This window comes from Pararge aegeria, chromosome 5 (assembly GCF_905163445.1).
Source record: "Pararge aegeria chromosome 5, ilParAegt1.1, whole genome shotgun sequence".
Lineage (NCBI taxonomy): Eukaryota > Metazoa > Arthropoda > Insecta > Lepidoptera > Nymphalidae > Pararge > Pararge aegeria.
Window position 1 is genome coordinate 2,826,846 of NC_053184.1, and position 72,089 is coordinate 2,898,934.

The following is a 72,089-nucleotide window of genomic DNA, read 5'->3' on the forward strand; positions in this document are numbered from 1 at the left end:
AGCGACGCGTTTTCTTCATGCCCTATTTACCCTTCGCGATCGAAGTTTATTGACTTTAAACGGACACATGCCGGTCGTCTGCTATAGCCACAGATCGATGTTAATGAAATCTCGTTTTGTAAAGCGGTAAATGGGTCAGTAAATAAGGGTACATTTGGTAATTCCAACTCAAACGCTATAAGAAACTTGTAGCTTTGAATTGGATTTGCGAAGGAACTTATTGGAACCCTGAAAACGTACTTGCGATTAGCAATTTTAGGGCATAATTTAATCCCAAAGTTTTAATAAATTACTTATAAACTACTAAATAACTACTAAATAACAAGTAACTGTAGCAATTTTTTTTGCAACGAGAGAATTTAATTGAAACGAATTTAATTTTAACATTGACTGAAAATTAAACTGATGTAAAACGGATAAACATTTTAACAAAAATATGGTCAAAAATAACATTTTGTTTTTCTCCCTGATGAACTATTTATAATATATATTGTATAATAATAGTTTAAATCCTTAAGTATCAAAATTCTTCTTCTTTTCTACTTTATCACTACATCGGGATAAACCGTAAAACGGAAAAGTGGGCATATTTGCGGTTTTACGCTAGTTTACCATTGACATAATTTGTATTCAGCTACAAATCCACAATCAGGAAATACAGTTGCCAATGTCCACACGCCAGTGTATAAATCGCTAACTATTAAACCCTCGACGCACGTTCTGCCCGGAAATCGGATCATCGGCAGAAATAACGATCGGCTGTCCTATTTTCTTGCATTTGAAGAATATATACCTAAAGTTTTATGTGCACAGCGAACAAGTAATAAAAATTCAGCAAAGTTTTTTTTTTCGTCTTTTCGAGATATTCACTAGGGATTACCCGCCACTTCATCCGTGTAAAATTTTAAAAACTTACATACAAACACATGCCCAAAGGTTACTTTAATTAAAAAGCACTTTCTTTAACGGTGAAGGAAAACGTTGTAAGGAAGCCTGCGTGCCTAAGAGTTCTTCATAATATTTTCAAAGGTGTGTAGAGTCCACCAATACGACCTGGATGAGCGTGGTGGACTACGACCATAACCCCTTCTCGTTGTGGGACCCGTGCCGAAAATTTTCGGCTATCTTGGATTCGAAATTAATCATAGTGTATGTGTAACATATGTATAACATTTTGGATAGAAGCAAGCGTTACTTTACGAAGTAAGAATCTGTATGGTGTAATTAATAATTTCCTGAATCTTTACACTCCACGCCAAACATCTACGCCAATGTAGGGTACATTCTTTGTTTTTCAAATTCAAAAAATTCAAATTCATTTATTTCAAGTAGGCCTACGTTATAAGCATATGAAACGTCAAGTATGTATGTTTGTAGTGACTCTACCACACTGTTTGTTGAGGGTACATTGCCGAAGATCTGTTTGGTGTGGAGTACCTATAAAGAATTATAAATATAGATTCTTCCATAACGATTCTTCTGCTTTTCATGAAACATAACTAAGTCAGCTTTCAAACAAAACAATATTGCTTCATCTGTTAAGGCTCTATGAAGCCACGGACAGGCATATCAGACTTATAAAACCCCGGAGTTTAAAATAAAGATGCATATCCAGAAATATACAGAAAATCATGATGCTAAAGCATCATGATTTTCTGTATATGCCAAAATGTAATTTCCAATATAACTAATTATATTGGAAATGAAGAGTGTTAAGTCAAACAATATATAAGTTGAAGCGAATATCCCAGAAAAACTTGTACGGTCTGTAATTTATTTAGTCAGTGCACTCGGAGAAACGGAAATTAAGTACTCATTGCAGTGTGTTAGAATTCCTTTGAGTAGATGCAATTATTTACTTCAGTATGTAACTTGAATGAACGGTATAAATTTTTAATTTTTTTGTTTTTATTCCTCTAAGCCTGGTAAGTTATGATTCGGTCTAAGATTGTAGCGGGCTAACTTGTGATATTGCAGTTATATTACACCCATACTTTAATCGGTTTCTACGCTACATCGTACCGGAACGCTCAATTGCTTAGCGGCACATCTTTGTAGGTAGGATGGTAACTAGGCATGGTCGAAACCTCCCACGAGGTCAGACAAGAGAAAATTCAGAAATGATTAATTCTCATTTTGCCGGGTTTCGAACCCGGTTACTCCCACTTAAAACTTCAGCGCTCACCGCTGCGCTGGGGAAGTTGTCAAAACTAATAATAAATAATATAATAATATAATAAATATAATAACATAACTTATAAATCTACCTCTTTTTCTAAACAGAGAAAGCCTTATACTCAGCGATGGGTCAGTAGGTGGGCAAATGACTATGAAATATACGGATTTATGGGACATTATTTGTAAAAAGAAGGCTGTATAATCAACAACATAATCAATTCATTATGGACCTACTACAGGTTATTCCTCTCCGAATAAGAAGAGATCAAGTCCACCATGCTAGCCAAGTTGGGATTGGTAGACTCCACAAGCCAATATCAATATTTTGGCTCATAGGCATGCAGATTTCCGCGATGTAATCCTTCGCCATTAAAGCAATTAAAAATATAATAGTTAAAGTGAATATCCCAGAAAAACTCGTAGCTTATAATAATATCGTAGAATATAATTTACTTAGTCAGTCCAGACGGAGAAACGGGAATTAAGTACTCATGCAGTATGTTGGAATGCCTTTGAGAAGATATAGTGTTTTACTTCGGTATGTAACTTAAATGAATGTAGAACAAATTGTTGTTTGTTCATTCTAGTTCTAAGTAGGAACCTATTCATTGTAAGAGAGTGCTCTACAATTTCCAAGAAGAAAATTTTCTGAATTACCCCCGTAAGCAACAACAAAGGAATGCGCAATAACTGATTATGTAGTACAGTGCTTTGAGTTTCTGCTTAGTATCTTTGGATAGAAAAGCAGAAATTTAAAAGTTATGTTACTATTACTAATCTGTAGTAGGTTATATTCGGCTCGTTTTATTACTTTATCATCACCAATCAGCTTTCAGGACTCATATCATAAAAAAGAAAATAAATAAAATTTTAAGGTTAGAACCTATACGATGGTCTAGAAGTTCATCATCATCAGCCTAGTTTTAATACGTCACTACTCCTCTCTCGCAGGATAGAGAGGGAATCAAACCATCGATGCACCACTCTTCTCCCATTTATTTATTATTTATTTAAACTCTCTATTTGTACACCACTACACAGTTAGGAAAATAAAAGACGAATAGAGAGAAACACAAAGACTGGAGTAGAATACAAAAGGCGGCCTTATCACGTAGAAGCGATCTCTGCCAGGCAACCTTAGGATTATTTATTTATATATTTATCTATAATGGACAACCAACAGTAGATACATTAAAACTTGCAAATTTTTTTTGGAATGAGTCACATAGTAAATGCTCAACTATTAACACGTTATCACAGCATGCATTAAAATGTAAAAAGTTTGTTAATATGAATCTTTGAAAAGTTTAAATATTTAAAGCTAGGTTACAATGAATAATTTAACTTAATCAATTATTAGGAAACAAAACAAAAATGAATTAAATCAGATTAAAATTATTAATATAGATGACTTAAAAATAATAAATAAAATTAAACTTAATTATCTAAAATATAAAACTAAAATAAAAAGTAAGTCAGGAATATTAGTAGAAAAAATATCTATAACTTGTATTTGGATTCGGACAACAAGAACGAGTACAAATAGGCGGTGTAAAATTATAATAAACCTACATTCAAATAACTACATACGAATACATACGAATCCCATGCGAGATCAAAATGAAATGAATTAAAAATACACTTTATTGTACATGAAGACATGACGATGACAAGAATTACAATGATCAAATATTACGCAGGTATATAGGCAATACCTGCGTAATAGGTGGGCTTATCTCTAAAAAAACTATCACTGCCAGTCAACGTACTTGTAGCAAAGGAAAAGTTAAATTTAAGTTATAGGGTGAACACAAAAAATGTCAAGAAAAAGAAATATGAATTAAAATATATTAGTAATGTAAAATATAAAAAACAACTAGCTGTTGCCCGCGACTTCGTCTGCGTTTGATTTTGTTTTTCAGTATCGGTTAAATGAGTATAGTTGTATATATAAATATATATATACTAGCCGTTTCCCGCCCGCTTCGCTAGGCGAATTGAAAAACGAAATAAATTACATTTTATGTTTCATTTTTATTTTATTTTTTCATATTTTTATTATACTCCTTTTTTTTTATTTTTGTATGAACATAAATAGGCCCCGCGGATAGAACTGTAAGCATCGATATTGTTTAGACTTACTCAAATTCCAAATTCCATCGATTTAGCCTGTATCTTTCATCCAGGTGATTTTTCTCACTAATTTTCATTGTAACTTTCAATGTGCAATCATTATAACATTTCCGTGCCTTTCTTCCAAAAATTAATATTAATTGACATGAAGAAAAAAATTTGAAATGAGCATTGAAAGTTTAAGTTAAAGTCATTGCAAGTCTCATATGTGAAGTTGAAATCTGTCTAGGTTCAAGTGCGCCGAATTTTCTGTTAACTAAAATTTTCTCCGTGACATCAATTTTTTATAGAAAATTAATTGTGCATGTTTTTTATGAATTCTATTGGAATAAGTAACTAAATTTCTTTTCCACACCTCATGTGCTTGGAAAATGCATTCATTTTAATCTGTAACATTTCCGCGATCCCGCAATAAAAGAATTCGTCGGTTATGTAGTCTGCAAAAGTAAAATGAATATAAAACTCTTAGTCCGTTGATTGGATAGCTACATGTAAAGTTAAGTTTTTGAAACCTCTCAATGACTTTTTCTCCGCTGCCAAAAAGACGATTGTTGTAAGGAAATGCACGAATATCCCTACATACACGAAGATCCCCACCAAATTTGGAGTCTGTAGAAGTTACAGGTTAGAAATAAAAATTTTAGATTTTAACACCCACCCCCGCAATTCCTGTCGGAAGTAGACTTTATTGAAATCCATTTTGAGATGTTCTTTATGTGAATAATAAAAGATTCCATATTTAGAATTTTTAGAAATTGAAATTTTTTATTGTTAACACCCACCCCCGCGAACCTTATTGGAGGTGATTCATTGTAAAATCCGCTCGAAGATCATTTTTATATCATTTTACATATAGAACACTCTCACTAAATTTGGAGTCTATAGGAGCTATCACTTGGAAATTGAAAATTTTCATTGTTAACGCCCCCGCAATCTTCTTTGGGGTGGGATATCGTAAAATTTGTTCATAAATCATTTTTACATCACTTATAGAAAATTCCTACAAAATTTGGAGCTTGTAGGAGCTTTAGCTGGAAAATTAAAAATATTAATTGTTAATACCCACCCCCGCAACCCCCTGTGGGGTGAGCTATCGTAAAATTCGTTCATAGCCTATTTCTACACCTCTTACAGAAGATTCCTACCCAATTTGAAGTCTATAGAAGCTATAGTTTAAAAACGGGAATTGTTCATTGTTAACGCCCCCGCAATCCCCTTTGGGGAATGAATTTCTTAAAATCTATTCATAGCTGACCTCTACATAGCAAAAGTAATATTCCTACCAAGTTTCACGTTTCTAAGTCTTATGGTTCCCGAGATTTCGTGGTGAGTGACTATATAGATGGGAATTCTTCGATTATCATCGAAATTTTTAACTTTTTATCGGGCTTTTTTAAAATTTTCTTACATACAAAACTTTCTCCTGACAATTCTGAAGTTAAAAAAAAGCCCAATTGGTCCAGCCGTTCTCCACTACCGTGAGTAGATTCTTAGCTGAATGTAAAAAAACCATAATCCGTTTAATACACTCTGTTGAAATCCATGAAAACAAAAGAATCAAGAGAAAATGCTTATCTTTTGTTTTTATTAGCGGGATAAATGTTCATAAAAGTAAAACAGCTATAAAAAAATGAAGGAATGTTGGAATTCAAAAAATAGGTAGCCATAAACCATCTAGGAAAAATTTCGCATCGAATGGTGGTAGTTTCATGTCGATACGATCAGTGGTTTAGGCGTGATTGAGCCTCAAACGAAGACCATTTTCATTATATATATAGATTATATAGATGTATAACATGTGACTGTCAATTAATTATAGACAAATAATTTGCAATAAAATAAAATTGTGACTTTACTTAAAGATCTAAGCTATCCTATCTCTTAAGTTGGACCAGACTGCTCACGGTGTGCCAATTTAATTTAAAATCGGTTCAGTAGTTTAGGAGTCCATCGCGGACAAACATCGTGACAGGATATATATTAAGAAAGATAAGTTGTATTAAATACGAAGCTACATAATATTTTTTGTTTATCATCACTTCGACTTAGTATCGACAGCCGGTTGGCGCAGTGGGCAGCGACCCCGCTTTCTGCATCTCAGGCCATAGGAAAAATGTTTGCGTGATGAACATGAATGTATTGTTATTGTTATTAACGTGTATTAACGTGTATTAAATTATGTATTAACGTGTAATATATACTTGTGTATTAACGTGTATTGTATTCATAAAAATATTCATCAGCTATCTTAGTAACCGACACATGCTACGCTTTCTTTGCGTTAGATAGCGATGTGTGTCGTAGTATATTTATATTGTTACTTGGTTGCTTTAAATAACTTGACCAACTGGATCCTTTAACGACTCTCTTGGACCTATTTTATATATTTCAGAAACAGCCCTCTTCTGTGGGACGAAAATAGAATCAATATTAGCAGCATTATAAAATGTCTCTAGTAGGCATTTTATAATGCTGCTAATATGGATTCTATTTTCGTCCCAAATATATAAAATAGGTCCAAGTGAGTCATTAATGGATAAATTTAGAGAAGTTAAAATAAAGACTATCGGTATATATTTGAAAAATTGATTCGTGCTCATAAAAATCCAAAAAATATGAATATAAGAAGTAAAAATAAACTCGTTCTGCAGTTTACTAGGCTACTTAAAACAGCAAATTTATTCAAGGGAAAATGTATATTATTTTTTAACAAACTACCGAATTCAAAGTTTATATAAAGCTTACAAAAATCCTATTATAATGTTAAGGATTACTTAAACGATGCAAAAGCTTCGGTATGAATAGCTCTCACTTCATAGCGTAATAAATATGGACTGATATGGCGTGAGATGGTGATAACAAAAAAAAAACCCCAGCTAAGTTTTTTGTGGGCCCTTCTTAAGCCGGGGCGCGTTCGGAACCCTGAAAGCTTTAGGTCTAAGTGGGCGAACGTAGTTATCACCATCAACGTACAATTATGTAAACACGTATTTATTAACGCTCATAGGTGCTTGTTATAGGCCTATACAATTTTTGAATTTATTATGTGCTCTTCAAGTTTTAGGAGTGGACAACAGCAATTTTCTATCTCTTGGCTGGTACTCAGTGAGAATGCAGAATGCATAGAAATATGCTTTTTCGCACAAGCTAGGAAAGAGCCTCCTGTAACTTCGTGATCTATAATTATCCTAGACCAACGAATCCTTTAATTATTTGATACAGCAAGGCTTCCTTTGTTATCGTCAGTCTATAAACAAGAATAAAAAAAACCAGCAGCCTTTATAAATAAACGAGTTTGGATTTGTATGGAAATTGTGAATACATAATTGTACATCTTTCTAAAACCTAACTCCTATACCTCTATAATATGCCCTTTGGCGCGTTGCTGAATTAAATATAAATAGCATCGAAGGGTCTGCTAGGGTTACGGTATCAAATTAAAAAATAATATGGCTCTTGAGACGGAATTTCTTTTTAGTATATTCGAGAACATGTCTGCTAATCGAATATAAACTGAATATTAATTTATTGGAGAGAAGCAGGTGCTACTGCGGTATTCAATGATAAAAGATGAATATTATGCTTAATTTTCTATTATCCGCTACAACGAGGCAAAACTGCACTGGTATAACTTTTAATTTATTATCAACACAAACTTATTACTATGTTTGATTACCAATTGTTGATTATTAAGTTAACACCACCAGAAGATGCTCAGGTGTCAGAGTGGAAAATGCGTGGGGTTCGTTTTCCTGAACTCAATACTTTTAGAGAAACACTTGAATAACGTTATTATAAAATACGCAGTGACAACCAAGAAATCAGAGGTGCTTACTTTAAAGTCAAATGAGGTCACAAATCACCTACTAAAACAATACACAACAAACAAAGAAAAATACCTTGGTTCGTATTTAGTAAATATACTTTACTAATATGAACAGAATTAAACAGGTATCTTCTAAAATGGGGTGTTGTCTTTTTGGTATTGTCAAAAGAAACAATTCTCTATTGTTCGCAAAACTAGCGTCTACATTCACGCTAAGCTATTCGTGTACAACACAAGGGATCGTATTCCTCATTTCCTCCTTGAGAACGCAATCCTTTCTAGAGTCGCAGTAAAATCCCATACTCGTAGCTTCAAGGGTTTATATGCATGCCTTATCTCCGACAACAGCCGCTGTAATCTTAACCCGGGCTTTTACTACCAGATTTGCCACGGTACCGATACCGTTAAATTGCCAGTAAACATACACATTGCGTGTTGTAAACCACTTTGATAACACATGCAACGTGCATAGCGGGTAATGTACAAGCACCGACATCTAGAGGAATATTACAGACACCAGTCCCATATTAAACAGACCTAGCATTGTCTACCTGGAATATTATGGTGAGGGGTTTATTTGGCACAGTTGCGTAATTTAAGTCTCGGTGCTAGAGTAAGGAATATTCCGGAACACGTTATTCCTGAAGGTACCTACAGTATTACGAGTTACAGGAAATAATATAATAGGCTTCGTGGGATATGAAAATTTAATCCTGAATTTATAAAGATTGGCAGCCACGGTTATATTTCGGGAATTGTATTTAGATAAGATTGACGTCAATCGAGTAGATTTATTCCTTTTCAAGAAGCTCCGGGATACATCATTGAAAGAAGACCGTAGCTATACCTTTCGTATTGACAGGATGAAGAGTTCGATTTCCGCCCCTATTTTGTATCAGCAAGCATTTTTATACGTTTGAGTTGGGCATGCATGACTTTTAATATCCGTGTGCTGAAATGCAAGAATATATTTTGTTTGATTTTTTTTACTAATACTAGCTGTTCCCCGCGACTTCGTCTGTTGACTTTGTTTTTTCATGTACATGAGTAGCATTAAATTTAGTTGCAGTTCTAAAAAAAAGTATTAAATATCGCTAAGCCTTAAATGAGGGGTTTGCTGCTGTGCGCTGAGGAGTTCTGTGCTCTATCTCCAACCACAGTTTGGGCAAAATTAAACACATATTCTAACCTCTATAGTACAACAATAATTATTTAAATCTGTTATAATTTGTCGAGGTTTGGTGTAAAATCGTCAAGCACTTTCATCCCCGTTCCAATATTACTTCTAACACTTCCAAAAATATGTGTACAAAGTTTCATGAGGATCGGTTAAGTAGTAGTTATGCGGGAAAGCATAACAAACAAACTTACATTGTCATTTATATTATTAGTAGGGATAGGGATGTATTTTTGTATTGTCATCATCCGGATATATACCATAATATTTACGCAGCTTATTAAAGTCCCACTGCTGGGCAGATGCCATTCTGTCATAGCAGATAATGTTTGATAGCATAGACCTACCACGCTGTGTCAATGCGGATTGGTGGGTTCTAACAACTAGTATCACAAATAAGTGTTAATAATCTATGCGTTTTCTTATTGCTGTTCAGGCTGACTTCCTGGATCGAGATCAAAGTCAAAGTCAAGGTCTATCTTTATATTTCTTTATTCAAGAAGGCCCACAGATTGCACTTTGGATGTTTACAGAAAAATGTGTAGGTACATGGTAGTGAGATCATGAGTGAGAGGCTACATTCGTAAACTTTGAACTTTAGCTACAAGTTTTCCAAACTAGCGAGAGCTATAATATATAAAATTGTTTGTACGTATTTATTTTGCATTACTGTGAACTAAATTTAGTCATCGGACTACATTAGTTAACGTATAGATACTTTTTTACTCCGTAACTGGTGAGTGATTCAGGTTGGGATACATTCTAAGTTGGTTGTGGACTAGTCTGTTAAAAAAAATACGCAGTGACAACCAAAAAAGCAGCTGCGAAACCCTAATTAGTTTCTACGCGGCATCGTACCTGAAATCACAATCGCTTGGCGGTACGTGTTTATTGGTAAGATGGTAACTAGTCACGCCTCCCACTACACCAGAGTAGAAGAAAAACAAAATGTACCATTTCCTAAATATAAGACAGATATTGTCATAAAACTACAATACCTTGTATCTAATCTTTAGCCAAACATGTTAGTCAAAAAACCAACTTTGCAGTGAAGGAGTAGAAAAACTAAGTAATTTATTTTGATCCATTTTATTTGTAGCAACACAATATTACATACATCATCCCTCGGAGTATTTCCACTGTACGTGTAAAACTGGGAGAGTCGGCTAGTGATAAACTAATAAGACTAAAAGACAAAACTAAAGTGGAAATAAAACGCAGTTTAAAGACGCCATTAAATAAAATAGTATTTGCAGAATAATCAGTCAAAAGGCGGACAATTATTTTTCCTAGAAAATAGCAGCAGCGGTTCTCTTCGTATTCTCTGAGCACTTGACACGCAAGACAATCACGTTCTAACAATGGTTCATACAAACTGCACACAATCTGACTATTCCCGACTGCTGACCGGAAGACTTATCCTAATGTACCTCGCCTCGTTAGGGAAGATAGAACTGGCAGTGTTCTTGAATCCACTCTGAGCGACTTCAATGGGACGACATGTATTGAGGAAAATAATACGTGAAATGAAATATTATGCTATGCGAAGTTTTTCATTCCACATTTATTATGATGGAAATAAAATAAAAAGGTTCTTTTTTAAGGTTGCTGTGTAGGTATACAAATTTAATAAATTTGTGTGGGTTTTATATCCCTGTTAAACATTACGTCATGGGCATTGATGATAATAATAATATAGTTTAAGTAAGAGCATGACTTCAACGTGGCTGTACCTATCCATGCCTTGGAGAATGTTATGCCTTTGCCTTGATCCTTATTAATATTATACTAACGTATATATGAAGCTATGGTCTAAATAAATAATCAAATAAATAAATAATAATAAATATACTACGACAATACACACATCGCCACCTAGCCCCAAAGTAAGCGTAACTTGTGTTATGGGTACTAAGATTACTGATGAATATTTTTGTGAGTAATATACATCAATACTTAGAATATACATATAAACATCCAGACACTGAAAAATATTCACGCTCATCACACAAACATTTTCCAGTAGTGGGAATCGAACCCACGGCCTTGGACTCAGAAAGCAGGGTCGCTGCAAACTGCGTCAAATACCTCTAAGCTATGAGATAGGAAGTCTGTGCACAGACGTGGAGCTTTAATAAGCTGATGACAATGATGACTTGAAGTTTAGAAGTTGTAGTAATGAGATTTTAGATTAAAAACTGGTAGTGTCTGATTAGATATAGTTAAAACAGATTAGATATAAGTGCGTAACGTTCAAAGTAAATTATTGGGCGGATTAGTTCGTTAACTATGACCGAACAACCTTTTGCAAAGTGCTTGGTTCTTACGGTATGGAGGTTAACTAACGTACTTTCACGATTCAGTATGGCTAAGGCCTAAATTCAAATAAATTTAAAAGTTAAATGGTGCTACAAGGTTTAAAGTATTAAACCTTGAAGCACTTAAGAAAGCTGCATCAAAAATACATTATTTTACAATTTAATCCTTAAAACTTATCACATATTGGTTAGAATATTTATTTAAATCTTCAAGTTTGTATGAAAGCTTCATAGTTCCTTGATAGTCCTATTTTTATAATTATTTTATGAATACTGAATCCAATAGCTAGATGGTCAAGTTCAGCAAATAGCCACCGAGACTTGCGATGGTGAGTAATGTTCTCGTATAGTTAAACGTAAAAGTACAGCTAAACTAAGGTGGAGACATCCCTACCATTGAAATCTTAGCAACTTTACTAATAAAAAAGTTTATTCAACTCCAAGAATTAAATTCTCAGCTGGCTTTCATCCATGTATTAAGACAATTTTAGGTGAAGCAAAGGTAACGTAAGGGCGTCGTGTGATGACATCAGATCACTATACAGTTATAACCACTTTTTTTTTCCGCGGGTGTACAAATCGACTAAGGAATAAAGCAGAGAACGGGAAGCAGCATCATCTGTGGTACTACCATCTACTGCCATCACCAATCCGTATTCTCAAGTTGGTTATTATAGGCAATACCGATTGAGGTACCGGGCTTCAAAAAATTAATTTCAAGTTGAACTTCGATTACAATATTATAGAACAATATCACAGCTTTTTGATGTTTCAGCTTAACAATACAAATCTCAATTGTTCGTGTTTTTTTCAGTGTTCTTAAACACTGACAATTGGAAGCCTGGAAAAATAATATACGATTTGAAAGGGACGAACATCATTTAGAAAATACTCGTATTATTTGGAAATAGTGGACCGTTCTTGCTGGAAAATAAGAATTCCGTTATATTTCTTTGAGCACTTGACGCTCGAGACACAATCACGTTCTAACAATGGTTCATACAGACCACACACAATCTGACTATACTCGACTGCTGACCGGAAGATTTATCCAAATGTGACGTTCACCTCGTTAGTGTGGATGAAACTGCGAGTGCTCTTGGAATCCTCTTTGACAGATTTAAGTGGAGCGACGTGTATGAAAATGGCTTTACACTGTTTGTTGCGACATCTGCATGGATATTTTTCAGGTTGAATTTGAAACTGACTAAATTATTAAAGCATCGAAATGATTGCCGATTGTAAAATGCTTTTACTTTGTTCATGTTTATTTTAAAATTCATCGTCATCCATTTGTTGATTCTATTTTAAATTTTCCAATAATGGATGAAATTTTATTTCTGAATCGAGTTTTAATATTTTATCACGACTTTGACGAATCGTCAGTGCAATCACGTCTAGTTGACAAACGAGCCAAAAATACACTTTCATTTTTATCAAATCTACTTTTGCTTCATCAATGTCCACTGATGAAATTTTAAGTGAAACTCCGATTTTAGGTCGCACCTGCATTAAGTAGGGCCGAGGATGAATTTAAATCAGCTTTCAACAACATTGACTTGGGAATTGCATGCATAATAATGCTCCCAAAAGACTTACGGATACGGATTAGGTGTTTTGGCAAAAGCTATAGAACTGTGAACTAGAAAATTTTAACTATGTTGAATGAGAGTCTTAGTTGAAAACGCAAAATACTACAAATACCATATATGTTAACGAATAGAAATTAAAATTAGACTGGCGTATGCCAGCCACTATACAATTATAAACTTCTGATATTCCGTGAGTTTAAAATAATTACCTGTGGTTAAAATCATCTCCAGAAAGTCTGATATAGGCATAGCTAAAAGCAAATGAAAGCCAATATACTAAATTGATAAAACTTGACAAATTAAATACTTTCCTAAGACAAATATTCCGTAATCTTTTGGGGTGAAATCTCTAAAATTGTCTAATAATACTTCTTTTTATCTGTAAGGCAAATTCCCATTTTCGTGGAGATAATTTCTTTTCATTGCTTTTTTTTTATTTAGCACCAAAAGCCTAAATATCAGTTTTATGAACATAACTCGATAAAAAACAAATTTCTTAGTATCTTTCAAGGCTGCTCAATGACTATTCTCTCATATGTAAAATTTCTACGTATAGCCGTTTGGTCTATTGGTTGTTTGTCAGTAAGTCAAGACCAAACCGTAATATGTAAAAGTGATATAATAAATAAATAAACACACAACGACAATACACACATCGCCATCTAGCCCCTAAGTAAGCGTAGCTTGTGTTATGAGTACTGAGATAGCTGATGAATATTTTTTTATGAATATAATACACATAAATACTTATAATATACAGATAAACACCCAGACACTGAAAAACATTCATGTTCATCACACAAACATTTTCCAGTTGTGAGAATCGAACCCACGTCCAGGTTTAGTTTCATTTACTAAATGTTCTATAGAAGATAGAACATTTAGTAAATGAAATGTTCTATGCAGGTCCTGTGTTAATCTTGAATAAGTGTAATATATATTTTGTGACATCAAAAATTGGCATCAAATAACTCAATATAGTTATCGCTATCTCAGCTCTAAAAGAATTAAGTATAATAAATTCTGCTCGTTTCTGATTTCCATGCGGTTATTATAATATAAAATTGCTAAGAGTGGCAGGCATTCTATTAAAAAGCTGTACGTAACTCATTTCTATTAAATATCGCTCAAGTAAATACTGACGTTAGTTGAATTGTTTTTTAGATATATTAAAATCTAACTTCAAGACGCGAATTGATTATACTATCCAGAAATGAAATATTTCCAAATGGATCTTCAATATTATGAGTTATAGGGAAAGTTTTTGCGTATTACACTACGCTGCTGTGATTGACGTTAGTCAGCTTTGAAGAACTCTATTACATGTCTGCTGATAAACAGATATATATCGGGATTAGCGAACATACTAACCGCTAGATAAACGAGACCATTTTCTCCAATACTCGGTGTTGTCAATTTTAATTATATTAAGTGTCTAAAAGTTTGAGTTTTTTTATATGTACAGGAATAACAGCCCGGTCGAATCAAATCAAATAGCTGTTCTTTCTTTGAAAATTAAACAATCACGAAAACTAAATTTAAAAAATAACTCGGGGTTGAAAAGTGAAGTTTTTGAAGTAGACGAAGAACTTCTAAGACTTAGGCGACAATCTAGAGTTTTTTATTCAGCCTTAATAAATTTATAATATAAGATGAGAGGTAAGTTATGTGTCTGACATAAAACTGTCTCATTATAGCACTAATATTACATAAGTCGAAACAAAGACAACGAAAAAAATCAATGCACGCTTCGTATATCAAAAGATTCAAACAAACGTGTTTTTCCTAATGATTTAGTAATCGTGGTTACTTATACGTTAAAAAAGGTAGTGAATATAGTATATATCATTGGTGCAATGGTGACGTCAATATTAGCTTGACCTATATTATTGACGCTTCCATTAATCTGCTGTCAGTCAAGTGGAATTCTTTTTGTTTACTAAAGTAAAAAAGAACATTATAAATCAATGTTATTTATATAAGTTCGTGCCAACTAAATGTCTATTACATAATGCCTGTGAGGGTTAGATATGTGCGAGTTTTAGTTTTAAGAGGAGACCCGTGACTTTAAGTGGGACCGTAATAGGTTGATAGAGGTGAAGAGAATGATATAGACCCACCACGCTTGAATGCTAATTAGCAAACGAATGCAGTGAGCGACGGTTTTCATCATCATCATCACATCATCATCATCAACCCATCACCGGTCCACTACAGGACACGGGTATCCTCCCATAATGAGAAGGGATTAGGCCGTAGTCCTCCAAGCTGGACCAGTGCCAATTGGTGGACTTCACACACCTTTGATAACATTATAGAGAACTCTCAGGTTTCCTCATGATGTTTTCCTTCACCGTTCATCAAATTTAATTTAATCCGTAGTAAAACCAACAAGTAATATAAATATATTTCTTTAAATATTGACTATTTAAGAAATTTTATTGTCATCTTGAGAGAGTTGTGGAAAAATATGTGATCCACCATTTCGTGGCGGCGGCCACCTTGGACTGATTTTCATAAAATCAGTCCAAGGTATCAAACAAAATAAATCATAATCGGTTCATTCGTTCCGGAAATACCAAGCCACAGACACAAATACAACACAGACACAAGATATATTATCAAAATTAAGCTTAATTTGCTATACTCCGCGAAAAGCAAATACAATACAATATACAATACAGACAAAAGAGTAACGTCAAACTTATATCACCCCATCGTCACTTAAACATTAATATGATATCTTTGATGAAATACAAAGATACAAAATTTATTGCAAATTGATAATGCAAAATTGCAACTACGAGTAGAATTTCCTCTCTCCTAAAGATATTTTCAGCGCCCTACTTAAATACAAGAGTTTATTCATCGTTATTATTAGTCAGTTATTTCTTATTATTTTAATTGTACCGTTTCTACTTGTTTTAATACAAACATTCTGAACTAAAAACGCCCGAAGCGGCGTTGAAACAATGAATTATTCTTGTTATTGTTTTAAAGATAGCCAAAGTTTTGCGGGTCAAAGTATTCATCAACATTGAAACAAAGTTCTGAATAAACAATAGAGTTTCGTTTGTTACAGGACTTTATGCTGTGAAGATAGTGAAAGTAGTGGTCCCAGAGATAATACAGTACGGAGTGCAGGACGCTGTGATATTAGACTGTGATTACACTTACGGGAACAATACCTCAGGGTTAGTAGTGAAATGGTTCTTCAAGAACAAAGCGCGACCCGTGTACCAATGGATCGTGACACAGAAACCCCAGGATATGGGCATATTGAGAGGCCGCGTCGACCTGACGTATAGAGCTTCAAACGACCCATTAAAAATGCATAGGGCACTGCGTATAGTGAAACCGAACACGGACATTTCGGGTGATTATACGTGTGTCGTGTCGACATTTATGGAGGAAGATTCGAGGACGAAACAAATGATTGTTTTCGGTGAGTGGCGCTTTTTTATTGCTCAACAATATTTTATGTTTTAGTGTTACGAATAACTGATATAGATGCCGTTAAGGGTGTTGCAGTACTTTTTGTTTTATATCGTGTATGTTTTGTATCGGAAAATTGATTTTTGACTTTGGTTGATCTTCACTATGAAAATTGTACGGTAGCAGTTCTGGTGGTAAATGATGATGTAGTTTAAAATGGACGGGGAAACCCCCCACCAAACCAAATTCTGAAATTAAAAATTTTCCCAAATTGGCCCTGCCCGGAATCGAAACCGGGACCTTCCTCTTAAAATCACTATGTTCACTACTTCGTCAGGGTGTCACTATGCATTTTAACTAAAGATAGCAAGGATAAAATCCTAGGAGAAAAATTGGCATTATTCGATCGGGCCTGAAGCTAGTTGATTCTCTAGAAGAGTACAAACATAAATGATAACTATAGTAAGCTCCCAACCAACATGTTGAGATCGGTGTGGGGAGTTTAAGCTCTTGATCTCTCTCCTATGAGCTTTGCCCAGCTTATATTAGTATTAAATATACATAAACATGTATAACTTCTTTACATAGTACCTCAGTTAAAAGCTATTTATCTCGTCATATGAACCCATTACCGGCCCACTACAGGGCACGGGTCCCCTCCCAAAATGAGAAGGGGTAAAGGGGTAAAGGGTTTAGTCCACCACGCTGGCCCATTGCGGATTGGTGAACTTTACATACCTTTGAGAACATTATGTAGAACTCTCAGGCATGAAGTATCCTCACGTTTTCCTTCACCATAGAAGCAAGCAATGTTTTAATTACTTAAAACGCACATAACTTAGGAAAGTTAGAGGTGCTGGGATTCGAACTCGGCCCATCGATAGTGAATTCAAGCTCCTACCCACTGAGCTATGTACAGCAGCGAAAAATGATTGGTTAATAATTCAAACCAATAATCATCTAGCATAATTATTTCAGTATTGATATGTTACTGTTATGTTTGTGATTATGCTGACGCGCGCATTTACTAATTAATCTGTAGATTAACGGGTATGATCAGCTGTAATAGAGTCAAATTGTATTTAAAGTAGCAGCGATTTGTACATTCGAAAGATATTCCGCACATTGGTAGTTGTAGAGTTTTTTCTGTCAGAGCTATCACAGAAACACTACCACCTCGCTTGTTTTTATCTCATAAGCAGCGTTTATATATTTCGGTCTCAGGGCGTGGAGGATTTCGTGGAAGACCTATAGGCCATGGTGTTTCCACTAAACATCATCTTGGCCGTCAAATATTACTTTATAAAAACGACTCATCATCTTTTCAACCGAGTGACGTCCGCTGCTGGATATAGGTCTTTTGTAGGCCGTTCCCAAACTCCACGATTCTCGGCCGTTTGTATCCAGCGGCTCCCCGCGACTCGTTTGATGTCGTCTGGCCACTTGGTTGGGGGTCGACCAACGCTGCGTTTATCGGTGCGAAGTTGCCACTCTAATACCTTGGAACCCCAACGTCTATCGGTCTCCGAGCTATATGCCCTGCCCATTGCCAATTCAGCTTCGCGACTCGTTGAGCTACGTCTGTAACTTTAGTTCTCCAACGGATCTCCTCATTCCTGATTTGATCACGTAGAGATACTTCTAATTGAGCTCTTTCCATCGCTCGCTGAGCGACTCTGAGCCTTCTAATGAGGCCCATAGTTAGCGACTACGTCTCAAATCCACTTATAATGCAAAAACCACTAATGATGAATAATTGAATGTAGAAAGTGAGCAACTTACGTCTGTTTTACTTTTCCCGCCGCGCTCAATCCCGAACCCACGCGGTTACTGATCGACCTAGCATTTACCCGTTTCGTAATCAAAGATGAAATATAATTAAAAATAGAAATTTCCTTAAGGAAATTGATATCTATCAATATTTGCGTGATTTGTCGCAATTTTACCGTAACTTTAAATGTTAGCTATTCGTTAGGTTGAATTATTAATACGAAGTCGGTTTCTTTAAATTGTAGCAAACTCCACATTACCAAACTTGATAGCGCCACAAAGATTGCATACAAATTAAATGTATACTTAGTAATTTTTACATTTCACAAATTATAGACTGAATCTTTAACCGATTGAGTACGTGTTCAAAAAAAATCTAGACGCAAATTTGTAGTAAGTAAGATTTTATAACTTACTACAAATTATAATTGTGGGTCAAAACACAGTACCTATAATAAACAGAATTAAATTTTCAATATAATATAGAATTCAGTGGAAATAGAAATGTGCAAGGCGCTGCAAACTAGTATTTTAGATAACGTTTTAACTTGCAACGTCATAAAATTGAAACGGGTGTTGTCACGCTATTAATCTGAGCATCGAAGCAATTCTTCGCACCATGGTGATTTTCACTTCCACTTCTTTCGGGGGGCCGGGTTCGAATCCCAATTCGCACTATTAACTTTTCTAACCTATGTGCGTTTTATGCTATTCACTTGCGGTGACGGGAAACATCGTGAGGAAACCTGCATGCCTGAGAGTTCTCCATAATGTTCTCAAAGGCGTGTGGGGTCCACCAATCCGCACTAGGCCGTGGCGTGGTGGCGGCGTGGTGGACTACGGCCTTAACCCCTTCTCATTATGAGAGGAGATCAATACCGTGTAGTGGGCTGGTATAGGTGGGATGTATGAACCCCACCAATACGGACTAGACCGGTGTGGTGGGCTACGGCCTACACCCTTGTCATTGTGGTACGAGCCCTATAGTGGGCCGGTAATGGGTTGTTAAGATTAATAAAGACGTTTTATGATAACGGGGTCAGTACAGGAACTCTACAGATTAAACAATGAACCTACTTTTAATTTGTTTTACCCACGTATACTGCGTGCACGTATCTGGTGATACACTGAATCATGTATGCTAAAATGATTAGTACCAAAATTTAATGTACCTTTTAATTTAGTACCAATTAAGCGATATTAAATTTTGACAACCAACAAACAATGGTCATCAGATTTTCAATTTAATTTTGCTAATATTTAGTGCATTTAATTAAAAATCTGCATTAGTATTTATGTGCATTTTACAGTTAACGGTGACAACCAAATGATTAGGATTTTGAGTTCTGTTTTAAAAGGACCGTATTTAAACCCTGGCGTTAGCCTAGTAGGTAGGTTTTCAACTTTACTTTCGGGGGGCCGAGTTCGAATCCCAGCAAGCGCCTCTAACTTTTCCAAGTGCGTTTCATGCAATAAAAATATGGTTAAGGAAAACATAGTCGGAGAACCTGCATGCCTGAGAGATCTCCATAATGTTTTCAAAGGAGTGTGGAGTCCATCAATTCGCACTAGGCCAGCGTGGCAGACTACTGCCGTATACCCTTTTCATTGTGGTAGGAGACCCGTGCCCAGCTGTGGGCCGGTAAAGGTTTGATTTTGATGATGACCTGTAGCTTTATGGTACTTTAGTTTTAACAAAATTTTCTGTAACGGTGTAGGAAAATATTTTGCAGGAACCTAAGAGTTCTCCATAATGTTCTCAAAAGGTGGGTGCAATCTACCAATCTTATCTTGGTCAGCATATCCGATCACGGTCTAAACTCTTCTCATTGTAAGATTAAAATCATTCCCTATTATGGGCTGATAATCTTTATATCCTCAACATCATCATGTTGTCATGGACGTCCACAGCTGGGCATATGTCCGCTCTCGCTCATCTTCTCCTAATCCAAAGGTTGCCTGGCAGAGATCGCTACTAAGCGATAAGGCCGCCTATTGTATTCTACTTTTGTTTTTGTATTTCTATTGTTTTTTTTTCTTTTCCTAACTTCATAGTGGTGTACAAATAAAGAGTTAAATAAATAAATTGATATGTATTTTAAGGAAGCTCTTTAGCATGCTATATTTAATGCTATTAAGCATGGTCTTTAGTTGCTTTAATTCAGTGACCTGTTTCATGTCCTCTGTCTCATGGCTGTGTTTGTACCAACACTGTGTTTATCCGCGATAATAAACAAAAAAAAACCAAGCAGACTCTTTGTGACTTACTCATCTTTTTGACTGCAGTCTTAATTACTGGTAATGATGATGCAGTCTCAGACACTACCGGACTAACCTGTATGGCAGGTATATTAAATCCATACCGCTAACTGGTTTCTACGCGAAATCATTAGCGGCACGTCTTTGTCGGTAGGTTTATAACTAACCACGGCCAAAGCCTTCCACTAGAACAGAACAGAGCAAATCCAGAAATTTGCAATTTCCAGAGTACCCTGGCCGGGGATTGAACTCGTGACCTCGCACTTAAAAACCACAGCGCTATCCGCTGAGGCAGTTTGTCATAATAATAATATTAGTATGGATTTATTTCATTATGCACCCTCGTGTTTCGTGATGCAGAGATGAGTGTGCACATCTTCATATAAAATGCATGGCTCCAGTTGGCTTTCTAATGTAAATCGAGCTTAAGAAACTACTAAGATGTAGAGCGAGGAAGGGGGACTATAAACTATGAATAGATAACTAACTTTTGCAAGCGACTTCCTCCATACCGCTGTATTCCTATATACGTCAAGAAAGAAAGAATAATTTTATTGCAACAAAACAAAAAGAAAGTAACAATACAAAAAAAAAACAAAGACGGCTGATTGGCGCAGTAGGCGACCCTGCTTTCTGAGTCCAAGGCCGTGGGTTCGATTCCCACGACTGGAAAATATTAGTGTCATTAACATGAATATTTTTCAGTATTTTGGATATATTATCGGTATTTATGTATGTAATTCATAAAAATATTCATCAGTCATCTTAGTACCCATAACACAAGCTTAAATACATAATAATAATAATCTTTATTGAAAGGTATAAACCCAGTTATTAGAATTTAAAAAGATAAATTAAATAACAAAATAATAATAATAAGTAACAGTATTGCAATATAAAAATATTGCAAACTCACGTCCGTCATAATAATAATTATTAATTACATAGTTCGTCATAGTTTATGGGTTTTCTTATGCCTAACCAAACATTAATATTAATATATATAAATATTAGCTTAAATGCTTAAATATATAATATTATATAATATAAAAATCTTAGTGTTAGGGTGCAACGGTGGCCTGGACTTATAACCGGAGGTCCAGGGATCACAGGTTCCATTTGGAAATTTAAAAATATCAGAACTCTCTCTTAAGGCCTTACCAACCTACCGATAACGATAGGCCAGCGCTTGACGACAACCATGCCCGATAGAAAGCAATATCGTATATAAATCAATTAAGTATATGGGTGAAATTTAACTGCCACACCTGAAGGTAATCACGCTGCAATCTTAGACTGCATCATCTCTTACTAACAGGTGGGATTGTAGCAAATGCTAACTTGTAGGGGATCCAAAAAAGTATCCGTCCAGTACTGGAACTATTAGTGGATCTCCAACAGGGCCAACAAAACTATCAAGAGATAAATAAATAAAATAAATATACTACGACAATACACACACCGCCATCTAGCCCCAAAGTAAGCGTAGCTTGTGTTATGGGTACTAAGACGACTGATGAATATTTTTTTTTTAATGAATAATATACATAAATTCATAGAATATACATATAAACCCAGACACTGACAAACATTCATGCTCATCACACAAACATTTTCCAGTTGTGGGAATCGAACCCACGGCCCTGGACTCAGAAAGCAGGGTTGCTGCAAACTGCTCCAATTGGCCGTCAATAATAATTATTATGTGCACCATGTTTCTCGGCTTATCTCAGAGAAATGGGTCGACAAATGGCAGACATAAATGCAAGCTATATTTCATTAACCATTCTAACAAAAATTATTATTCATTAAAAAAAATGCCTTAAACAACCGACTTTGTTAAAAAACCAAAAAGCAGGAAATAAATATTTTCTACAACATTGCCAAGTAAAATGTAGAAAATTACTAGGTATAGATAATATACTTTGCATTCTATTTTAATTAGAAAGAAAAAAAGAAAGAAAACTTTATTTGGATATACACACACTAGAATTAAAATACAACTTAATAGTCTTAATAGTCTACAACAATTATAGGAACGGTGTGATCCCAAAATGGTCTTACTCAGCATGTTTGCAGTGCCTGTTAAGACACAGCGCTGATCTTCCGTGAAGCCAGACGTGACGTTTGGACGTTAGGCACTGTCAGAGCGACGCTTTAAAACTATGGGTAAAATAATACAATTTAAAGTATTATATAATTAAAAGATAAGAAGTGTAATAATAAATAAAAAATAATATTAAAGATTTGTATACAATTACGGTATTTCATCATCATCATATCAACTCATTAACGGCCAACTTAAGGCGTGTCCTGTAGCTGGCCGTTAATGATGGTCACCTCCCACAGTGAGAAAGTTTCAGGCCGCAGTCGACCACGCTGGCCCAGTGCGGATTGGTGGACAGTGCGGATTGATTTTCTGTAATTTTCTGGTTCTAGTTTACTTCATAAATATTAAAATAGTAGATAACCTTTCTTTATGCATTTTGGGTAACCTTTAATAACTGTAGGCTAAATACTCAATCTCTCTTAGTATAATCGTGGCGTAGAATAGTTATGCAGTGTTCTCACAGTATAACTGACAGTCCCTTTCAAATGTCAAAACACTGCATCTTTGCTCTAACGCTAAACCACTTTTATTAATGAAGGGGTACAAGTTTACTAAGGGTTAAGTTTTTATTTTGCTACGCTTGCTTGACCTCTAGGTCATCAGCAAGAGTAGCAAAATAAAAACTCCTAAAAAATGTGTAAGAAACCAAACTATCGTGAAAGCCGATGTTCAAAACGATAACCCGTTTTGTTCCGTACGAAGCCTTACTACCGCATAGGGCGCAAAAAGATGCGGAACGGATAACAGATGCTGGCATAAATACGAGTTGTTTACTTCCTCAAAAAATAAGCTTACGCGGTCTAATATAAATATTGGTACAAACACCATTTTATCGGAATGTTATTCCATGTTTAGTAACGAAGCTAATGAGAGAATGAGATAGGAAGCTTTTGAGTTATTAATAGTAAAACTGTTATTTAGGTACTTTGTTGAAAACATATGAACAAATAAACACTAATAATAAAAGTACTTATGAAAATTAAGCTTAAGAAACTACTGCTTCACTCCGCGAACAGCAGAAGAATCTGTATGGTGTAATTTATAATATCTTCACACCAAACAAATCCTCGGCAAGTTATTCTCTACGTACGTTTCGCTCCGAAACCGGAGCATCCTCAGGAGATGACCTTACAATAAATAATTGTTAAGTCCACATCACAGATTCTCCTGCGGTTCGCGGAGTATAGCAAATTAAGCTTAATTTTCATAATATATCGTTTACACCCACTGCGCTATCACCGCTTACGAACAATCATCAAACACTTGTAAACAATATATGTGAATGTCAAAAGAGTGCAAAAGGATCCATTTGAGCAATTGTTGCGTATATATTCGCTCAAAGCTTAATACTTGTACCCTAACCCGTTGGTAGATGACGGTCGTAGTGGATACGTGTCATGTGGGGAGTAGGTAAACGTTTTACGAGGAGCTAGCCGGCGAAATATGAAATTCACGTAACCTACAGCATCTATGCACACTTGTATGCGTAGAGTTATATTTGTGTGTATGATCTCGACGTGCTACGTAATGAAATGTTGTATACACACAGGTTAATGTTGCATAGTTTGTGCAAAAACACAGTGATAAGGACTACGACTTCACTTTCGGGGAGAACGAGTTTAAATATGTAGGGCTAGCACGGGCAAGAAATAAAACTTTTAACCACCGATTATATCCCCTGGCATGGGATTTAATTAACGTGTCCACTTGCTAAACATGGAATAGGAGAAGTTTACCCCCGTTTTACATTCTATCATTTATTCTTTTTCATTTTTTTTTTTAATTCTTAGCAATGCTTGAAAAAAAAAACACTATTAAAAATTTATAAAAAAAAAAAACCACCCTCCGCTTGCGGGGCTTTAGAATGCCCAAGCAACCGGTGGTCAGGGCTCCAGAGTGAGGAACCTTCTTACAATACGCACCGTTTCAAGTACTACTGCCTTCTGTATCCGACCCTTGATCCAAACAAGTGAAAGTTTCTTAAGATGTTGGTCGAAGCTTTTCGCAAGAAGACCATTGACTGAAACGACGATCGGGACAATAACGGTCGACTCAACATTCCACATGGCAGTAATTTACCCCCGTTTATTATTACACCAATATTATATGGATATTTTTTTCATGTCTGCGCTGGTGAGCTGAGAGTTGATAAAGCTGTGGGAGAACGTACATTTTTATCTCTTCCCCGGGGATATAATTGTTAGCATGGGCAGGAGACCATGGGCTAGAATGGAGGGCTAGGGCTAAAAATTATATCCCCAGACAAGGAATATAATTAACTTGTCACCCTGCTAAATCACTGGAACATGGAATAGGAGAAGTTTACCCCCGTCTATTATTACACATATATTATGTGGATATTTTTTCATTTCTGCGCTAGTGCTCTGAGAGTTCATAAAGCTGTGGGAGAAGATCCATTTTTATCCTTTCCCCGGGGAGATAATTGTTCTCCCCATGCTATGCTGCACGCTTTGTGGAACGTGTTCTTTGCATGCCTTGCGATGTGTTGCGTAAGGCAAATTGCTAGGTCCGTCAGTATACTAATATTGTAAATGCGAAAGTATGTTTGTTTGACCTTCTTTCACGCGCTAACTAAGGAACCGATAGACTTGATTGTAGCATAGAGTTATTTATTATTATTATTATTTAACTCTTTATTTGTACACCCCTTTGTACAAAGACAGAAGTAGAAAAGGCGGCCTTATCGCTTCGTGGCGACCTCTGCCAGGCAACCTTTAGAGTTAGTGGAGAGCACGTAAAAAAAGGCGTATAACAAGGGTGGCATTTTTTTTTGTATTTTTTGCTGACCTTCCTGGCGCAACGGTGAGCGCTGTGAATTTCAGTAAGAGGTCCCGAGTTCAAATCCCTGCAAGGGAAATTTGGGAATTTATAATTTCTGGTCCGGTGGGAAGCTTCGGCCGTGGCTAGTTACCACCCTATCGACAAAGGTGTCGCGTGGAAACCGATTAGGGATATGAATACCATACTCCCTAATAGGTTAGCCCGCTACCATCTTAGACTGCATCATCACTTACCACCAGGCGAGATTGCAGTCGAGGGCGGAGTTGTAGTAAAATAAAAAATATAAAAAAAACCTGGTTCAAACAAATAGCCATCGCGTATAAACAGCAATGGACACAGTGCAAAGTGCTACCCTGTGTCCATAAACCTGAGGCGTTGATGTAAATCCTGTTTACAGGATTTATGTTTGTTTCGTTGTTGTTGTTGTAATTGTACTTGCCTGTAGTCGCACTGGCAACCACGCTCTTCACACCGTAACACAAAATTTCAACAATGCTGCTTAGCGGCAATAATAATCATAGTGGAAGTACTTTATTTTACAATAAAAACTAAAACGAAAGTAATATACATCCATCAGCTCTATGCAAACGAAGTCAGGTATTTTGATGGTCCATAATAAAATAACGATGTAGCCATTATTGGCAATCTATAAAATTCGTAGATGGGAATATTGTGTACGTCTGACTTCCACCTTCGAGAAACTTTGCGACAGTTTGAAGATTTATGTAGGTATTTTTACAGGGAAAGGTAATATTACTGGCAGCAGATAGCAACAAATCACGTATGTTGTGATGAAAAATATTGTTATCTTGAGCACAGCGGGTGTTCACAATCATTTTTGATTTATTTTACTTATATTATGTTTTCTCATTAATAATTACAAACGGCTGCCCACGTATTCGTCTACCCCTAATTTGTTTTATGACTAGTTCTGCTGGAATTATTTGTTTTATCGGTATAAAGTGGGGATAATTCGATAAGATAGTTTTTTTTTCTTCGAGATATATAGACAAGTGGTTGACTGCAATTACACCTGATAGTAGGTGATGATGCAGCCTAAGATGGGGCGCGCTTGCCTATCCAATCTTGATTTTAAAGTACCCCAATTATAGGAAAATGGAAGAGAGGTTTAGCTGTAAAGTGGTGTCCAAGCATTAAATTATATTTTTTAAATACCCCCTGTATTTAAAAAATATAATTTAATGTCACATGGGTGTTTTTTTCAGGATAATATTCAATGCCCATCTCAGTCAATTTCTGCAAAATATGCAAGATTTTCAGTGTGGCCTCACTAAAAATGATATTGAAAAGTTTGTATGTACGAATCAAACGTGCTCTTATTGGGAGTTCCAAAATCCACGGTCCTGGGCCGCTTGTTTCCATCGGCTCCCAGCAACTCGTCTGTCCACGTCGCTGGGAGCTGACCAACGCTGCGTTTTCCGGTGCGGGGTCGTCATTAAAGCACCTTGCGACCCCAACGTCCATCGGTCCTCGGCAACGTCCATAGGGCTATGAGCCCTATCCATTGCCACTTCAGCTTCGCAACTCGTTGAGCTAAGTCGGTAACTCTAGTTCTTCTACGGATCTCCTCATCTCCTCCTCATACTCCTAACATAGCTCTCTCCATCGCTTGCTGAATCTAAGCCTTCTTATGAGGCCACGTAAGCGTGTAAGCGACCACGTTTAAGATCTGTAATTCATAACCGGCAACACACACTGTTCGAGGGATTTGGAAGAAGAGATGTCACGTAGTTTCCCGAATGCTGCCCATCCCTGTTGTATTTGACGGTTACTTATTTGACTTAAATATCCCTAAAAATAACAACACATGCTACAAGAGCCATAACATCATAAAGTTTGTAACTTATATTACATTGTTATAAATTCCGCAACAGAAAAATAAAATAAACAGGCCAAGAAACAAGACCAGATGTTGCAAGCATGAGAAAGAAATAACAATTTTATAAATACAAAAACGTTGCACCGCCATTGCACACGACCACGGAATGTTAACACCTCATTACTTACAAGTTCAAGCTTTTATTTACTGGCCAGCTGTTAAAAGCATGCTGCAGCAGAATTTCATATACGAGATATTAAAAACTAAAGAAATAAGCCATTGAAATTGTATCGCTATTCGTCTAATATTATAAATGCGACTGTTGGTTTGTTTATTTGTTACGCTTTCACTCCTTAACTACTTACTGTAACGATCATGATAATATTTTGCAAACACAGCTGGTATGAAGAAATGATACAGATTACCTTTTTTTATGACATCCGCGACGCCGTGTTTAGTACAAACTGTAGGAATAGTTTTTAGTAGATTTCCCCTGGAATGATTGACCTGGAAGCATATTTTGTACAATCAATATTGTCTGATATATTATTACATACAAATTTAATTTTGAGTCGTCAAAAACTAATTGTCTGTTTAAACAGTTCTTTGCATTTTATAAACGTTTAAAATAGTCTTAAAATTAAATTTATATAGATACTAGTATTCAGGGTAATAATCAATTACTTTTACAGACAAAGTTTTGCGATCACAATATATTAATAAATAGTTATAAGATTTCTGTGGTAGAAGAATATGTGGTTTACGCAGTTGACGCTGCAGTTAGTAATTATTTGTGCTATGTATACCATTGTGTAATGTGATACTGGTTTGTTGTTTGTGAGCCCAAATAAATAAATAAATAAACCTACCAGCAGATGTTAGCTTGTTCGTCTGCGATTAGATAATGATTTTTCCTGCTTATGTAGAAAAATAAGAATTATATTAAATAATTATTTATTACTATTTTAATAATAATGGTAAGGTAACCCTTGCAACCACTTAACACGTATCACCAAAAGTCGTCCTCGGTCAATAGCTATGGTCGAGATCAGATCAGACAAGAATTGCCAAAGTACCGCCGTCGGGGATCGAACCTGGGTCCTCCCACTTATAAGACAACAGCACTCACCACTACGCTAGGGCGGCCGTCAAAAAACACTTATACTTAGAACACATTCGTATTCTCTTGGAATATGCTCAAGATATTCAGAACAATATTTCGTCACTTTGCCACAAAATATAAGGTCTAAACGACATCATTAACATAAGTTACGGTGGGCATTTAGAAGTCACATTTCCCCAAATTTCCTCATTAGTTCTAATGTTCCCAAATAACTTACTCTTATCCTGTTTCCTTCCACCATTTCACTTGGTCGGTTTGATGTTTAAACGATTACGACGATACTAACAATATTAATTTTAATATCCATTGGTTTTAAATAATATAATTACTAATAATACTATAAAGAAACATAATCCTATTAAAACTTTGAATAAAATTAAAAACTGTTGAAAAAGTTATCGAAAACCTTTTCGATAATTAGTGTTGAAGAGCATCGATCACCACGCTGCTCTAATGCTGGTTGGTGGGCTTGAACGGTTGTTGTGACTTTTTAGTTATAATAGCCAAGACCGATGGCTTAACTTGATCTCCAATGAATTTGTGTGCGTAGTGTGTAATTTTGTAACAGAAATATGTGATATCTAAACCAAATTCTTAACCCAACCCGAAATCGAACAAAGGAACTCTGCAGTTAAACATGCTAACTATGATAATATTAATATTTGACTATTTTACATTGATATCCATTAAAAAAATATATATAAATTTTTTTTTATGATTTGTGTTGAATTTTTTATATATTGATTTAATAATGAATTTTAAAAATTGCGTAATATTATTTCCCTATGGTTTATAAACAGAATAAACTAAGCTTATCATAAGGGAAAGCTTCTGAACAATAACAGTGGACTCAACACTCCTTTTCAGCTTTCACCAGATTATCGTCATGTGGTATGGTAATGTCAACAATTATTGCACGGCGCACTGATCGATCGACTAGCACTATATAAGGTCTATTTATATTTATATTCATTATTTTATTAATAAGGATGTTTAAAAGTGTCAAAAAATAGGAAACCGCAATACCACATCTCACCGCGTATTATGTTACAGTGCCGGAGACGAACTTCCGGCTGATCCAGAACAAGACTGACGATGACACGGTGAATGTCATCTGCGCGGCGGACGGTGCCTTCCCCGCGCCAAACCTCACACTCGCCACGCCGGAAAGGTAAGCAAAAACTTTATTAAATACAAGCTGTTGCCCGCGACTTCGTTAATTCTTAAGGGAGGGCTTCGCTACTCCGCAGAGAAGTTATTTCATCTACCAACTATAACATTGACCAAATCTTCAGGAAGTTTTCTGTCAATATAAAAAAAGTGAAACACTTTAAACATAAAGGTTATTTTAGTTTTTGGGTGTTTATTTGTACAGGTATTATAAGTATTTATGTATATTATTCATAAAAATATTCATCAGTCGTCTCAGTACCTATAACAGCTACGCTTACTTTGGGGCTAGATGGCAATGTGTGTATAGTTCTTTTATATTTATTTATTTTTATTTGCATACATAAATTTCGGTATTGGCAGCATTTGAACCAGTATCTCTCCGGCTATTCTAGCCTGAGTTATTTGCCAATTAAGCCACGGTCAACATACGATGCGGAAATTATCATATATCATATACCTATATATTTTTTATCAGTATATAGCTAATGTGGCATCATCTAGTATGAAATATTGCAGTTTCGGTTTATTTATTTAGTGGTAATCCAACAGCGTTACAAATTGTAACCGTTAAGGGTTTATGTTATTACTAAAATAAGACCAAATCCAGATTACAAATCTAAACTGTGACAATTAAGTAATAGGTGCAAGTACAAAATATACAAAACGGAAGTAAAAGTGTGCAAATGTATGTGCTTGGGTGCATGAGTTAGTGTTCATTTATGTAGAAGTGCAATCTTAAATGAATGATTTCTGATATCTGATATGATATTATCTTTCAGGCCCTTCTCATTTAGGAGGATTATTATGTAATAATCGTTAAAGCCTATTAAACCGCATTTGATCAGAGTGGTGGGTTTATGCTCTTAACCGAGGTGTATAAGGATGTCTAGTTAGATGTTGGTCAGTCACAAATCCACGACCTTTCTACTTAATGCAGCCTTTATACTAGAGTTAATTGTAAGCTGACTGTCATTGATTAACCATAAAACTTCATTTGAGCGTGTTTAATAAATAAAATATATACACGCTAAAGTGAATTTCGATAAAAACGACCGCATTATGTACTAGAATCCGAATTAAACTGCATTAACAGACAGTATTTAGTCGTAAATTGGCAATTTAAAGCAAAATCTCCCGATATCGTGCAAAATTGATTACACACTGCGCCATAAAACAAAAAGTTATTGGATAATCAAAATGGAGTGGCGAATTTGTTAAAACATGTCGTGTTAATTCCTACTTTGATATTTTTAAAAATTGGATATTTCGTTTGTTTTGCTATGTTGTTGATAACCAATTTAGAGGATTTTAGAGTTGTGAGTGATGGTGTTGCATCTAAGCCTACAATCCTAAGTGTAGCGACAGGCTGCCAATAACGTAAGATCCATACAAGACCAAAACAAGAACAATAAATTAGATTAGTCCTTCATCCACGCAGAGACTTTGTTGGCCTAAAAATTCAATCTTTCCCCGGGACTAAGTAATTTTTACGCAGCAAAAGGTTCTCCTTGTTACATCAACTGCCTAAGATATACACTGACAATAATTTAACCATCATTTCGATTTTATTAAGTGAATATATTATAAGTAAATATTTATCCATTGTAAATGAAGTCACTCGGACTAATAAGCGGGCAAAAAACTTCTAAGATCTTAAAATCTGTTTATCCTTCTTTTCAAATTCATTTATTTCAAGTAGGCCTACTTTATAAGCACTTTTGAAACGTCAAGTATGTATGTTTTTGTGACTCTACCACCGGTTCGGAAAGCAGATTCTACCGAGAAGAGCCGGCAAGAAACTCAGTAGTTGCTCTTTTCCAACATCAACATTTACAATCATTTTGCTATCTTGCGGGAGATGAGAGCGAGGCTGGCTGCTTCCACTGGATGCAACAACAGATCGTTATGATTTTTTTTCTGTATTGTGGTAGTTCAGATGATAAAGAATAACATTTTTATGCCACACCTCAAATTACGAATTACAAGCAATTAGTTACGTTATAATATATATTTTGTAATAATAATCCTACACTGTTTTGGTTTTTATTTTGCCTGTTAAATCAACCAGTTGCGGTTTTACCACACGCGTTCTGTAGCTAGACGTGACCGAAGCCTGCCAGCAGACCAGCGCATAGCATAAGATAATATACCTTCCAAATTATCCTTAGCTGGATATAGAATCTGGGACTTGCAGGGTATACCATTTGAGAAACGTTGTCTCTCTTAATAAATAAAGATACCTAACAGATTTCCACCGAGGCAAACATATCAAAAGTCAACTAAGTTTGGACAGTCGAATAACTGCTAACATTAAAGTTCCATTCGCATGAAGTCCCTTTAATTTTCGATTTCAACAGTTATTTCACGATAGTCAAAGAGCTCGTAACCGATTCAATTTAATAATTTTACTTTCGTCTCTAACAAACCATTGATGTCCATTGCTAGTAGTCTTTATTAATATTATAATTTACTTGAGACGGTGCATTCCAAATTAATTGTCACTGTTCTCCCGAGATTAAATTTGGAACCTCTCAGCCGATACCAGCGTACCGAAAACACTTAACTTTACCAGTATTTTCACTTGTACCAAAAAAAAAACATTGTTATTAAACGTAAACAGATATTACACTTTACTAACAATTGTATAATCTTATGTTGGTATAACTATGCAGATCCTCTTTTGTTATATTATTTCAGTCTTTAGTTTAATTAATTAATTGAAATGTAAATGGTTTAAATTATTTAAACACATCGTTAACTAGCTCTTAAATCACGGATAAAGTTAATACCCAAATTACGCGGACCTCCCTCTCCCCTTTCATTTGTCCAATACGATGAGATGTCAAGGGGTGAAAATGGCAAAACCACGTGTCATTCTTAGATGGTTGATGTCTGATGTACGACTTCATAGATGGAAGCCGCATTGCGGCATTGTATTGGTTAACTAAAAAATTAAGAGTATTTCATATTTCGCATAATCTTTTTTGAGCTGTTACAAGTTAACAGAGATGGAGAGAGCTATGATTCAAGTATCCTTATGTATCTGCTATGATAAATGTGTATGATGAGCCATCAATGTGTATGTACCAAATCAGGCATGACGAGATCCGTAGGAGAACCAAAGTTACTAACAAAGCTCAACTAGTCGCGAAACTGAAATGGCAATGGGTGGGACACTCAGCTCAGAGAACCGTTAAACACTGAGATACCAAGGTGCGAATGGCTAAAATGGCGAGAGCGCGCCAGTTGAATGTATTAAGATTTCTTGATAAGTATCCAGTAAACAGTGGTAATTTTAAAGTTTTGGAGGTGGGCGTGATCACTGTTACGCAGTTTATTACTTTTACAGTGATCATTGTTTCGTTCATTAGCCGTTTAGATGTATAATTGTTCACAAATAAATAAATAAAAATAGTAAAACAGCGTTGGCCGGGTTACACGGCTAGGTGGACAGACGACATAGAATTATTGGCATGGAGCCGAAAGAAACAAGTGGCATGCACAAGACTGTGGAATTTGGAACTCCCTACAAAATCCGCGGACTTCCTTTGGCTGAGATGACGATGACGCAGTTAACAGTTAATTTCCTAGAGCAGTGCGAAGTGTCTCAACTTATAATGTCATTTTCTAATAAGAGAGACACTGCCTCGCTGTCACTGGTTGAGTTATTAACATCTGAACTAGAACACTTGAGATCGCGACGTCATGGGTCGATTCCCAAGATTCTGACGTGCTGCCTACCGATTTAAAGTTCCGGTAAGATATCATACAGAAACCATAGGTAGTATGTACAACGTAAGAGTTTTTTTGTAGACTTTTCACAGACTGTTTTAGTGACTAGAAACCAAATTCATAGAAATAAATATTCATATTTCGGGAGTTCCTATTCGAAAATGTTAGTTTTATCATGATGTTTACCTGGTTTTTTAGTGTGAGAAATCCAAACACCTAAACATGTGATAGATAATGTAGTTTAATTACTCAAGTTCACATTCCATTATTAACAGAATATAAAAACAAACTATTTTTAGATTTCATTGAACGTTTTTTATAATATTAAAAATGTAGGTATATTAGGAAGTGTGATTGTTTACCTATTTATAATTTTATTACGTGCACTAATGTTCAGTTCAACCCTTGAACAGATATTCCCATACCTTAACTGATTTAGACATAGAATGAGCGCAAGACATCTTACGTCCTAAACTTATGGAGAAATTAATAGAACTGTACGGGAGCTATGGTGATACGCTCGACCGTAACAATAGGAAGATCTTCCTCCGAGCGGGTGATCGTTTATTATCGATTATTAGTGAACACTTCACTAGCGCGATGTAGGATTTTAGTAGCGCCATCTAGTTATGTAATGTGGAGACCGCCACAGAACTAATAAAATATTTAAAAAAAATATTTGCCACTGTCAACGATAGTATTTTTACACGACTGCCCAAATAATATGTGTATTAGGTATCCTTAAAATCTTCCCATTACAGCGACACTGGAGATTTGATATTATGCTTGAAAAGAAAAATTAATGCGGGTGTTTTGCGCTATTTTCAGATGTGAAAATATGTACAGTAGTTGGCCGTCATTTTTTTATTTTTTATACGTAATTGTTGTCAGTAGCCAATGAGTGAGTGATTAAGTGAGTAACATTTTGTTTTTCTATATTCAATAAGTATGTTTCATCATCATCATCATCATCATCAAACCATTACCGACCCAATACAGGGAACGGGTCTCCTCCCACAATGAGAAGGGTATAAGGCCGTAGATCACCACACTGGCCCACTGCAGAGAACTTTCAGGCATGCAGGTTTCCTCACGATATTTTCCTTCACCGTTGAAGCAAGTGATATTTAATTGGTTTAAACGCACACAACTTATAAAAGTTAGTGGTGTGTACTGGGTTTCGAACTCGCCCCCCCCCCGAAAGTAAAGTCGAAGCCCTACCTACTGGGCTATCACCGCTTCCCTGTAAGTATGTTCAGACACAGTGAAACACTTCAGGCACAGCTAGTTTCAAATAAAAGTGAACATCTTGCTAGAGCAAACTCACTAAAGAGGTTAAAGTTGTAAGCCTAGCATAGCCTTCAGAGAAAATACTCTAAAAAGGTCGCGAGATAAAATTAAACCTGAAAAAAAAAGAAATAAACAGTCCTATTCCGTGTGCTTGGTATATAATTGGTTCTCATAAATTAAATTTAGCTTAAAAACAATTATTTACATTTCAATTTGTTGGAACATTCTTGTAAAAAGTGCATTTTCTTTTTATGTATTAAAATACATAAAAATTAAATATTAAATTAAATTAAAAGTTTTCATATTTCTTTTCCTTCGTAATAAGAATTCTAAATCCTTTTGCAGCTATACTTTGCAAGGCAGTGTGTAATTTTCCAATTCAGCAGCAATGTAATAAATTATACTTACCTTAACATATTTTCTTGGGTGTGATTCGCAATAAAAATTTGAATGGACTATAAATTTTTGAAGAACTTGGCAACATTCTGAAGGTAGAGATTAAATCCGGTCGCTTTCACCACCTGGTGCTACCTGCCAACTTTCTTGTACCTTTAAAATATGCTTGCTCCGCTATCGTCTGTGGGAACCTCTATCTTTAATAAAATATCTTAAATGCGCCATTTCGCAATGGAATAAGGGAAATAAAATTCTGTTAAATCGACCTTAACCGCCGTGTTTTTTGTAAATTAACGATAAGATCTTTTCGCGTGGAGTAGAATGCGGAGAAATGAATTTTTCGGAGTGAATTTTGTATATCGACTGTTCACGAACGAGCGAGTTTTCTAACCTCTTAAAATCAATGCCTCGCATTAATCGTGGATCTTTTTAGAAATAGCCGAAAAAGAATTTTAAAAAGGATTGTTGGGCATGAATGTTTTATAAAAAGACCTCTTGGTGTACGTGCAATCAACTCCGTTCCAAGCATGAGTGCATGTCCGAAAATACTTCGCTTAGGCTTATTGCTCTAAATCGTGAGTGGTTTTATTGCAGAGGCCCTTATCGTTCGAGGATTTCCATAATCGTAGTCAAAATTCATGGCAATTTTCATTGCCTATAAATTCATATACTCATGTCTGTTCAAAGGCATTTTATGACAGTACTGTTTTTCAAGAAGGTTTGCGTACGCTTCCTTTACTGGCATCCCTATTTCGGTGATTTATTATCGTAGTCTTAAAAAGTTTTTGACTCGTTCTTGTCCTGAGCTTAGAGAAAATACTTTCTTTTTGTTCTACTGTATATTAATCTAAGTAGGTACGTTATTGTTTAATCGTTAATCATTGTCAATCTTTTGCTTGAAATTTTACCTTGTCAAGTTACCTAAGTTTCTTTTCAGGTTAGTTTTTAAGTACCACATACTGCCAAATTCTAATTCATAATTCAAGTAGACAGATTCTAGCGGTTAGTATCGGTATGAAATAGGTTAAGTAGGTTAAGAATTAAAATATATTACTAGAAATTTAAATTTTTTTAATTCCTCTACATTGTGGTAAGGGACGGAGCAGTCTAAGACTGCAGCGGGCTAACAGGTCAGGGTTATGACATACTACGAGAACGTTTTATCACATTGTGGTACGCTTTTGTCGGTTACTAGCCACGGCATCATACAGGACAAGAGCAGGGAATATTCAGAAATTGTAAATTCCCAAATCTCTGCCAAGGCAAGAACCTGGGACCTCTCACTTATAAAACCAAACCAGATTTTTTCCTAGATGTTTTCGTGTCATAATCTTTACGATTTCTTACGCAGGCGGCTGGATGGCGTGTCACATAACCTGAAGCTGGTGAACGGCAGGTATTCAGCTGTCGCTTCAGTCACGCTGCAAGACGCCGATCTGCCTTCGCCGGCCGAATTTATCTGCACTTTGCGGATACCGCTCGCAAAGTACGCGGTGCGCAAAGAGGCTATATACTATCCTGGTGAGTTATTTTTACTACTTTTACACTTACGTACTTTATATAGTCAAATTGTTGTGAAAACAATACTTACGTGTTGGATGAAAATAGGCGTTACTTTGCGGAAATCCATGATATATTATGAAAATTACGCTTAATTTGCTATACGCCGCGGAAAGCACGAGGATCTGTGTGGTATAATTTATAATTTCTTCAATCCTTATACTCCACACCAAGCAATCAAAACAAAAAAGATCTTCGGCAATGTGCCCTCTACGCACGTTTTGTTCCGAAACCGGAGCATCCTCAGGAGAAGTTGACTTTAGAATGAATAATTGTTAAGTCTCTCAACGTAGAGGGTACATTGCCGAAGATCTGTTTGGTTTGGAGTATAAAGATTGAAGAAATTATAATTTACACCATACAGATTCTCCTGCTTTTCGCGGAGTACCTATAGCAAATTAAGCTTAATTTTCATAATACTAACATGTGTTATTTTCGCCTGTTTGTGATACTTATAAACTACTGAATTTATTATAAGCTCGTGTTATATGATTAGGAGACAAACAGGCTATAGCGAGAAAAACCATAATATTCCGGAACATTAGATTACCGAATCGAACTCTGAGAGACTGTTTTACAATCTTGTGATTAATGTCGAATAGCCCAAACGTAGCTTTTGACACTTTCTTAATGTCAATTGACAAAGTCAAATTGACGAATAAACTATCCGATACTTATCACGATATAGCGAAGCAGGCCACTTTACACTTGTCACAATAAGTTACTTATCAATGAATATCGCACCAATGATTGCAATCTCAACTGTTTTTTTATCTCCTGATGCTGTTTATCAATCGACTTATAAGAAAGGAGGAGTTTTTCAATTCAACTGTATGTTTTTTATATATTTGTAACTTGATTACTCCGCCAATTATGTTAATAAATTCAATAATTAATTATTCAAAATTAATTTGGTGATGAATTGTTGGAGGGTCCTGGAGAAATCCAGGGAACTCTTTAAATATTAAAGGCCGTATATATATCCGTTTATCATATGGTCAAGCAGAACTGATGATGTAGACCATAGATTACCGACGGAACAATACAACAATAAGTACAACACGGGTTGCGTTAGTGATGATGAAGTCCAAGATATTACGGGACAATCTGTTATCGCAGTTTTTTTAAACCCATAGTTTTGTAGGTAATCGGTGTAGCATACAGGCAAATAACGCATACAAACTTACACTCTACTAACACACACATTTAAGACACCTGTCGTCTCGTATCTACACACCACGCAAAGTCGAGTGGGGAAGGGCGGAACGACTGTCGAGTCAGTCGTGTTCCGATCTCCGGACAGTGAAGACGTGGACCAGTGAGATTGTCGAGCCGATATCTACACACTGTTATTACATTATAAATACATTAGTTACTACATTTTGGCGACGAGGAGAAAGAAACGGTAAGTACTTTTGATATCATAAAAATAAAATAAAATAAAAGGGAGGAAACAGGTCACATTCATTCGGCTGTAAAAATATTACATTGTTAGATTGAAATCCTATGATCAATAAAGTCCAAAAATCAAATTTATCATATAATATTATTGCATACGATTAATAAATTACATAATATCACTAAGGTTTATCTACAAGATCATGAGTTAACTCAACTTTACTTAACTTTCGTACTTTGTTTATTACGACTGCTGAGGAATGTTACCTACTTGTTTTTTTGTTAGTGTAATTTTAACGCTCGACGGCTAACTCGTAAACAACCTATATTCTATAACTTTAACTAAGCATACGGAATACGAGTATCGGCATTGATTCAAATGGTTGTTTCTACCTTTAGTGCAGTTATATACTAATTAGGTATTAAACCCTGTAGCACAAGTTACCTTTGTTACTTGGTATACTGAATTTATATCGACTAAAACATATTTTGGTACAAGGAATTAAGTTACACAAAATGTGACTGATTTGATACTCAATAGTGAGTGATCTAGCATTAAATTGCGATATGTAATGCATTAAATTGTGAAATTGGTTGGCATTAAATTGCGAATTTAGGTAGCATTTAATTGCGAAGCTGGGGGTCATTAAATTGCGATACGAGATGTTAAATTGCGAGGAAACTTATTGCATTAAATTGCGTAATAGTAGATGTTTCGTTGTTTACAGGCAACAAACAAAATGGCAATGTTTACACTTGACAAATTCGAATGTGAAGGCGAAATAGGGTCTGTTGCAGTTAGGTGGGAACGGTGGAAACGCAGTTTATACATATATTTAGTAGCAGCTGGCATTGACACAGAAGTGAAGAAAAGAGCATGCTTACTTCATTTCGGGGGCGTGGAATTACAAGAGGTTTTCTATAATATACCCGGAGCGAATGTAACGCCAGGCAACACTAACGACGGAAAGGTATTCGAAATTGCAATTCAAAAATTAGATGAGTACTTTGCTCCTAAACAAAGCAAAGGATTCGAGCGGCACCTATTTCGACTTATTAAGCAAGAACCACAGGAAAAATTTGAAAAATTTCTAATAAGATTAAGACATCAGGCAACAAAATGTCAGTTTACAAATATAGAAGAACATATAATGGAACAAATAACAGAAAAATGTTCGTCGGATGACCTTAGGAAAAAAATCTTGAAGACTGGCGACAAAATGACTTTGGATGATATTATTTCAGAGGCTAACGCATTAGAAGTTATAGAAAGACAATTAGGAAATTTTGGAGGCTAATTTCTAATTTCTTAGAAAGTCAGGAGGTAAACAAGATTATTACAAGAAGAGAGAGGAACCAGGATATAAGGAAACGTGCAGCTTGTAGTCGATGTGGGAGCACGAACCATTTTGCCCGCGATTCAAAATGCCCTGCCAAGACTAAGAGTTGTCATAAATGTGGAATTATAGGCCATTTTCAAAGACAGTGCCGAACCAGGGACGGACAGAAGAGAAAATCGGATCGAGAGGAAGAAACTCATAATAAGGATTTGAAAAAATTCAAACGAAACATTGAAGAAACTGCTAATGTAGCTTCTACGAGCAAACAATTCGACTACATCTTCAATGTAAACACGGGTCCTACAGTATCGTGTGAAATAGGCGGTACGGAAGTAAACATGTTAATAGACTCTGGCTGCAATCATAATTTAATCACGGACAGGACATGGCAATTTATGAAACGGAGCAACTCAAATGTTACTAACCAAAACAAGAACCCGCAAAAGAAGTTTGTTGCATATGGTAGTGGAACTCCATTGAAATTACTGGGAGCTTTTGATGCGGATATAAAACTAGGCAAAAGATTGGACCAAGCTACTTTTTATGTGATCTCCGGGGGTACCCGTAATTTGCTGGGCAAAATAACAGCAACCTCATTAGGAGTTCTACAAATCAATATACCAACAGCTGTTAATAATGTGGAATGGAAAGCCTTTCCTAAATTTAAAGACGTGCTCGTGGAGATCCCAATTGACAAATCAATAAAACCAGTTGCACAACCTTATCGCCGAATACCCATTCCTCTTGAAGTCAAGGTCGAGGACAAGATTAAGGAATTGCTGCAGAAGGACATAATTGAGGAGGTCAAAGGTCCTTCCAATTGGGTTTCACCGATCGTACCTGTACTAAAGGACAACGGTGAAGTTCGATTATGTGTGGACATGCGTCGCGCAAACGTGGCCATTAAACGAGAAAACCACCCACTTCCAACTATGGACCAACTGCTGCCCAAGATGAGAGAAGCAAAATTATTCACCAAACTGGATATACAAGACGCTTTCCATCATATTGAGCTTCACCCTGACTCGAGACCTATAACTACGTTTATAACTGGCAAAGGATTGTTCCGCTTCAAAAGAATGATGTTTGGCATCACCTGTGCGCCAGAAATCTTCCAAAAGACGTTGGAGAGGATTCTTTTAGGGTGTGACGGGGTGATCAACTTTATAGATGACATTCTAGTATTCGGGAAGGATAAGATGGAACACGACGACAGGTTAGAAAAAGTTTTAAAAGTATTGGATAGCTATAATGTCGTTTTAAATAAAGAAAAATGCATTTACCGAGCTAGAGTAGTCAAATTCTTAGGACACGAACTTTCAGAAAGTGGGGTTAGACCTCTAGACAAATACTTATCTGCTATCAAAAACTTTAGAGCACCTGCGACCATATCTGAATTACAAAGCTTTCTGGGGTTAGTAAATTTTGTCGGAAAATGGATCCCTCACTTAGCAACGACCACAGAGCCTCTTAAAGAGTTACTTCGGCAGAAAGCAGGAAGAAATTCCGACATTACAGGGTCGTGGAATGAAGCTCGACAAGCTGCTTTTAATAAATGAAAAGCTTCTCTTGTTGACATATCATGTCTGGGTTATTATAATCCTAAAGATAAAACCACAGTTATTGCAGATGCGAGCCCTGTTGGACTGGGAGCAGTACTAATTCAAACCAATGATGAAGGTTCTAGGATTATAGCCTATGGGAATAAGACACTAACTGAATGTGAACGTCGGTATTGTCAAACCGAAAAAGAGGCACTGGCACTGGTCTGGGCCATCGAACACTTTAATATGTTCCTTTACGGAAAAGACTTTGACCTGGTGACGGATCACAAACCACTAGAGACAATATTTGGCCCCAAGTCCAAGCCTTGTGCCCGTATCGAAAGATGGGTACTGAGACTGCAGTGTTATAGATTTAACATCAAATATAGCCCTGGTAAAAATAATATAGCCGACCCACTATCGCGACTTTGCAAGTCATCCGATGATCCTCCACTAGTGGGTGTAGACTATGTTCAACATGTGATAGACCAAGTAAAACCTGTAGCTATTCCATTACAAGAAATTATCGAATGCTCTCGTCAGGACGCGGAAATACAAGCAGTCAAAAAAGGGTCTTTACGATAATCAATGGGACGATTCAACTAAGTCTTTTAAGCTGTTTCAGAATGAGTTATGCTTCTATGAAGATATTTTGCTAAGGGGAACTAAAATTGTAATCCCGAAGAAACTGAGAGACCAAATTTTACGTATAACTCATGAGGGGCACCCAGGTGTATCAGCAATGAAAACAAGACTGAGAACTAAAGTCTGGTGGCCAAAATGCGACAAGGACGCGGAGAACTTTTGTAAGGCATGCAAAGGTTGTGTTCTTGTTTCCGCTCCTAATCCTCCTAATCCTTTAAAGAGAAGAGAGCTACCTTCAGATTCTTGGGTTGATACTGCTATTGACCTGATGGGACCATTACCTAGTAATGATTATATTCTGGTAATAGTAGATTACTACTCAGGATACAAAGAAGTAAAAATATGTCGGACGATAACAAGCTTAGAAATAATCAGCCAACTGAAAGATGTTTTCAGTAGGCTAGGCAACCCAGTATCAATCACGGCAGACAACGGACGTCAATTCACTAGTGAAGAGTTCAAACTATTTTGTTTAGAAAGAAACATAAAGTTATACAACACCATACCCTACTGGCCCCAACAGAATGGGGAAGTAGAGCGGCAGAATAGAGATATTTTGAAACGCCTCAAAATCTGTCAGGTTGAGAAGAAGAATTGGAAGGAAGCTTTGCGAGAGTATATGGTTATGTACAACAGCACCTCACACAGTGACGGGCAAAACTCCTTCGGAATTATTCTTTCGGCGACAGTTTAGAGATAAACTACCAATGCTACAAGACATGACCTACAACTCTGAAGATTTGGAAATGAAAGATAGAGATAAAGAGCAAAAGGAAAAAGGGAAGGAGTACGCGGATAGGAAGAGACGAGCAGTGAATGGTGATTTGGACATAGGTGAAAAGGTCTATCTAAGGAATATAAGTAAAAGTAACAAATTGAGTTTAAATTATGAACCAACAAGTCACACTGTCGAGTCGAACAAAAATGGAGATGTGGAAGTTCGCAATGATACAACGGGCCAAGTGGTAAGGCGAAATATTTTACATTTAAAACGAGTGGAAGGACAGTGGAAGGCAGTTGAGACAAGTGACACGGATAAAATGGGTAGTACCGAAATCGATTCTGAGTAATGGAAAGTAATTATTTAATTGATTATAAATAAGATTCTTAATCAGCAAGATACATGTGATTTTAATGAAAATTGATTTAGTTATTTTTGATTTATAAATGTAATGCCTAATGATTTGCACAGGTATAATTAAAATTGTTTGAACAACAACAACAACAACAACTAACTATTAAATTAATTTTAATATTATATAATGTATTTTAATAAAATAAAAAAAATATAATAAAGGAGGGATGTAGCATACAGGCAAATAACGCATACAAACTTACACTCTACTAACACACACATTTAAGACACCTGTCGTCTCGTATCTACACACCACGCAAAGTCGAGTGGGGAAGGGCGGAACGACTGTCGAGTCAGTCGTGTTCCGATCTCCGGACAGTGAAGACGTGGACCAGTGAGATTGTCGAGCCGATATCTACACACTGTTATTACATTATAAATACATTAGTTACTACAATCGGTTCTCTGTGTAGCATCGTAACTGAATGCTAAATAACTTAGGAGGATATCTTTGTCTGGACGTTGGTACTCAGATAATAATACAGTAAAGATACCAGACCAGATCAGTGACAGTTCGGAAACTTCAAACTAAAAAACTTCAAAGCAGTATACTGAATAACTGAAACACTTATATCTACGGATTAACCTCGCTTTCATTGAAACGCCTCCGACAAGTTTTTTGTAAGAGAATAAATGAACAAACGGTTTTCCGGTGACATAGCGCCTGTCACACAGCAAAACTCGAATTTTCCGTCACCGACGAAGTTTATTTGCACTTTGCAAACGCCGCTCCCAAAGTACGCAGTGCGGAAAAAGGCTATTTACTATCCAGGTCAGTTATTTTACATCTCATTATAATGAAGTATATTTAGTTTTGAAAGTTATTATTTCCGCTTTTCATCTAAGAGACACAGTCAGGGATCTGGCGCCGGAAAATTTGTAATTAACGTTAGGAAATGTTAATGGAAAAGTGTATAGAGATGAACTAAAAAACTTCTGCAATCATATTATAGTATTTCCAGGCTTTAATATGATTGGACAGATTTTGTTAGGATCACTATACTATGAGTATCCCGTCTGAGGCGAAGAATAAACTGCCCGGTTGGTTTTGTAGTTAACGTGTTTGATTGCGGATTACGGAGTTCGGAGAGTACGAGGTCTTATTAGAGTAGAGTAGAAAAATCTATACAACAAATCCCTCTTGCTATAAAGAGTGTATACTATAGTATACTGAGGGACATAATGACGATTTAATGCTAGTTTGATGACACTTATCATTATCAAAAGTTCTTAAGAATGCCCTGACTCTGACTGTGTTTAATGTGCCAAAACTCAGAATTGCCAAAAAATGTTTTTAATTTTTCATCCCCTCGCAAGTTAGCCCTTGACTGCAATCTCTTAATGCTTAATATCGTGTTAATGAAGTCTCAGATAGTACCCGGCTAAATTGGTAGAGGTATGGCAGTTATATTAATCCTATACCCCTATGGTTTCTACACGGCATACTGCTGGAACGCTAGATCGCTTAGCGGCACGTCTTTGTCGGCGGGTTAATAGCCACAGCCAAAGCCTTACAAGACAAAATATTAATTTTAAAAAAACTAAAATGAAAAATAATCTAGAATTCCATTTAAGAGTAGACTGTATAAAATGACACCGCTTTATTTCTCGTACAGTTAGATTCCAACGACCAAACTTCCTGGTACAATTCCGCTCACTCACTTTTTAATAAAGACAATTTCGTATAAAATAACAGGCGGTGGCATCCATAACTTTTGTTATCATAATTAAAAATAAGATGTTAAAAAGAATTGTGGGCATTATGCTAACTGCGAAACATTATGTTTAACTGTAACAATTGCACCCTTGGATATAATTTCCCTCTTTTTTTCGTTAACACCAGATTTCACCCCGGAAAGCGGGGAGGGGATAAAGCGCCGACATAAACAGAAAGCTGTTTATTTATTTAAAACAAGCAATTTAACCGTTTTGGCTTAAGAGCGAGTGAACGGTAACGCTACAACCAGTTGAATGTGTCCGAAATTATTTCTCTACGGGTCTGGTATAATATTTTTTTAACAGTTTAACTAGCTATCTCCGGCCATGCTTTTTATGGCTCAGTTCGATATAACCTCTTGCTGTCGTATGAATTTTGCGAAAAAAAAGTATACATAGACATTTTCATATGCAAATGCAACGATGTATTAAATACTCAAATCAGTCAATTGGCTACTTTTAATGTTTTGCGAAGATTAACATACAGAACGAAATTTCACATATGCTTTGTAAAATATAAATTGAGAGCTCTGGTAGTTACTTTATTAGAATTATACATTTTTCGTCAAAGATCATTTTTAATAAAGTTATACGGCATTTTTTTACATACCTATAAAAAATGTAACACTTGCAATGTTAAAGGCTTTAAAGAAAATCTCGGGGTTTTAAAATGTGATACACATGTTTCATCTCTAGAGACCCTTGCATGAATAACTTAACTTACATATTATTATAATTAAAGTCAGTATTAAGACGAGAGTTTTCTCTGTGTTACCAAGAAATCCTTATTAGTATTAAGAACGTTTTTTTGTTAAACCTATAAATACCCCCTCACTTATAAACTTTGTGAAGCGGTTTTTTAGTTACGCTATGTTTTATCTTCTTCTTTCGAATGTCAAATTACTGATGACAGATAGAGAGAAATCATTGTATAACTAATCATCAGCTACTAAAAATTATTATGTCCATAGAGTACCAGCTCTTATTCTATTCTGTAAGTCCGCGAGTGTCGTTAAAGCAGCCGCGGGTCTGAAAAGAATAAGGGAATGGAAATATATTTTAAGGTAGGCGGGAAGAAATAACAATTTTGCGGTATAATTTTCGGGACGGGCCATTTAAGCTTTTTATCAGCGGGAAGTTTGTGTGCACAGCTATCTAAACTGTGAGGATGGGAAACATTCGCCGCAGCGGACCTCTTGAATAATTTTGTGCTTCGTTAACTCTATTGTTGAAAAATCTCTAATGGTATCTCTATAGTCCTTCACTCTAAGCATTAAGCTTGGTGTTTAATCAGAAAAAATCAATAGGTTTTAAGGTTAAAAATCTTAGTACCAGCAAGCCTAAAGTTTGGCGGTTCTTTGCCTCAGAGAACACCTCAATCTCGCGGTGCCAATTTATTATAACAGTCTACTGCTGGACTAAAGGTCTGTTCCAACGTGAGGTCTGTTGACTTAAGTTGGGAGAAACCTTAATACCAAAATCATCAAGCTGGTTAGAATGGCGATAGTGTGACAGTGCGGTCACCAAGATAGTATATGAAAATGAAATGAAAATACACTTTATTGTACACCTAACATAATGAAATTATAAACAAAAATAACACTAAATATGACACACAGGGACAATGGGCGGCGTTATCGCTAAAAAGCTAACAGTACTAGCTGGTTGTAGCAGGGGACGACACCCGTGAGAAGAGAAAGGGTAGTGATAACCTATTCTGATCTACCGCCAGGATACGGCATGTTTTATTATAATCGTTAAAGCCCACCAACCCGCACTGGTGCAGCGTGGTGGGTATGTGCTTTAAAACCAAAAATGCAATCTTCTCTCTTGCAGAGAGAAGGCGTTTGTCAAACAGTAGGACGTTAAAAGGCTGAGACGTAAAAATGATCACGATGAAGTTGATTCTCGTGGTGTATGGAGACTATAGGAGGAATATCTTAATTACATTACTAGCTGTTGCCCGCTACTTCGTCTGCGTTTGATTTTGTTTTTAAAGTATTCAGTATCGCTAAACCTTAAATTAGAGGTTTGCTGCTGTCCGCTGATGAGTTCTGTCCTCCATCTCCAACTACATTCATCAGACCTACACAAAGTATGGGCAAAATTAAACACTTGTTATAACCTATACCTATACCTAACCTATAGTACAACAATAATTATTTAAATCGGTTATAATTTGTCGGAGTTATTGTGTAAAATCGTCAAACACTTTCATCCCCTCTTCCAAAGGAACCGAGCTTAATGTCGGGATAAAAAGTATCTTATATTACTTCTATTACTTCCAAGAATATGTTTACAAAGTTTCATGAGGATCGGTTAAGTAGTTTTTGCGTGAAAGCGTAACAAACAAACTTACATTGGCATTTATAATATTAGTAGGGATAGGGATAGGGAAGTAGGAATAGGGATTTCTTAAGAGACATTTACGTAAAGTTATTAGGCTTAAGATGATGATGATAAGAATAGTATTAAAATGATAAAAAAGTACTATAATCTGGTTTTTGTTTGTTTATCATCACACCTATACACAATCCAACGGCTGAACTGAAATTATGAGTTATAATAAACCAGCGACGGCTAAACATGCTCTCCGGGGCACAATTACTTATTTTATTATTTTGATTAAATACATTCAGTAATTCGGTTTACGTAATAAATTATAAAGGCTGCTTCCAGCTTCTTTAATTTTGTTCATTATCGTGATAAAACAAAACAGAAAAACTAAAGTATAAAAAATAAGCGGTGATAGCGCAGTGGTTAGGACTTCGGCTTCACTTTCGGGGGCCAAGTTCGAATCCCAGCATTAAATTTTTCTAAGTTATGTGTGTTTTAAGTAATTTTAATATCTCTTGTTTCAACGATAAAGGAAAAAAAACATGAGGAAACCTGCATGCCTGAGAGTTCTCCATAACGATCTCGAAGGCAGGCAGTCCACCAATCTGCACTGGGCCAGCGTGGTGTACGGCCTAAACCCATCTGAATGCGTTGATATGATGATATGATGAAAGTATAAATAACCATATCACTAATGTCATCTTTCCTTCCGTTGTATTGTAAATGTTTAATTATTGGTGCCTATGTTAACTTAGTACCTACTAGGCTATGAATTTGTCAAGCTAATGCTTAGTTCAACCGTGTAGGCTTAAAGTGGTATAGCCTTCAGCTAAATTAATCGGTATTATACGCTGTGTTCTCTTGAAATTAATTTATCGGAATTTATTTAATGATAACTTTTTTATAATTTCGTTCTGCGTCCGCAGAACTCAAATATTAACCAAGTGAAATAGATTTTTTTTTGAAAATTTATCACTAAAGTGAGTTAATAAATTGTAATAGGTAATTAGTTACTTTGTCTACTCTTATATTATTTAAAGCTTATATTTTTTTTAAAGATTTATACAAAAGACATATTTCGTATTTATTTAATTTAAATCGGTTATATTATATTTTTATTAAAGTGTTTCATAAATAATTATATTAACTTTATCCGAATACATCTAATATTCGGGGGAAATTAATATATTTATTTATTAAAGAAACTGATTTCTTTTAAGGCACTGGTTTATAAAAAAGCTTTATTTATTGATTTCTGGGGATTCATTTATTATTTTTAAAATTCATTAACCTGTATTTCTCCATTTTATTGATCGTAGTACCACATACCGTTTGTAAAACGAATTCAGGGTTTTATCATCTTTGGCACAGTTGTGCAGTTTGCAGACATTGTATTTGTGATTGGTTCGCTTTCAAAGTATGCGTTCAGAGAGTAAATACAGATTTTATATCTTATTATATAACAGGTACTAAAGCACAACTTTAAATTTAAATTATTTGGTAATAAGGTATTTGGTAAAGTCGGAAGGAAGAAAATTAGATATAAAATCAATGTCAGTGTTTTTTACCATTGATTTAATATCTTACTATGTTTTTACCTACACTTGGAGGGCATAATAATATATATTATATAACAATTTCAAAAGAATATCTCCTAAGAATAAGAAGAAGAGAAAGATAAGATGATAGACATGTCATAAGGTTCTTATAAGAATTACTCCTTTTTGACTTTCATTTAAATAAATATTTGCATTCATAGTATAATGTATACAGCAAGGTATATGGTACTTATATGTTTGTTACCGTTTCCTTGTATATCCAGAACCAGAAACTGAAATCGTGTAAATATTTTCGAATCGAATCGAATCATCAATCGAATTTTACCATTCCATTTTCCATTGTCTCTCATAAGTTTATAACTTAACACGTTATTATTTTCCAGGACCCATGAGTACAACTCCAGAAATGCCAACGGCAGCAGACATGCAGCTTGCAGCAGCCGTAGGATCTAAAGGTAAATAATAACAGATACATAAACCTAAAAATAAAATTACCCCACTTCAATCTCTCTCAGACAAGAAACACTTACGCTGTTTCTAGAATTCATCACTCTCCACTAAAATGTTATGCAATGATTGTTCACATTAAAAGAAAAGTAAAAAAAAATAGAGAAATAAATACAGTGTAGTGCACATGAATTCATTCATTATTTAATATTGATTTGACATAACTTATCCATATTTTTTTTCTAAACAATATTCAAATACCAAACTACAGAATAATTAATTCATTAAAAATGTCGTTTAATTTTAAATTGATTAAAATTTATACCCCAACATTCAATGATGTACATTCCATCGAATTAATTATTTAACCAGATGTAATAATTAATAATCAAAAGTTCATTAATTGAATATTTGTTTTAGCATTACAATAATTAAACACTGATTAATTTTCGAATATAATCTATCTGTCTATTTTCATTTATAAAAAAGTTTGTTTGTTTTAATACAACTCGCAAATTATTAATGTTTCTTGTATATTATGACAGCCACATTTTTAATAAAGGCTGTTACATCACGCATCAACCTATAGCTGGCGAGGTAAAAAAAATATTCGGTAGCTGTACGCGGTCGAAGTCATTTAAAAGATTTTGACGACCTCCAGGCGCAGTAATAAGCGCTATGATCTTCTCAGGTCCCGAGTTCGATCCTAGGTGGGGGCATTTTGGATATTTATAATTTAAGAATTTCCTCTGGTCTGGTCTGGTGAGAGGCTAGTTACCAGCCTACCAACAAAGACATGTCGCTTCGCGATTAACGTTCCAGTAGAAACCATAGGCAGTTATATAACTGCCATACCTCTAACAGATTAGTCCGCTACCATCTTAGACTGCATCAAATGGCATTGCAGTCAAGGGCTGAGTTGTAGTGGGATGAAAAAAAAAATCTTCATATTATGCACTGTAATGAGGAAGCGGATGGAATAGCTTTAAGCACACATTTCGAAGTCACGATCATTTATTCATCAAATTTGCCCCTATCATAACCGAGTAGACGGAGTGGTTTCAAAACTCTTCGTAAATATTTGATATTGAGTTCAACGCCCACCCTCTGTTTTCTCAGAACGTTTTCAACGGCGCTGACTTTATTTTACCAATTAGAGCAGTAATTAAACTTTATTAGTTAAAAAATAAAAGGCCTTACGAACTGACCATTTATTTTGATTAAAAAAAATATTAACTGGCTATCAAAATCATCTCTTTCTTCAATTGAAAATGGATAAAAATAACTAGAGTTTAAAAATTAATGTTAGTTATACAACGGTTCATTATTTACTGTCTCTTAGACTTATCTGAGTAACCAAACGCTAATGGTTTTTAAGCAAACCACTGCCATAGTTTTAACTAAAAAAAACCGATAAAGCGGTAGCATACTCCCGTCACTTATTTAACGAATTGTAAAGGTACGCGTCGCGTAGCGTATGTACTATGCGCGCGTCGGTTTTTTATCTTCAATAGGGTTGCCATAAGAAAACGCTTAAAATGTATGGAAAATAAATATGCTTTTTTGGATTAAATATTTTTACAGGATGATTCCTTATGAAATGTACTGACTTTTTCCTAGTTTTTTATTAATTGGGCATACATTTATATACTCCTGTGGTGAGTAAACTTCTTATAAGGTATTGGGTTTATCTGGCTATAAATGTAGATTTACAGCCAGTATATATAGTTTGGAAATTATTGTTGTTAACCCATCACTTTCAGTAACTTGTAGTAACTAACCTACGATGATGTACGCTCGGCTTATTGGAGAAACGCGGTGGGTTAATGCTTTGAATATCCCTTTTATCGGGAAAGGGACCTGTGACATTGATAGCAAGATGATGATAATTATAAATGCCATATTTATTTTTCATCACGTCGTGATCTACGTTCCATTGTAAGATAAATCTAACGAAAATTCGAGTAAAAGATTTAACGTTATCATTCTTATCATTTTTATAAAGTCCATTTATATGCCCTTCAAAAGTGATGAAAGCCCGCTTCGGCGTTCCTATCAGAAATTCCAAGATCGAGCCAGGCACGCAGCTCTTACTTTTTGGAGCTATGTGCGTTTTTAATTAAATTTATTACTTGATTTTAACGGCGAAGTAAAACATCGTAAAGGAGTATTTTGCCTGACAGTTCCCCAAAATTTTCTCAAAGTGTGTGGAGACCACCAATCCGCACTGGGCCAGCGTGGTGGTCTACGGCCTAAACCGTTATCATTGTGGGGGGAGACCTATGCCCTGTAATGGGTTGAAATTATACTTATGAAGATGATATACCTAAAATAATCAAAGCAGGATTTGAAATAGAACATAACTATATAATTGGATTTCTACACAACATCATAACGAAATAGGTACACTTGATCTATTAAAAAATCTAAACTGAGTATTGAATCCAATATGCAAACATGACGGATATAAGGGCATAATCTAGCGTATAAATTTAATACGGAGAGATATTTATTCATCAAATATGCTCCCAATCATGACCAAGTAAATACGAAACGTTGGTTTTGAAATTCTCTATAAATATTTGATATTGAAGTCAAAGCTTTCCTCTTTAGAAACGGTGTCGGTATTTTACAAATTAGCAATTACACTGTATCTTTATGTACTCGTATCCTTCTTGATATTATAATCGATATAATACAATGCAATAAACAAATAGTTTTTTTGACATAAATATAATAACATAAATCATCCTTTCAAATATGGTTAGTCAAATTTTTTATATTAAACTAAGTTATGAGTATCTTACGAAATGAAATGAAATATTTATTTTGCTAAATATGGGTTAATTATTGGTGTTTAGGATACGTTGGAACTTTATAAAGTTCCAACATATTCTGTTAATACATCAACATGCAAAATTTAGACATTAAGTCATATTAATAATAATCTTATTTGTTATCAATTATATAAAATAATGTTCTGAGATTTATAGTGTCATATTAGATCATACGATAAGATTTCAATCAGGGCTCTGTTATAAAAATAAAAGCTAAACTGTTTATTGTTTCGAGTCCTTCCAAAGTGATATTATAAACAATACTTAAAAGTTTTAATAATGTAAAACAATTATTAAACCATTGTATTACAGTTTAAACTGCCTTAAGTAAAACTACGTGTTTTTACACAGAACAAAATTATATACATACTTTACAAAATAATTTTTAACAGAAAAAAACCGACTTCGGTAATAAATTTTACACCATCACATTAAAATTCACTTTGGTATAAATTAAGCTTGAATACTATATAATGCTCTTAGTTAATACTTCAAGCTTTCAGTTCCGAAAAATTGCAATTAATTCTAGCTTAAATTATTTTTATCTTTTTAAAAAATTGCAATTATTTTTAGCATTTTATATCAAATTTAGGTAACTGACCCCGATAAACTGAATACGTCTGCGTAACTCTTTCGATTGTACCTAAAGTATGATGATATCTTGTGTTATTGCGTAACCAACATACCGACGACCGAGTGGCGCAGTGGGCAGCGACCCTGCTTTCTGAGTCCAAGGTCGTGGGTTCGATTCCCACAACTGGAAAATGTTTGTGTGATGAACATGAATGTTTTTCAGTGTCTGGGTGTTTATCTGTATATTATAAGTATTTATGTGTATTATATTCATAAAAAAATATTCATCAGCTATCTCAGTACCCATAACACAAGCTACGCTTACTTTGGGGCTAGATGGCGATGTGTGTATTGTCGTAGTATATTTATTATTATTATTATTATTAATGTATTTTTATGCGATAGCTGCAATCGCAGTTTATTTTGTCCTTTTTGAAAAGTTCCACAAAATAAAGGAGTTATACCCGAACATACGTAAAGTCGCTTAAAAATAACGTTAATTTTATTTTTATTGTTTTGTTTATTACTCCGATATCCTAGAACCCCTTTACAATTTGTGTCATATATCATTATTAGTTCCACTAGGCACAAATTCTTAGGCCTTAGCCCCCTTCAGATTGTGGGAGGAGACCTATACAAAAAATGTATAACGTAGCAAATGATGCAAAAATGATCCTAAATTAAAAATGTAAGATCAATCCCTTTGTTGAATGATTCTTGATAATAATATATTTTGGTATTGAACTCGACACTAACCCTCTGTTTACTTCGACCCTTCAGACAGCGTCGATTTTATTTTACCAATTAGTTCAGTAATTAAAGACAAGCTGGAAGATTAAATTTCACTGTCTAAGCTCTCGGGGGAATATTTAATTAGATTCTATGAATAGACAGTAGACACTGAATATAACAGGCTGATTGAAGCTTGATTACACTAAGTGGACGAACGGCATCAAGCAAATCACTGGAAGATGTTAAACGTACTGGCACAAGAACGTAGAAGTGTGGAAATCACTACAACAAAAATATTTTTTTTTTAATTTATAACATACAAGCGTACCCAGCCCGCTTCACCGGGCTAGATTTTGCTTTATTTTATTTAATCAATAAACTTACATCATTAAATTTTTAATTTAAGTCTCATAATATATTAAATCATTTATTTCTCTCCGTATTCATTCTCTTCTATTCTCTTCTCGAGCGGGTGAAGATCATTTTCTACACTCATGTACACCCAACAATAGAATATAATCATAGTAAATAAAAGCTGTATTTGACAGTTTGACAGTTCAAAAATAGGAGTGCTCCGCTCGTCACCAAACTTTACATGATTACTTGCCAGGTCAATCCGGAGATTCTTTGAAAGTTTCATTGAAATCGGTCCAGCCGTTTCGGAGCCTATACGGAACATACCCACACACTTTTTACACTTCTTTTATATATATATATATATAGATTAAAAATCATTTTACCGGCCCACTACAAGGCATGTGTCTTCTTGTTAATGAGCAGAGTTTAGACCTTAGTCCATCGTGGCCAAGTGCGGATTAGTAGACTACGCGCACCTTTGAGAACATTATGTAGAGCTATCAGGTATGCAAGTTTCCTCTGCATAATATTATGTACACGACGACAAAGAACATGAGTATGAGATTTGGAATTTTAATAAGTTTCCTATAATAGATTTAATGATTCTCGTTTTCTTTTATTTTATAATCATCTCAGAACAAAAGTAACTGTGTCATTTCTAGTAGTTCTTTGACATGTACTTAAGATTATTATTTTATTTTCCGATTAAATTTTTAATCATCCCTTTTCATTTTATATCGAGTAATTTTAAATTTCATCCTTAATTACTAACCTGTTGGGGGCATAAGATTTATATCAAATCAATATCCCTAAAGTTCCTACGCGGCATCGCGCCGGAACGTTAAATTATGCTTGGCGGCACGTCTATACCGCTTTGTGGTCTTTATCGCTACATCCATAATCTCGCATCAGACCAGACCAGAGAAAATGTAAAAATATAAATAAATAAATATACTTCGACAATACACACATCGCAACCTAGGCCCAAAGTAAGCGTAGCTTGTGTTATGGGTACTAAGATAGCTGATGAATATTTTTTTATGAATATAATACACATAAATACTTATAATATACAGATAAACACCCAGACACTGAAAAACATTCATGTTCATCACACAAGAATTTTCCAGTTGTGGGAATCGAATCCACGACCTTGGACTCAGAAAGCAGGGTCGCTGCCCACTGCGCAACCCGGCCGTATAAATTCCCAAATTGACTCTCCCTAAAACCTCCACTCCTAAGACCACAGCACACAGCTAAATAATTTAATGATATTACTTAATGAAACTATTTCTTAATGATACTTATCTTAGTAATCTATTGTTACAGGAACAAGTTTTTACACTGCACTGTCAACGGTCCTGCTGCCCACTTTAGCTCAATTATTATTGGTATTATAATCATCGATGGAAATAATAATATTAAAGGTACTGTAGATATTTCTTAACACAATATATCTTCTAAAATACGCTATTGGTGCAAACTTAGCAAACGGAATCAATCACCTTTATTACAAAAGCAAATTGAGTAATATATATTAAATTATATTTTTAAAAACGCAATATGGTTATTTTCTTCGGATAGTAAATTTCATTTCAGTTTCATTTTATTTCTTACTATTTCCTAATTTTTTATTCGTTGTTTTTGTAACCGACGGAACACAAGTTTACAAAAGAAGATTTATTATAATATGTCAATTTAATCTAATATCGTAGCGTTTTAGTTTAACAGCACATTTATCTGCAAATAAAATTTTATTTTTGTTGATTACTGATTATGGCTAGTTAGGTGGAAATGGCTTATTTTGGATGCTAACATAACCCGTGTTGCTCTGTATTCCTAATTTTTTCTTTGCTTTTGTAAAATGATATTATATATCTACACTCTGCTATTATATATCAACCCTAAAACAGAATATACAGATATATTAAATGTATATGCATTGCGTGTTAATTAAAAATATCTTTAATTTGTATATGTTTAATCTATAATCACACTTTAATAAAATTATTTCTCTTGTTTCAGATATTCAACCCGCAAGAAACAATTTGTAATAATGTGCGTCTAAGTGATTTATAGGTCTCTAGTCATATAATTGTCCAAAGTTACACCAAAAGCGTGCGTACTCGGAGAGTGTTCAAAATAATTTCCCTCACTAAAAGTTTAGCTTATATGTGTAATACCCGCTAAGACCCGTTATTATATGATAAATATAATTTACCAACTAGCACGAGTGAGCAATGAGAGCTGGAATGCTACATACCGTTTACAGTAGGTCTGGCCACTGTGGTTTATCTCCAGGGAGATTTTCCAAAAACGCGGGAGCTATTTTAGTTTACAGATGCGCTCTCTATTCCTTCACTATCATAGGCATTAGGGACGGCAGCTCCAACACGAAAGAAAGTGATCTGGCGCAGGACCGAAAATTGAACGTGCCCACCGAAGCCCGGGGGTGAATGTGTTAGTAGAAAAACCGAATACTATTCATTGACCTGATCCGGGGATTGAACCCAGGGCCTTCGTGTAAAAACTGAAGCTACTTTAACTTCGGGTTTTACAAAAATACAATGCTCGTGTGGCCGATGGTAATAATCTCATTGAATGCGACGAATAATACAGAGTACATAGAGTCAATTTATTTGTATACTCATTGAGAGTACCGGCACGCAAGCAAAGCCGTGCTACTGCAGGCATCTCGTTCAGAGCGGGGACTCTGCACTTCTCCACACGGCACACACTCATGTCCGCTCTATAAATAAGTATTATATTTTAACATGTTGAAAGACTGTGTCCCCTCCGTCTTATGTAATCTAGATAGATTCTAGTTGCCACTGCCTAGACCGCCTACATAAAATGGGTTTAGGCTAGGCTAAATTGAAGACTACCACGGTTTTCTGGATATCTCCAACCAAACCAGGGAACCAAGTACCTAAGAACAAAAGTCAACTTTCATCGATTGATGACAAGTAGCATTTTAACTATCATTGCTAGCAAACATGCTAGTTGGTCTGTAGGTTATAACCAAATTGTACAGCTCTATGACGTGAATTTTCATTGAATATTTTTCTTAACAAAAAAAAAACGATTGTAAATAGTGATCTCTATTAAAATAAATTGTATAAATGATGTTGTAGATAGTTCATTATTGGGCCTAAAGTTGGACGTTTTTTCACTAGACATTTTATTTGTTGAATTAAACTGAATATCTGAAAGATATTTTTTTTTAGTGTAAAGATGCAGATGTAATTTGCTTATTACTTGTTAAATGTTTAAGCAATCACATGAAACCTAATATATGCGTACAAGATGGTCACGTGGTTGACAGTATTATCAGACAATGGCGTCTATTTAATATTCTTGGGTGTTTCCTAAAGTTCTAGACCAGTATTAGCCTTAGTACAAGATTTACTCACTCGCAATCGATGTGCTGTTTTCGCATAGCAAACTCTGTATCTTCAAAGCAAAATGGACTTGATGCCCATGACGCGATGAGCCGTGAATTTTATTTTACAGGCGTTGTGTTAAAACCTCGAGCTACAGAATAGTAAGTAAATTTGAGCTTTGTACTCCGATGTTTAAGTATTTCCATACTCGCAAACGACTTTTTGATTGCGAGCGACCAAATCTTATACTACAACCGACATTGAGCAAAAACAGATTCGCGAATTTGGTTTCAAGCATACATTAACCGATACTTGAAAACAGGTTCTTAGCTTGATGTCGGTTTTTAATACAGTACTCAGAGACGAATGATGTTTAGAGATTGAATAGCTTTAAGACCCCCAACGTCCGGGCTATGTCGGTAACTCTAGTTCTTCTATGGATCTCCTCATTTCTGATTTGATCACGTAGAGATACTCCTAACATAGCTCTTCCCATCGCCCGCTGAGTAACTCTGAACCTTCTTATGAGGCAGCTCTCTCCATCGCCCGCTGAGTGACTCTGAGCCTTCTTATGAGGCTTCTTATGTCAGTTATAATAAAAACATACCCCTGATCCGTTTCTGTACAACATTGAAAACTAAAGCTCTTGGCGGCACGTCTTTATCGTTAGACGGAAAATAGTCAAGGCCGAATATTCCCACTCGTAGCCATTGATGGCTAAATTTAGTGTAGGCCACATGGAATTAATTTGCGACATGCGTCGTTCTAATACATTATTACTCAAAGGATTATGGGGCTTGCATTACGCGATTTCCAGGACATGATTAAGTGTGACATCGTTATCGTAAATCGTGACTACATGTAGATTATATACAAGGATGGTAGCCCGATAATTATCGTAAAGAAAGGTTGATTATCGATTATTTCTTTTATTTAATTTAAATTTTAAATGCCATACTTCATTTTAAGTTTCTTAATAGGTATGTGTTATTAAATTATATTTTAGAACTTTTCTTTTTTTTTTTATAGTTATACAATATAATCCTTGAATATTGTAACTTTTGTCTTTTTGGGCAGTCGCGTAAAAATAAAGCCAATGAGAAGGGAAGGGAAGAACTTACGAGCGAACCAAACCGTTGGTTGAACATGTAAGCGTAGCAAAGGTCAAGGATGCATTTGCATCTTAATGACTGTCGACGTAGCCTGTCTAAACAGACACGCTACGTCGACAGTCATGTACATGTACATGTTATGTAGCTCGCGAATCTTATATGTACGATATAAAAAAAAATATATTGAATTGTACTATCCTCTTCTCCCCTCAGCGAGATCGTTCTGTAGGGAGGTGTTTAATCTTTAGAATGGGAAATGAGGTGTTCACCAATCAATACGACTGACACAAGTGGCTCGTACCTATCGAGCTGGGAGTACCCTTAGTGTGAGTTAAGCATGCTCCCAATCGAATACTCGTTGTCGAATATCGAAATATTGGAACTTCAGAGTAAAACGCAACTGTTGTTATTGTTTTCACCCGCAGTGATCGATTACTTGTTACGACTAGGCTTTACTTTCGGGGGTACAAACTTTGATCATCTCTAACATTGTTTCGAGGTTACGGCCGATTGGCGCATTGGGCAGGGACCCCGCTTTTTGAGCCCAAAGCCGTGAGTTCGATTCACAACTGGAAAATGTTTGTGTGATAAACATGAATGTTTTTCAGTAATATTTTTCATATTCATAAAAATATTAATCAGTCATCTTAGTATCCATAACACAAGCTACGCTTACTTTGGGGCCTGTGTATTTTGGTAGTACATTTATTTATTTATTTAAAGCAATAAAATATCATACCCATTACAAGTCGTGACGATACCTGCATTCCTGAGACTTATCCATATAGTATACATAGAGTTATCATAATGAACTCAAAGGTGCGTGAAGTCTACCAATCCACTCATGGCAAGCTTGGTGGACTATGGCTTACACCCTTCCTATTGTGAGAGGAGACTCGTGCCTTGTAGTGGGCCGGTAGTGGGTTGATAACGATGATGCTGTTTTCACAGTCACAATTCTAAAATAAAAATCTGTGGTACAGAATTAGCGAATTTAAAACGAGTGGAATTAGATCCATTTTACTGTGTTAGTGTAATGCATCGAAATGCGAAATGAAATACTCTTATGCTAAGGGTTCTGATCGATTCATTACCTGATAGGTTTCGCGTGATTGCACATGGGCCTTGTTGAGTATGGGATTGAAATGCAACACACACAACTGTAACTTGTTTAAACGAATTTCGGGGTTTTAGGGAGATCGTGTGCAATGAGGTAAATTCCATTCTTGGAACTTACCTTTTTGCACATACCTAACATTAAAAACGATGGCACTCTAATACAGTTTGACAACCGCTATATCTAAAATTAAAACTGGCATTTGATTTAAATGTAAAACTTTCCCTTGAAAGCCCTATCGAAATCGATCCGGCCAGAAAAAAACCTTATTTTTAGTATTATAAGTCCCATTCGTTTTTTCATATGCATTAATTGAAAATATAAAAGTACAGAAACTTTTTTTAATAGCAAAAAAAATTGGCAACACTTGTTACAGGCATAGATATGAAAAAAATAATAAGAAAATGTTCTCTATATTCATCAAACACAGTGTATAACACATGTATATCATGTCTAGTCAGGAAACGTCCATAATTATTATTCTAATTATTGTTGTTAGATAGTTTTATTAGTTGTAACTTATATTCACCAAAGTTATACCAAATTTTAATAAATAACGAATTGTGAATTCACTATGTTTATGTCCGACTTTATGTGTTTGAAGTTATCTATGTGTAGTTAAATAATTAGTGGACGAAGTATGTAGAGTACCTCAAATTAACGAGATATTACATAGAGTTATTAAAACCACCAAAACTTATTAATAGCGCCAAATATAATACCATTAAAATATTTTTGTATTCCCGTAATTTCGGAAACTGTGGTAATTAGAACAACTATAATTTAACATCCTTCGATAAAATGGTACTATAACTTTAATCTAGGATCGTGGGATTTTAAATTTATCTAGATCTCTGCACTCTTAGGCTGCATCATCGCTTACCATCAGGTGTGATTGCAGTCAAGCGCTCGTCTATAAATATAAAAAAAAAAAAAAAAAAAAAACTCTATGAATATAAATAAGTACCTCCCTATACCTGCTGCTGCTTATATATTTGGTGGTTATAATAACTCCATATTATAACTTAAAGTGTTGATACTATACCTATTTTGATCACTTTTATTAATAAAAATGATAAATAATTAAAATGAAAAAAACGCTGCCAGTTCTTATTGATCCCTAAAATTAATGCATTACTGCACAATGCGTCGCGCACGTACGGTAATAATACGTATAGTTTTTTAAAGTTTACCCTTTAATTTTAACGCTCAAAACATAAATTCTTTATAAAGCAATTCTTTTTCTTTTCTTCACAATTGAATGAATTAAATTATATAAATGACACAACTTTGATGATTTATTATAATTTTTTTATTAAACTAGTGAATCATGTATTTTGAGTGACTATATTTTTTTTTAAGTGTTTTTATTAAAACTGAATTGTGTGGTATTAATAACTGTCAAAATCATGTAACAACTTTGCAATGCGATGCCGCCTGCCGTAGTTTGCTTAGCTATTATAATTATAAAGCTTTTAATTGTGTAAATAAACGATACCACCACTGTGAATAAAGTAAGGGTACTACCAAAGGATTCATAACTTTTTAACTACTAAAATGTACGTAAACGATAAAAATGTTAAAAATAATGCACTAAGACATTAATATTGCATTATTCTTTGCAACTCTTTTACGAAAACAATCAATTAATATTTTTATCATGTTTCGTTTTATATCGATATAGTCAAAACCTTTACGATGTGCGGAACTCTGAAATCATGACAATGTACGATATACGTATATGTACAAAATATATAAAAATCTTTTCTGTTAATTTTTAAGGAAGAAAGTGTAAACCTTCTTGAACAGGGTATCGTTTTTCATTTATTAATATTTTCATTTTGAATGTTACTACGATTATGTAATTATGAATTTATAGACAATATTATTAAATATCTATGTAAATCTAAATCTAGATTTAGCCCTTATTCTTAAATGTTAAACCTTTTTATTATTATTATTATATGAGTAGTTTGTGTTAAGTTTTCAATAGAAAAATGCAAAAGTATTTTTGTTGCTAAGTCTTTCATTCACGCAGTAAAAGATAGTAAAAGAATCTCAGAGTGGGCATGGGCAACATTTTATTCTGGTAAAAATACAAAGCGATTATATTAAAAAACGTAGTTAAATATAAATTCATGCTAAAATGAATTTAAATTAATTTTAGGTTTGTTAAAATATAAAACGCGTTGTATGATTAAGACAAGCGTGCACTGTGACAAAACGTAAAGCGTTGTAATGTAAAACATTACCTGTTATCGTTTCATATCGTTCACACAACATTGTAATCTGTGAAAAAATGAACCTAGGTTCTACGATATATAGATTCTACTAGTTTTCACGTTCCTAGGTTATCTGTAATCTAATAACAGATAGATTAGGTGTAGAAAACTGACATTAGTGGGTAGTCTCATCTTAAACTGAAAATCCCTGCACTAAAAGTGATTCTATGTATGAGAGGAAATACCTACTCTTTTTAACACTTTACTTGAGTGCACGTGACGATTTTAATATGAATATTGACTAGCCTCTGTTCAAACAAAGCACTGAGATTGTATGGCGGAGAGTGCGGAATTGTGTTTTGCGTAATTTATATACTATAGTTATTTAGCTCTAGCCGTTTATATAGTATATTGAATTTAACTAATGACCTATGATACACGTATGATGTATTAACTCATGGGTATTCAGTTTAAGAGTAGTCCACCTCTTTTGTATGGATCTGCTCGGAACATAGGTTTTTGGCATGCAGTGTAAACAATACTATAAGTTGTCATGAATTGCTTTGTAATGCGATGCTCTGCGGCACTGTGTGCGCTTACCTTTATCAGCATCATTCTTAGACTATTCTTAGTAGTGAAACATTTCCACTGCTATGCATAGCTCTTCTCATTCATAGGTAAGAGGTATTTAGAATGCGGACCTACTAACGCTTACCTTTATAATCACGCGTATTTAAATGAAGTAAATAATTTATCACACTTTTATTTATTGGATAAGGGCCCCTTGTAAATATTTGTACGGAATTATATAAGTGTAAGGTGTACGTTTCTTTTTTTGTTAACTTAAGTGAAAATACGCTGTGCATATTGCCGTTTATGGATAAGATCCAGTCAAGACATTTGTGAGGTTTCTTAAAATAAATGAAACAGTCGTTGTGCGTGTGATCTTTTATTTATTAATCGTCATCCTTATGAACGCGGTGATAGCTCGGTGGTAAGAGTATTGGCATACCTTTCGGAGAGACCGAGTTCGATCATCGGCACGCACTTCTAACTTTTCGGAGTTATGTGCCTTTATATTTAACGAATCTTAAATATTAATTTTTAAGAGAAGCGGTGATAGCCTTGTGGGTAAGGTTCCGGCTTTCCTATCGTGGAATCCGAGTTCGAGCCCCGGCACGCACCACTAACTTTTCGGAGTTATGTGCGTTTTTAATTTGAGCAATTTAAAAATCACTTGCTTTAAATGGTGAAGGAGAACATCGTGGGAAATCTGCGTGCCTGAGAGCTCTCCATAAAGTTCTCAAGGGCGTGTGAAGTCTACCAACCCGCACTTGGCCAGCGTGATAAACTACAGCATAAACCCTTCTCATTCCCAGAGGAGACTTGCCCAGTAGTGGGCCAGTAATGGGTCATGATGATGATCCTTATGAATGACCTATAGCTGTTAGCAGACCTCTTATTATACGGTTGCAGCTTTCTCTAGTCACAAAGACTTGCAGCCAAGCGATCTAGCGTTCCGGTACACTGACGCGTGGACACCGGACTATTGGTTTAATATTTAACAATAACAGGCTAACCCGCATCATTACCTAAGACTAGGTGAGATTGCATTCAAGGGCTAACTCCTGTAACATAAAATAAAGATGAAGATTTTAGAGCTTAATATGACAGAGCTCGTCTGGGGAAGTACCACCATGCTTCTTCTTCTTCCTCTGGGCTTGTCTCCGTACTTGGTCGGCCAGACCCTTCCGTTGTACGTAGTGCCACTGGTACGACTCCCCGCTGGGTCACTCCAGCCAGCCGAGCTCACTCCAGAAGCTTAGCAGGCCGCCCAGATCGCCAAGTGCTTCAGGGAGTGATGCTGGGGAGCCAAGGTATGCTGCGCGTTGTTCCTTTACTCCTCTACATTGGAGCAGTACGTGAGTCGGTGTATCATCTGCCTCCATGCATGCTCTGCACAGAGGACTGTCGGTTATACCTAAAATGAAAAGGTGTTTGTTTAGTGAGCAATGCCCTGTTATCATGCTTACTACCGTCCTTACTTTTTTCCGACTTAGTTTTAGTAGTTTGGTTGTCAGTCGTGTGTTTAGGTTTGGAAAGACCTCCTTTGTCTGTTTACACTCCTTTCCGTTAATCCATAGCTCTGAGTGTGAGGATTGCGTCTGTTTATGTACCACCATGCTTATTTAGCATTGTCACAATGCTGTGAACCAGTCTGATGGGCGTGGTTGCCAGTGCAATTGCAGGCACATGTGGCTTAAAACCTACGCCTCAGGTTGATGTACACAGGGCAACAATTTGCAGGATGTGTTCCTTGCGTATCCTGGGAAGCGTTGCTCTGTTTATAGGATGGTATTCACATACCATCAGGTGTGCTTTCTGCTTGGTCCATCAATTAATAATTATAATATATATATATATAATATATATATGTTGCCCGCGACTTCGTCTTCGTTTGATTTTGTTTTTAAAGTATTCAGTATCGCTAAGCCTTAAATGACTATAGTAGTATATTTTAATAAAATAAAAATTGCGACTATAATTAAAGATCCTATCTCTTAAGCTATCCTATCTCTCAAATGTTAAATGCCATTCTATCTATTTCATTGTGATGCTGTGAGTCTATGGCTCCGATATAGTTTGGTTGGCGAATGAATGTTCTTGGATTCAGGATGCCACAGATAAAAACACACGTATACCCACAGACACAAACACGTTAAACTTATAACAACCCTTCTCTGTTAGATCGGGGCTTAAAAAGTATAAGAAAATTTCATCTTTTCTATGGTACAAAAAAATCTTACAGAGAGGCAGGCTTTCAATAAGAATTGTAAGCATTTTTTTACCAATTGGTACTGAAAATCGTATTGAAAAAATATGAACAATACACGAAGCTTTATAATATCAATTCTATTTCTTGAAACCTGGCAAACTGCCATTGTATGTGAGCCTCAAAAATTCCACGTACAAAAACATTTAATAATTCAAGTTTAATATTACTGTTCTCAAGATATGTGTTATTTTTAGTACAGCCTCATGTTGCTGATATTCAATGAACACGTTTCTGATATGAAACGCAAAAAGTTTTTTTTTTCACTTTGAAAATGTGTGTGTGTGTTACATTGTGAATTCCAAGAAACAATGTCCAATTCGTGTATTTTATAGCATGGCCTAATAAATGTTTTGTGTACTGTATGTCTCGAAACAACCAGAGAGAACGTGTCCTACGAATTGCCGTGTCCATAGACCCGAGGCGTACTAAGATGTGGCTCATGTGTCTGCCTTTCGACCTGATCAAAGCAATGCTGCTTCGCAGCAGAAATAAGCATAGCGGCATATAAAACAACTACTACTAAAAACTTAGTAACATAATTACAAACAGTTAAATTGCAGTGGCGTGCGTAGAGGGTATGCACATGGCATGCAGATGATATTCAATGAAGAAAATCCCCAATACGAGTTATAAATACTTAAGGGTAGGCTTTTTATAACTCGTAAGGTTTTCTTCATTTTATATCACCTGCATACCCTGTGCATACCCTCTATGCATACCCTCTATGTAAGCGTACCTTGAGTTATGATGTTACTGAGATTTTTTTTATGAATAATATACATAAATACATATAATATAGAAATAAACACTCAGACACAGAAAAGCATTCTATATCATCACACAAACATTTTCAAGTTGTGGGAATCCAACCCATGACCATGGCTCAGAAAGCAGGGTCGCTACCCACTGCGCAAATCGGCCGTTAACAATCATCTGCATCATAACCAAAAAAATCTTAGGAAATTAATAGGTATTATGATTTATACTAGTTGATCTGAGTCTTGTAATTAAAATGCATAACAAGGTATAATAAAGGCTATGAAATAAATAAGAATCCTTTACTTCCTTAAGAGTAAAAAAGGATTTAAGTAAAAGTGCCTACAAACGGCACGATAAAAACCCTTGGTAGAGATAAGCGACCCTAAATCAATTCTGAAGGGTATCTACGATCTAATTGCAAGACAATGATCTCTGTGTGAGACAGGGTGATCCGAAGCTTAGCTCGAAGAGTAAAGTACTTTACTCTACTAAAACTATCTTAACTAATGCTTCTTTTAAAAACTTCAAGAACCCATGGTTCTTTAGATACTTATTTAATTACTAGGTGACCTGCGCAACTTCGTCTTTGTCAAATCGGTTATTATCGGATTTAATATCTTTTAGCATTTCTATACCCGTAGTAACGTCTAAACGATAGGTCCAATTTAAATAATTCCGATTTTCATTAAAATTACACAATACCTGCTTGATTATTATATAATAATAACAATTATTAAAATCGGTTCAAATTTAACGGAGCTATGAAGTAAAATTGATAAAAATTTTCATCTCATTTCCCGGGAGAAGCTTATTGTTTATCGGGATAAAAAGTAGCTTATATGTTGACCCGGAATATTAGCTACCAATTTTATTAGAATACGTTCGGTAGTTCTCACGTGATTAGATTATTTAGCGTATTAGCGTATTTCAGCAAATAAGCAGCATTGTTGTTAAGCTGAGTTCCGGTCTGAGGGGCGTTGTTGACGGTATAATTACAGGCACACATTTTTTTTTACATTTGCAGGATTTGTTTCTTGCATGCCGTTTTAAATGTTGCTCAGGTTATAGGCAATGACGTTTTTTTTTTAATATATAGACAAGTGCCTATGATGAAGCCCGCTTGCCTAGAAGATGCCTATTCACTCTTGATTTGAAGGTACCCAGTATGGTACGGAAGACGGGAGAGCATTCCAGGCCTTTGCGGTGCGGATCAGAAAGGAAGAAGCAAAACGCTTCGTACGTGTTGATGGTATTTCAACAACGTAACGGCGCAGATTCTTTCGGTAACTCGCAGTTCGATGGATGTTTCACTTTTCCCGCTGCTTCATTAATTATTAATTATAAAAAAAAAACTCTGCTCCAGTTTTGTACGGGTGCAATGCAGACACTAATGTGGGGCAGTTGAGAATGTTTATCAATAATCAATCAATTACGTAGTTCATAAATTATCATCATTATAATCCATTATCAGCTCACTACAGCACGGCTAGAACGGGAGATAAAAATTATAAATCTCGATTATATCCCCCGATTATATCCCCTAGATTATATAGGAATATTTATAATTTGATGGCCAACTGGTGCAGAGTCCAAGGCCGTGGGTCCGATTCCCACAACTGAAAAATGTTTGTATGATGAACATAAATGTTTTTCAGTGTCTGGGTGTTTATCTGTTTATTATAAGTATTTATGTATATCTTTATATATATATTTCTTGTGTGCGTGTGTATGTCATTGAACTCCTCCTAAACGGCTGGACCGATTTGAATGATTTTTTTGGTATGCGTTTGGGTGGCACCCTGGATGGTTTAGATTCACTAATCAGTCCGACAGATGGCGCCGCTAGTTATTAATAAAAATATTCATCAGTCATCTTAGTACCCAAAACACAAGCTACGCTTACTTTGGGGCTAGGTGGCGATGTGTGTATTGTCGTAGTATATTTATTTATTATTATTATTATTATTATTATAATTAACGTGTCCACCTCCTACACCCCGGTAGGAGAAGTTTACTTCCATTTATTAATAACTTCGGATATATTATTTGGATATTGCGCCAGTGCTCTGAAGTTTGATAAAGCTGTGGGAGTAGATGAATTTTTATCCCCGGCCGTGACGGGCACGGGTCTCCTTCCACAGTGAGAAGGGTCTAGGCCGTAGTCCACCACGCTGGCTCAGTGTGGATTGGACACTTCACACGCACTTGAGATCATAATGGAAAACTCTCAGGCATGCAGGTTTCCTCACGATGTTTTCCTTCACCGTCAAAGCAAGTGATATTTATTTGCTTAAATAAATACCGCTCAAAACTCCGAAAAGTTAAAGGTGCATGCCGGTTGGACCAGAGTGAGACCAAAGCCTTAGCCACTAGTCTATCACCGTTTCAATAAGAATTACTGGCTTCTGCCCGCGACTTCGTCTGCGTGTACTTCAGAATTTTGTCCAAAGCTGCGCTCGTTAACAATTTTTAATTTTCCCTCAGGGAGAACTTTTTTCACGTCAGAGGCTACATACATGCCAAATTTCATCCAAATCCGTTCAGCCTCTTTTGCGTGATTGAGTAACAAACATCAACACTTTAACAATTATAATATTATAGGAGAAGTAGGATAGTAGGATAGTAGGGTTATTAAATAATTATCCTAATATATATATCCTAATTCAGTAGCCACTTTAAGAGGAGAAATGAAATCCCCGTTAATGACAAGAAAATAATTTTCCTTTAAAACCTACATCCCATAAAGTAGAATTCAGCAAGCATTGGTGAGTGTCCAATTTACTAGTATTGTGGTTCGTTAAGCTTAATTGGTAAACGCTAAAGTCCTGTCGTACCGAAAAATCAGTGTCAAGTTCTCACAACTACCGCTCGCACTTGACCGGTCTCATCTAAATTGAATTGTCTTTGCCAACCTCAATAATGAATCTAATGCGATTGCAAGTGCTGCCAAATCTCTGAATAAAGTGTTAGTTTTGCCAACAGCCGCGGTACGTGGGAGCGTTTGCAAAGTTATTGTTGCCAAATAATATTTGGAATGCTAAAAAATATACTGTTACGAGCTGGGGCTTTGGCATTTGAAGTTTTAGACAGTTTGTCTGATGGCTGGATGGATGAGGCTATTACCGTGGCTGGTTACCTATCTTAGACGTGCCGCCACTCGATTAAGGAACCGATAGAAACCGATCAGAAGTACGCAATGCAATTTATCAATTATGCAATTTATCTGTCATATTGCCATGGTAGTAGAAAAAAATTAAGAAAAACCAACACTGTTTGAATTTTTGGTTTAAATTACACAAAATTCATGTAAGGCCACAACAATTATTTATTGTAAAGTCAACATCTCCTGAGGATCGTTCCTCCTCTCCGGTCAGCTCGGAGCAAAACATGCGTAGAGGATAAATTGCCGAAGATCTTATTGGTGTGGAGTGTAAAAATTGAGGAAATTAAAAATTACACCACATAGATCCTCGTGCTTGTAAATAAATAAATAATAAATAAAATCTTTTATTTGGGATAAAAACAACACATAGCAATTAACATATAAGATACGAATTTCACAAATAAAAAATAAAGTTATCATTAACAAATTAAACTTTTTAAATATAAAAGAAAGGATCTTAAAATTAGGTTACAAAATAAATATGCTAAAAACAAACAAATATAGTTCCCTGTCGGCAGTGACATATCTGTGGTGTTGTTCCTCCCAAACAGAGTATCGCCTCAGCGTTATTCTGTAGCAGTGGTTTTATGATCACTGCTACAGCGCTGATTTTCAGGCGACCTCTCTCGACATCCCGGACCGGCCAAGAACTGCTATTTTGGTGGCAAGTGTATGCACTCTGTGTCTACTAAATAATTTGGTTAACTTATTTGTCACTATGCAAAGCGTTACTAAGGCGTTACTAAGGTTTCGCGGAGTATTGCAAATTAAGCTTAATTTTCATAATGTATCAAGGTGACTCTGCAAGGCAAATAACTTAGCATCGTAAAAAGGATTTTAGAGCATAGACTAATGTTGTTTTAGGTTGGCGGACTTTAACAAATATTATCGAGCACGCAGGGTTCGTAAATAATCATAATTCTTTTTTGGTAACTACGACCCATCTACACTATTATACAACAGAATAATTAAAAACAGTAATAAACAAAATTAAAAAAAAAATGATGACCGGGCTTGTTATGTTTTATTTCACTGCAAGTAAGCATTGACTGCAATCTCACCTGGTATTAAGTAATAACGCAGTCTAAGATAGGAGTTTTTATATTTATTGACATAAATAAGAAAACTCGTAACTGTTATAACTTATAGAAAGAAATCATCTTTACTACCCATCATCGGCCCAATACAGGGCACGGGTTTCCACCCACAATGTGAATGGTTTAATTGGTGCGGTGCGTTTAATTGCGGATTGGTGGACTCCACACGCCTTCGAGAACATTATGGAAAACTCTCAGGTTTCCTCACCCATGGTCAGAGATAAATTTGTATATGAGTTGAAATCTAGGCTTAAAATAAACTTGTATCACCAGGAAGAAGTCTTCCTAAGCCCAGGAAATCTTGCATAACAAAGGATTCCGCAGAGGGTAGGGCATTCTATTGTCATGATGTTTTACTTTATCGTTCAAGCAAGTAATATTTTGATTGCTTACTTAAAACGCACATAACGTAGAAATATTAGAGGAGCGTGCTGGGATTCGAACTCGGTCCCCCGAAAGTGAAGCTGAAGTCCTAGCCACTGGGCTATCACTGGGAAAAACATTTATTAAATTTATTAAAAAATTAATTAAATAATTAATAGATTATAATTATTAAGATTAAGATAGAAGATTTAATATGTTTCTAAAAGCTCACTGCTTTCATTGTAAACTACAGAAAAGTAGTTACAGAGATAAAATCACAATAGAACAAGATAGAGGGAACAATTTTGTGGCCTTATAGCTAAATAGCGATCTATTCTAGGCAACGCCTTTGGTAAAAGGAAATTACCATAGCCGTGACGTATGTGGTGCAATACATTAAATATATACATTACACGAAGCGCTGATAGCCCTGTGGGTGCGGCTTCGATTTCACTTTCGGGAGGACAAGTTGGAATCCCAGCCTCTAACTTTTTTACGCAATTAAAATATCACTTGCTTCAACGGTGAATAAAAATATCGGGAGGAATACCTGAGAGTTCTCCATAATATTCTGCGATGTTCAAAGATGTGCAAAGTCCACCAATCCGCACTCGGCCAGCGTGGTGGACTACGGCCTTAACCCCGTCTCATTGTGGAAGGAGACCCGTGCCCCGTAGTGGACCAGTATTGAGTTGATATGATTGGTGATGAAATATTACACATACACACACAATTATTTTGTATACATATATATAGAAAAAAGTTGTAAATATTCCTTAACTGCAGTTATGAACCGATTTGATTAAACACCCATTCGAACAAAAATTCTATTTCAACCAGTTAGTCCGTTTGGACACCATGACGCGTAAGGGGTAAAAGTTACCTTCGCGATCATGGCATAAAGCGAAAACTCAACCCAAATAAGCTAATTGGCTGCGCGGTGTTCTTTTTTTCTCGCTCACTGATCTGAATCTGACAAGCTTTTAATTTGAGTTTCTGCAGGGAGATTAAAAATGAAACTTTTCGTTTATCATTAAAAATGCTTCATTTCCCTAGTAGTTATCATTTAAAAATTTTGATCACAAGGTTTTAAATCAATTCCCGGGCTGGGACAATATATGTTAGGTATTGGATCATGCTGGCAAAAATTCTCATTCAACATTACCAAAGTTATGTGAGGTTTTTTAAGCAACTAAAATATGCAATTTTTTAACGTTGAGGGAAAACATCGTGATGAAATTTTCATGCATGAGAGTTCTCTATATTGTTTTCAAAGGCATGTGGCAGTACACAGTAAACATACTGTTGAACAGTTTGACAAAATGTTTTTTGTGTAAAAAAAAAGTAAACCATTCTCATTGTAGGTGGTGACCCGTGCCCTGTAGTGGGCTGGTAATGGGTTGATATGATGACGGTGATGATTGTATTTGGGGGGCTCTTTAAACAAGTCCTTTAAAATAATGATAATAATAGTAAAAACCCATGAACTTGCATTGGAGCAACGGCCATTTGCGTTGCTCCAATGCGAGTTCTTGAGTCTATACTCTATAACCTTTTCTCCTCATAGACACAGCTTCTCGCCTTGACCTACAGAGGGTCTTTATTTGGCTACCATCAACTTACTGCAGACTGTTTATAGACTAATATCCGTTTTCACTAAACCTAGGCATAATTTAAATAAAATTCCTATTTCAGATTTAAGCGAAAAAGTTTAACCAAGGCTTAGGTGATAATTATTAGAGAATGGTTAATGTTTGCCTAGGAATATACTTAGATTAGGTGTTATTTATTTAGGCATAGCCTTGTTCGCTGTTATTGAAAACGGGCATAAGCCCTGTATTAATAAATCGACATCGAGTTAAGAACAGTCTCTCATTCGGGATTTAGGCATAGCCTGACCAATACTTGATAACCTGTGCTGGGTGGATTACCAGCATCGCTTAAAGTAGTATTACTTATTATTAAATTACTTGAATTGTTGACGTTTTTCTTACAGGTTTAATGTCGTTATTGATGTGAATAAATCTGGCAATTAAATAATACAGCTTTAAGCTATGGAAGTTAAACCCTGAGCTTTATGTCAGATTATATAAATACGGGCTTAAGACGTCTTCATATAAACGCCATATATTATAAGTAAGCTTCATCTAATTTCTTTACGCTATTTTCTCGATATCATCGTTCCTAAAGAAAACAATACTTTGCTTTGGCGTACATTGAGTGGTTGCCATTCCAGTAGCTATTGGTTCCAGCAACCATCTTTATTTAAATAGACGCGACCCCGGAATTAAAATCTTCGCAATCAAGCGAGCCGCAGGGGCACAGTTTTTTTTTCGACTACATGTTAGCCCTTGACTTGACTTACCTGGTGGTAAAAGATGATGCAGTCTGAGATATAGTCCCTAATTGGATTCTACGCGAAATCGCACCGGAACACTAAATTACTTAGCGGCAAGTCTTTGTCAGTAGGGTGCAACGGCCAAAGCCTCCCACCAGACCAGCCAGAGAAAATTCGCAAATATAGTATATTATGAAGTGTGGAAGTCCTGACAAAAGAATTATGATGATGATTATTTTTTAATTACAGACTAATGAATGTTATGTTAATTTCATTGCTTAACACGGATAATTAAAAAGTAGGAAATGTTAAGAGAACATTTCAGGTATGTGAGGAGAGTTTTCTTATCAAGAATACTAGAAGAA

General features: G+C 35.5%; 1 protein-coding gene across 1 annotated transcript; it reads left to right on the forward strand.

The window, feature by feature from the left end:
- Positions 1 to 14,876: 14,876 nt before the first annotated feature.
- On the forward strand, positions 14,877 to 55,474 carry LOC120623903. Its single transcript, XM_039890192.1, has 7 exons — positions 14,877 to 14,883; positions 16,307 to 16,669; positions 29,617 to 29,734; positions 36,506 to 36,675; positions 48,772 to 48,843; positions 54,664 to 54,761; positions 55,360 to 55,474. The coding sequence occupies exons 1-6, from the start codon at positions 14,877 to 14,879 to the stop codon at positions 54,732 to 54,734; spliced, it is 801 nt and encodes a 266-aa protein (XP_039746126.1). The 3' UTR covers positions 54,735 to 54,761; positions 55,360 to 55,474.
- The last annotated feature ends 16,615 nt before the right edge of the window (positions 55,475 to 72,089 follow it).

What these genes read in the sequence shown, in the direction of transcription:
- LOC120623903 (XM_039890192.1), top strand. An exon ending in ACACTCGCCACGCCGGAAAG is followed by an intron (nt 29,735 to 36,505) that starts GTAAGCAAAAAC and finishes TTTCTTACGCAG; the next exon opens with GCGGCTGGATGGCGTGTCAC. An exon ending in AGAGGCTATATACTATCCTG is followed by an intron (nt 36,676 to 48,771) that starts GTGAGTTATTTT and finishes ATTATTTTCCAG; the next exon opens with GACCCATGAGTACAACTCCA.